Source organism: Lissotriton vulgaris, unplaced genomic scaffold, assembly GCF_964263255.1.
Source record: "Lissotriton vulgaris unplaced genomic scaffold, aLisVul1.2 SCAFFOLD_287, whole genome shotgun sequence".
NCBI classification, from domain to species: Eukaryota; Metazoa; Chordata; class Amphibia; order Caudata; family Salamandridae; genus Lissotriton; species Lissotriton vulgaris.
Genome location: NW_028251376.1, coordinates 546,662 through 618,750, shown reverse-complemented (window position 1 = coordinate 618,750; position 72,089 = coordinate 546,662).

Sequence of the window (72,089 nt, the reverse complement as noted above, 5' to 3'; positions counted from 1 at the left end):
ACTATCGACTATATTTTAGTGTCATGCCCTATGAGTAATATAACAGGGTCTTTGTCTGTCACTCAGACAGGACACAGTGATCATAACCCACTCACGTTAGATATTAATATCAGGGCCCTTAAAAGTGAGACTGTGTCTGCCCCTGTTACAAATCTAAAAATAGACCCCAAATGTCAAGGCCGAAGATTAACCCGTTGCATGCTCATGACGGAGCCGCTCCGTCATGAACCGCGGTTGCGCTGTGCTCATGACGGAGCGGTTCCGTCATGGCCCTGCCGCCGCGCCTGCGTGGCGCTGATTTCGTGCCTGCGCAGCGCGTTCTATTGAGCGGGCGGGGCCATGACGGAACCGCTCCGTCATGAGCACAGAGCAACCGTGGCTCGTGACGGAGCGGCTCCGTCACGAGCATGCGAGCGCCGCTCGCCCCCCCCCCCTCCCCCCAGCGCTGCGGCGGAATTGCCGCCGCAGCGAAGGGGTTAAGGTGGGAGATGCTTACTCCTACTGATTTCCTGGAATGTCTGAATAGGAATAACTACGAGGATCTGACTTTATGTTTAAGTGCAAGTACAGATCCAAGGGATATCCTCTGTGCTTTTAACCGTATCATAGAACAGGTAGCAATCAATTTGACTGTGAAAAGCAAGGTTCAAGAAACTGGAAAATTGGTTTAACCAAGCCTGTACTGATACCCATGGGGTCCTCCTAGAGCATTAAAATAGCCAGGTAAGGATCCCCAGAGGATTGCTGAGGCTAGAAGGGCCTATAAGAAGGCCATTAAGTGGAGGAAAACTGAGCTAAAAGACATGGCCTGGGAGGAACTCTCCAAGGTGAGTGTCCTGAAAAGTAGCACTCAATTTTGGAGAGTGATTAATAGCCCGTTGTTTAGTGAGTCAGACAATAAAAATAAGGATTGTATAATCCCATCAGAAAAGTGGGTGGAGCACTTTGGCGGACTCTATTCAGACATAAACAACCCAGCATCCATGTTCCAAGGTGATTTTGATAAGGTAGCGAAAATTAATTTTACTGAGGTAGAAGTTTTGGAAGCCATCGAGTCCACGGCCCATGGGAAAGCCCCAGGTTCGGACGGGGTTCCAGCAGACCTTTATAGGGCAGATCCCCATAATTGGGCAAAGATTTTAACTTCTGTTTTTAATGCAGCCACTAAAGTGGGTCCTCCCGTGTCCTGGGCCAAGGCGGTCATTGTCCCAATATTCAAGAAGGGTTCAAGAGAGGACCCGGCCTGTTATCGGCCGATTTCCCACTTGGATTCGGCAGCTAAAATAATGGGAAAAGTTATACTTGAGAGGCTGAAAAACTGGTTGGAAGAGAATGCCGTCATTTCCGACCTACAGTACAAATTTAGAAAAGGGAGAGGCACTGTTGGTCAGTGCCTCAACTTACATCTTGTGATTGGGAAATACACGGTCGCAAGGCAGGGGGACATACATCTAGCTTTTATGGATTTGTCCTCTGCCTTCGACCTTGTAAATCGCCAAAAACTTTGGACTTCCCTGTCTGATATCGGGTTGGACCCCGCACTGATATCCTTCCTAGCTGACATTCACGAGAACACTGGCGCAGCCGTTCGCTATAATGAAAATGGGAGCCTGACGGACGCCTGGCCATTGAAGCGAGGGGTAAAACAGGGCTGTATCCTGGCTCCCCTGCTATTCACACTTTATATAAATAAGCTGGGTGATGCTTTAATTTCTGCATGCAAGGACATCCCGAGAGTGGGTCAAAAAAAGATTCCCGCTCTACTTTACGCAGATGATACTGTGTTAGTGGCTAGGACAGCAAGAGGGCTACAATTACTTTTAGATTGTTTTATTAATTTTATGGACTCACTGGACTTGAAAACTAATTTTAAAAAGTCACATGCTATGTCACTAGACAGCGGACAGGCAAAAAAGGCATCATTCTTATGTAAAGGGCAGGCACTCACTAAAGTTCCTACCTTCCCATACTTGGGCATTGTATTTGATGATAGAAGGTCATGGGCGATGCAACGAGCTCTGAAGAAAAACACACTAGCGAGGGCCACTGGGGCCCTGTTGGGCTTTGCGAAATGGCTAGGCTGCAAACCACTACCAGCCCTCATGAAAATCTATAATGCCAAACGTGTGCCCATGGTGTCGTATGGGAGTGAGGTATGGCGCTACACCGAAGTGAATGAGATCCAAACAGTTGAAAACATCTTTTTTAGAAAAGTGTTGTCACTTCCTCAATCCGCAGCCACTTTTAACATACATGAAGAGTGGGGGCTGGCTACATTTCTGACCAGATTGCAGTGGCACCGATACTAGGGGGGTTAAGAATTTGGGCACAACAAACTCCGAATTTAAACCAACTAATTATCCAAGACTGTTTGTCCCTAGACAAGGCCTTGGCGATACCCTGGATCCGCTAAATAAAAATTCAAATGGATTCAATCGGTAGCCCTGAATTATTTACAAACCTTAGAGCCTTATGTAAAATCGCTATCAGGGCGGTTAAAACCCAATTCTTAAACAGGGCGATGTTACAAAGGGAAGAAGATGAATTGGTTAAACCCTCGGTTAGAAACTTTGTTATGCTAAGCATAGGGAGAGGGATGCAGCCGTACTTAACCTATATAAGCAAGCCATTTCACCTGTTTGTCTTATTAAGGTTTAAGCATAATACGTTACCGTGGCTGCTATCCTTCCCTAGAGGGTTTGCGAAAAGTGGGACTTTGGGCCGTGCCCATGTGACAATAACTCTGAGCAAAACGTGCTCCACATGATCTTTTTTTGTCCATTTTATGTACTACCACGTAAGAAATTCATCTTGCCACTGTTAAGAGGTTATAATTTAAAGCAAGTCAGACCAGCCCTGGCCTATTTCCAAATGCTTGGGACCACTGTGGTATATTTTGGGGTCTCGAGTTATATCATCGGGGCGATGAGATGTATAAAGAAACTATCGTTAACCTAAACCGCCCGTCTCGCCCCCATTTGGAATGCTGGCCCCAGTATCTTTAAAGAAAGTTTATGCTGTGACGAGGTTTAGATGAATTTTGGATTTTTTAGTCAATCAATAACTTTTAGTGGGTGACAAACTTTTTAATCTCGTTTATGTGTTCGCCAAATGTAAAGCGCTTTTCATTTTCATAATGTATTTAGATGTGTTGGCTGTGATATGTTAATATGATTGTGAAATGTAATACTATTGTACTTTGATGGTTTTAAACTTTTTAACAAAATTAAGTAAATCTTTGACTTGACTTGACTTGACTTGGTTGAGTGGATAGTAGTTCACCAGTAGTAATAATGCCACTTATTCTTGTTAGGTCAGTAAAGAATACAGTAATTTAAACCTGAGCTCAACTCCTAGTAGCAATGGCACAGAGCAGACAGGCTTAATTTAAGAAAATGCGAAAAGCATTTAGAAGTATCCAAACAGTAAAGTCGAAAGCACAACACAATAAAAAACCCTCTCCAATTTATAGAAATAGAGAAACTTTTAATGAACAGAATGACACCAAAGCAACAAACATTCAATAAGGGAAAACAGAGAAATTATTTTTTAAAGTTTAAATTACATTTTATGGGCAAAAAGCAACTGATCTTCCGAGACCAGAACAAGGTTACGTTTAAGGCTGACCACATGGAGCATGTGTCGGTTACAAGGCCCAGGTAGGTCTGGTCAATGAGTCTCCTACAAAGCAAGCTGCAAGCTGGATCCGAGTCGGGGTTCGACAAAAGCGGGTTGCTGGATTCAGTGGTCCAGGTTTGATCATTGATGAAATGTGAAAAGCTTAATGGGAGCAAAGTCTGATGTCCATGCCCAGGAAGGATTGCGGCGCTCTGTCAAGCTCCCTATGTTCAGAATTTTCTGGAAGTGAGATCACTTACAGCGAGGCAGACCTGCAAGTGGAATAAGACTGGCAATTCCACGTTCACAGCTTCGGCTCAACAATGGTCTCGGTATCCTGCCTGGTCTTCAGAGAAAAAGTTGGCAAACCGTTTCAAAGTCCCAGATTTTGCAGTTTGGGCTGGAGGAGTACACTCTGACACTTATCTAAGTACGACGCCAGGCCCTTAAAGACGCCACTTGGGAGATTGCGTCTCACTCCTCTAGAAGCTACCAGAAGGGTCCAGGAGAGGTCCAGTTAGAAATGGCCAGCTGGGTTCTACAGGAAAGCGGGATTCTTGCAGCTTTTATGTCCGTGTAGCTTAACAGGAGGTCAATTGAGTAAACCTCTTTGTCCAGGGCACTAGTGAGAGCAGCTTCATTCCTTAGGGTTCTCGTTACAGATCACAACAGCAGGTGCATTCCTTCTTCTGTCTTCCTCAGATCCAGCAGTGCTTTGAAGAGGTACCACATTTATGCCCAGTACCAACCTGTAGGTGGGGGCAACTCCCTGCCACTCCATAACCAAATGGGTAAAAGCTCCCAGCATTGAACCTGCCCACTTTTGCAGCACACATTAGGGCATATGTACAATGAACTTGCGGGGTGCGGGTTAGCTGCAAAATTGCTAACGCCACACACTGTGTTAAAATAATGCAGTATTTATACTGATATGGTGCACTCCTGCGTTTCCCCTAGCGATGGTGTTAAATTAAGCTGCCTAGCTCCAACGTTGGCACTCTTGCACCATAGTGCAAGGGTGCCTGTGTTGGGGAGAATGAATGATTACGTGCAGGAAGATGTCCCTTCCTGCAAATAAACAATCACAGAATGGCGATTTGTAACTCCTACATGTGCTGTATTGTGCAGCACACATAGAAGTTGCAAATCGTCATTTTTTTAATGATTGTTTATATGCAGAAAGGCACACCTTCATGCACATAAACAATCATTCATGGCGATTTGCTATTTCTATGTGTGCTGCGCAATGGAGCACACATAGAAACAGCAAAAACGAGGAGAACAATAGGAATAACAAGATTGCAGTGGTAATTCAAAACTGCCAGCACATCTGTAAGGTCTAAGGTGACTATATCTTATGCAGAAAGTATGGTGTGCTCAAATGGATCACACTATGCCATCACAATGTAGTAGAAAATATATGAAAACAGGAATTTTCCCATGGTGTAGTGTTCTGGATTGCTTAATCAAAAATGAGGAGACATTAAACATTTCTCCTCGTTTTGCCATGTTAAGACCAGGTTTTTTCTGGTCTAAATTTTGGCACAGTTTATGTGGCGGAACACCCACCGCAAAACACCTTGCCCACCTCTTTCACGCTACGTGAAAGGGGGCCTTTTTTACAGGGCGGCCATAAGCCACGATAAGTGGCTTAATGCTGCCTTTTAAATAAGGCAATGGACTTAACACCACCAGAATGTCGTAAAAAGTGACGTTCTGGTGGCGTTAAGTCCTTGTACATAAGCCCCCTTGTGTGTTTTACTACTGTAAACTATCACAGTGCCCCACTTTACCGAAAATCACCATGGCTGGACCTTCATTCCCATCTGCACAGCTGTCTGTGCCCTCCCAAAAGTGTGGCTATGATAATGGGTGAACTCTTCAATGGGGTCATTCAAAAAGGGTTATGGGGGAAGCTCCTCTCCTACTGGGAGTAGTGCCAAACCGGCTAGCAGTTCAAGGGGGGGGGGGCAGGACCACTTGTGAACTACCTCTACCAATGACAGAGTGGGCATCCTTTGAAGCTAATTAAGTTCCGAGGCACAGCCCAGTTGGCCATGCTGCCAGGGTAAGGTCAACCCCTCTCCCTTTGTCTTAGCTCTGGGAGCCACTTCACACCTAATCAAGGAGTCATTCAGCTCATAGGTGACAGTAAACACAGGCAGAAAGGCATATTTGGCTCAGGCAGAAGGATGACAACTTTCTTAAAGTGTTATTTTCAAAACAGTAATATAAAATACAAATTGATCATTTGGTTGAATTTTTAATTTCTATTCCAATGAGTCCCTGACTCATTTTTCTAGCTATTCCCAAACGGAAGTTAAGCATTATTTGGTGTTAACATGATACCCGGTGCTTTCCTAAGGCAGAGCCTGCCTTGCCACAGTGAAACACGACTTTGCAGGTTTTTCACTGTCAGGACATGTAAATATAGAATATACATGTTCTACTTTTTAAATACTATGCACCCTGCCATTTCGGCTTCAAGGGCCTTATTACGAGTTTGGGCTTCCTCCTGCAGCACCGTCACTGCTCTGCTGGCCTAGGACTGCCAGATAGTGAGTTTAATGCAAGATGGGTGGGCGATACTGTGGCGGTCTCATGGCGGATGTGTCAGGCTCACAGGAGAGCCTTAACAGCAGACCGCCACCATGGCAGAACCTGCAGCATGTCCCTACATGATGTGGCATGCCTGACACACCATGCAGAAACTGGGGGGCAATACCAGGTGGGCACAACATGTGCCACCCTCGCATGCAACCCCAGGCCCAGAACTGGCAAGGTGCCATGTTAGGGCCCCCCTAGTTGCCTTTCTGCCAACCTTTTCATGCGGATACACCGCCATGAAATAGGCAGTGGAAAGTCAGCTCGGAATAGGTACGGAGGTGCCACAGTGACACCGCCAACATATTCCTGCCCTTTGCTGGTGCCTGATTGCCGCAGGATACTGGATCCTGGCAGAGGCGGTGGTCTGACCACCACACTCAGATTATTGTGGGTGGACCCGCAGTGGTGGCGGTGGTCAGACTGTCAATACGAGTAGTACGGTTCTGGGACCGCCGTACTCGTAATAAGGCATTTAACGCCTACCTTAGGGGTCATTTCTAAGCATTAAAAAAATCAAAGGTTTATTTTGCCAAATCAAATTAACAGTTTTAAAACTGTATACCTCATTGCAGAGGCAGTCCTGGAGAAATGCTTTGCATTGTCACATTAGTGGTGGCTCAATATGTGCTGCAGCCTGCCAGAAATTTTACTTACAGGCCCGGAGTACACTTTTGTAATAAATCCTAGGGACTTATAGGTAAGTTAACTATGACAATCAGAAGTGTAGCCAATTTCAACATGCTTTAGGGGTCAAAGCACATGCACTGGGCCTGGTTAGCAGTGTCCCAATACGCAGAGCCAAAAAACATCAGCATCAATCCAGAATAAATAGGTTGATAATAAAAAAGAGGCATTTTACATTTACACTAAGGAACTGCTACAATGCGATGGTTATGTTGAGAAGCTTAATCATAACTCTTTCAATTTACTGCTCATAACTTCACACATAGCATCATAGATGACATTAGTGGTGGTATCAGATATGATGTGACGAATAATATTGTATGTCCTGTCGCTAATGAAGCACTTTATGTCAATAACATGGGGGTGTAGGCTTGAAGTACAAATGATTCTCAAGCAGTTTTGACAGATGAGGCTGCAGTACACTGATATGCCATTCATTACAAGTTGTCTTATTTATATGCAAGAAAGGGCTGCATTGGTACCGCGCTATAAAATTATAACGATACTTCTCAGTAGTAGGACTGCTTAGTTATAAGATTATAGTGTTTAACATAGAACAGCACATCCTAGATACAAAAATACATTTTTGGTCAGAGGTGCTGGGTATTTGCATCTCTATCTAAAGTAAATGTGGGGTATTTAGTAATGATCAGTGATCTGCCTTCCTTTTATATGTAAAACAACAGCCTGGTGCTGCAACATTTTGGCCCAGATTTACTAATACTTTGCACCAGGTTTTCATCACAAACGTCATGCAACCCAGCACAAAGTATTGTGCTGGGATTGACTTTCCTGTGCACTACAAGGTAGCTTTAAACTAGTGCAAAGTAATGTTATGGGCTACTTTGCTTCAAGGGGGCATACCATAGGTAGTACATAAGTACTCCCATGCAGCCACCCATGGGTATTGATTCAAAGCCCTATCTACTTAACAAGGTAGGCCGGGCTTTATGGCAAATATTTACATCTCCTCCATCAGGAGTAACAATGGAGAAATGTTTTTCTATTCACCAAACATTTCCAACTTTGCATGTACGCTTTAATATACATGGAACAAATGATTGACAGTATTTATTTATTTATTTATGGTTTATAGAGCGCGTAGCTGCCACAGCAACGAGGCGTCCCAGTGCTATCAGAAAACCCAAGGCCCAGGTCAGTTAGTGAATGGCGACAGAGATGCTACTTACAGGGAAAAAGCCAGGTTTTTGAGGTCTTACGAAATTCCAAATGATTCGAAATTACTCTCATGGAGAAAGGGAGTGAGTTCCAGAGTTTTTCGTCCCGGTAACCAAAGGAACGACCACCAGCCCTCGCTCTCCCGATGCGTGGAACACGGACCAAAGCAAGATCAGCAGAACGCAGCGGACGGCCCTGCTCATAGTACTCCAACAGATGGAGTAGCCCCGGCGGGGCCTGTCGTGCCAAAATCTTATGAGAGTAAGAGAGTGCCTTAAACTCGATACGACGATCGACTGGCAGCCAATGAAGTCTCGGGAGCACATGGGCAACTGAGTGCGATCTAGGCAGAGCAACAAAGAGCCGAGCCGCCGCATTCTGGACCCTCTGTAGGCGTTTGATGCTCGCTTTATTGGCGCCCAGGTATAGACAATTAGGATAGTCCAGTCTGGACACAATGGATGCCTGTATGATAGCCTGTCGCACCTTGGGGGAAAAGAAGTATGCTGAGCAATGCAAACATTCACCCCCAGTCACAAAGATCAGGGTTTAATCCATCGTTCTTTTGCTCACCAGCCACCCCAGTTTGGACCCAGCCATAAGCAAATCAGTCTGACCCTATTACTCATGGGAACAGTCCAGCCCGAACTGCCAACCCAAGTCCTCCTTGGACCAGAAACAAGCATCCTAGGACCAGTTTCGGGTTACCTGGCCGCAAAACTCTGGAACTCACTCCCTTTCTCTATGAGAGTTTCGGGTCATCACCCATCATCAGCCAGGCTAGCTTGAACCCAGTAGCGCAGTGAGCACTGGACCCACTCCTGGGCATACCCTTCCCACTTAAGGTGACAAAAGCCAAAGGAACAAATGATGGACAGAATGCTGAACAATGAAAACATTCACCCCCAGTCACTAAGATCTGGGTTTAATCCATTGCTCTTTTGCTCTCCACACCACCCCAGTTTGGTGTACAGCACACCTAAAAATTTAGAAAAGTTTGAAACTATGTTTTAAGTATTGTATGTTGCACAGGAAAAATACCCTTCCAGTACAAAAGATATGCTATACACGAAGCAAACACTCTATGGTGCAAGGGTGTGTGCATGGCAAAAAGCAGCCTAAAGTGCGCCAGCACGTGAGGGAATAGCACAATATCATAGTACATATGCTGCTGTTCTCCTCTCTCCCTTTCATGTAACGCAGCACAGAAACTTGGTTGCTGCACTGCTTTGCGTGAGTTCTGAGCAAATGTGACCCCAAATCTCTAAATAATGTTTTATGGCATCTTTTCTTCGTCTTTTAATATCACTTTACGTGTGGGAGGGCACCTGTTAGTTGTCAGTATCCCTGCAGCTTTTTTTAGCTACATTAACTTTGTGAAGAACATCTGTTTTGGACTAAAAATGTTTACGTGCAAAAATAAAATGTGGTAATTATGTTTGTGTACCAATCATATGTGATGTTATCAGTGATAGCATTGATGATGTCACTTGTGATGCTTTGCGAGTCATAAGGATTTTTAGAACCCCCGAGGAAGATTTCTCTTGGCTCTTGTACTCATGGAGGATGAGTCAATCTTAAGGCTACACCCGCAACAGTGTGTTGACGCTATCTTATCAGATAAACTAAGATAAAGCACCTATGCAGGATCGGAGACAGTGTTGGCCTTAGAAAATATGAGGCAATGTGTCCCTGCAGATCCACATTGACAGCAAATAAATCTGCACAACAATTAAGTATGTCTCATGTCAAGAAGGTTCAAGTCCTGTAAAGTTTAGAAATCATGAAGGTTTATTAAAGAGGAATACAGAAGACAAAAACAATAACAGTCAAAAACGAATGGTGAATCAATATAGGGAATTAGCAAAAGACCCCAAAAATTCAATAAAGAGAATAACATGAAGTCTAATCTCAGAGTTAGAAATTCTAAGTACTGAGCAAGAGACAAATTAGTGTGAGCCTGTTCTCTAAAGTAGAGGCATGCCAGCTTGCACACACCCACACATGAGCCCTTATATAACAAAATGCAAATTGAAAAGTGCAGCGTCAGAATAAAGTGATGGTTTCATTCCACAAATTGACAAATCAAAATACAAAATGTGGTGCGCATCATCTACCACCATCCTCACACTATCTCCAAAATTAATATTAATATAACCCCTTTTGAATTAATGTCATTGTGTATGTCAGTACAAACCTAGCTACGCTCAAAACAATGACAGCCTCGCATTATGAATGGGCCTACAGTAGAACAGACAGGAAAAACCTTGAAATGTAATAAAAAAGGATTCCTCCAGCTTTATTCGAGATCTGCACAGTGGTGGTTCCTCCGTTAAGGCGGAGGAGCATCGCCCCACTGCTATTGGAGCAGTGTAAAAGGAGAAATGAAATGATAATAACAGAAGTTATAATTATTTTATTTTTAGTGGCTCTTGGAGTGGAGTTAGGGTGGGCGGGCTGTGCCAGGTCCCCTCAGAGTCACAGGGAGGAGGCGTGACTGCTCTTCCACCTTAAGTGTGCATGGCGGTTTGGCCGGCCGTCTTGGCTTAGGAGTGCCTGGGAGCCTGGGTGCTTCTGGGAGCCAGGAGAGCTGTTGGATGGAGAAAAGGCTGCTGCTGGTGACCGTGCGGTGATGAGCAGCTGAGTCTTTTTTTTTAAAACCTGTGCCCCCTCCCTGCCCCCCACCACGGTTCCCTACCAGCAGCCACTGGAACAGCATGTCAACACAGAGCATTATACTGATACATATTTGGTTATATGCAATCAAAGGAGACATGAAAACACATCTCATGGCTGTGTTAAGATTCAAGATGGCATTTAGGCCTAGTTTTATCCAGCATAGGAAAAATACAGTTTTGCAAAATTCAGTGCTTTTGTTTTAGTGCAAAAATGTATATAACCTTGGGGAAGCAATTTTAATAAATCAAAATCATCTCTCTCGACACTCTTGCAGGCTCATTTGTTTCCAATATACAGCACACCTACAAAGTTACAAACGTTTGAAACTATGATTATGCATTGTATTTTTCACAGGACAGATACCCTTCCAGTACAAAAGCTATGCTAGACATGAAGCACACACCCTTTACACTATGGTACAAAGATGTGGTTGTGGCGAAAGGCAGCCTAAAGTGTGCCAACACAGGGAGGGTGGAGAAAAATAGCAGAATATCATAGTAGACATGATGCTGTTCTCCCCACTCCCTTTCACTCAGCGCCGCACAGCAACTTTAGTTGCTGCAATTCTTTAGGTACGTTCTGTAAAAATGTGCCCCCAAGTCTCAAATCATTTTTTAAGGCATCTTTTCTTTGTCTTTTATTCCATTTTAAAGTAGGAAGGCACTTGTTAATTTTCAGAATTCCTGCAGACTTTTTAGCTACATTAAGTTTGTGAAGAACATCTGTTTTGGACTATAACCTTTTATGTGCAAGAAAAAACGTTTGTTAATTATGTTTTTTGCTCACATCATATGTGGTGTTCAGTGACAGCATTGATGATGTCACTTGTGAAGCTTTTGGGAATCGTTAGAATTTTTTGGCAACCCAGGGTATTTTTCTCGTTACACTTGTACTCATGGAAATACCATGTGAGTCCACAGGAAGGGGAGGAAATGCTAAGACCACATGGGCTAAGTCATAGGGGTTGAGACAATCTCGAGACTGCTTTAGACATGCAACATACTGTTGACACTGTCTTATCAGAAAATCTAAGATAAAGCGCCTATGCAGGGTCAGAGATGGTGTTCACCTCAAGGACATATGAGGCAATGTGTCCCTGTAGTTACAAGATTGACAGCAAATACAGCTTTTGGTTCTGAGAATACAAGAAATACCATAATGATATGGCATACGTTTTTAGTACCTATAAAACATAGGCAGGGCCACTTGAATTATGCGATTTTTTGCGATTTTCATATAGTTATACATTTGCCGCATTTGACACATAACCAATCATCTGCCACTTAATCTGCACATTTTAACAAAAAACATTGTTTCTAGCTGAAATGGTTCAAAAGTTACTAAAAATGCAGCAACACATCTTGCAATGTGTTCGAAGGCCTTTGCAAAGCTGTAATGGTAAACTTTCTGTTGCGTATTGCTAAATTTGGGTGTTAAAAATTGGTAGTAATGGAGTGCAACCAATGCCCAGACAGTGTTACCAAGTTTAGAAATGACAAAAAAATTAAGTAATACTATTACAAAATGTGACGTATTATGCCGCATAATTTGGCTTTTCTTGCCGCATAATCTACTCAACTCTGCTGCATAATTTGGCCCTCTCCCACCACATAATTCCAGTGGCCCTGAACACAGGACATCAGTCAGGGAATTTTGAAGCAGGCTACTCACCTGTGAGGGTCTCAAGGCGCCGGGGGAAGGGGAACAACTCCCGTCAGTCGAAGAATCAGGTCTTGAGGGTCTTCCTGAAGATGTGCAGAGTGGGGTCACGTCTGATATTGATCGGGAGCTCTTTCCAGGTTTTAGATGCGATGTAGGCGAAAGTTCCTCCACCCACTCTTGCTCTGCGGATGCGTGGGGTTTTGGCGAGGTTGTTGGATCTAAGGTTTCTCTTGGGTATGTGGAAGGAGATTCTTTCTTTGAGATATTGGGGTCCGATGTTGTGGAGGCATTTGTAAGCATGGTTGAGCATCGTGAACGTTACTCTCTTCTCAACGGGGAGCCAGTGGAGGTTTCTCAGATATTGGGTGATGTGTTTGTGTCGATGGATTCCGATGACGAGTCTGGCTGCGGTGTTCTGTATGGTCTGAAGTTTGCAAGTAGAGACTTGTTGATCTCGGCGTAGAGAGCGTTTCCGTAGTCCAGTCTGCTGTTAATAGGAGCGTGGGTGACGTTCTTTTTAGATTCGGGGGGGGTCCATTTGAAGGTCTTCCGAAGGATGCGTAGGGTGTTGAAACAGGTAGTGACAACAGCTTTGATCTGTTGGGTCATGGAGAGGGTGGAGTCAAGTATGTTGCTGAGGTTCCGGGCGTGGTCCGTGGGGGAAGGGGGGCTGCCAAGGGCAGTGGGCCACCAGGTGTTGTCCCATGCAGAGGGAGAGGGACAGAGAATGAGGACCTCTGTCTTCTCCGAGTTGCGCTTCAGGCAGCTGCTGCTCATCCAGGATGCAACATCCTTGGCACAAAACACACAGACAGACAACAGCAGACGAACAAGGCTCGCCCACTTGACCACCAGGAATGAGGCGCAGGCAGGAGCCTGCAGGTGGAGGAGGGCCTCAAACACCTACCAGGAGAGGTGTAGGGGGCAGCGGCACGCGACACAACAGCGGAGCTGCTGGGGCGGAGAGCGGGACTAAGGCCAGGAGGTCAAAGGTCCAGCTCAGACACCCGAGCAGTGGCCGCCATTACTTCAGGAAGGGGAGGGAAGCGCAGCTGGGATGCGGGAGTGGGAATGGCAGGGGCCGCGGGGGCAGCAGCGGCAGGACAAGGTCGGCAAAAATGGGAGATGGAGGATAGAGACAAGGGCACAGATACAATACAAATGAAAACTGGCAAAAAATTGAATTACAGAAAAACAGATACAAGGCACAATAAACAAGCAGATCAACAAAAAGACAATAACAGGCACCAAACACGCAGACAGACAACAGCGGACCAACAGAAGAGCAAGGCTCCCCCACTGGACCACCAGGGATGATGCGCAGGCAGGAGCCCGCGGGTGGAGGAGGGTCTCAAACACCTACCAGGAGAGGTGTTGAGGGTAGCGGCAGGTGACACAACAGCAGAGATGCTGTGGCGGAGTGCGGGACTCTGGCCAGGAGAGTCCCTCAGAATTCCTTTTTTGACCCAATTAAACCATTCCGTGTACCCCACGCATGGCCCAAAACAATAGAAATAGCGTAGACATTTAAAAAAACAGTCGAGAGAAATACAGTAGCGCATTAACTTAATATAAGTAAGGACATTTAAGTGTAACCCTAATCAAACAGGAGTACTTTAGAGGCTGTGCTGTTACGGTCAAAGATACCAACTTTGGCATGGGGAACCAAGTTCGATTCTCATTGTCGATTCAGGACATAGAACATAGAAAATAAAAGGCAATTACGGTGATAACAAGGAAATAATTTACATAGTCAATTATTAAGAAGGTAACCCTATCATTTTAATAGGGTCTATTGGATGCTTTGTTATAGTCGATAATGATCTTATAGAAATAGACCCAAATGACCCATCCCTTTCCACTGGCTTCCTGGGGGGATGGCAGCCTTTGTGTTACCAATGTTTTAAGTTCACGCGTAGGCCCCCCAGCATCCAAAGAGCTCCCCTTGTCATCAGTAGTCTCACACAAATGTATAAGCGTTCTGCATGTACTGTAGACTTTAATATTTAAAACTTAAGCAATAAAAACTCACTTCTATATGTCTGTATGCAGTCATGTTGTACATATGGTCAATCATTAAAGACTTTAGTCATTCACAAACATCATTAACTGACAGCACTTTCCTAACCTTAAATTGAGCAATACAACCATATCTCACCACCCTACTCAGGAGAAGAGGGCTAACATCATATGTCATCACTAAGAGTATTTAAGATAGTGTGATTGCTTATGTTAATTATCGGGTGATGAGCAATACATTAGAAGGCTTACACAACAATTACTGATTCATTTAATTGGGTTCTAGGTTTCAGATCAAAAGCATATCATCTTTTTAACTGATGTGTTTCTTGGAGCTTTTCTTTTTTATAATAATCAGAGGTTATGGATCTTAGAATCTAACCATAACATTCTTTAATGTACGTTTTTCTGTGCGGTATTTTGATCATATATCATTTTTGATACCTCAGGGCCAAGTGGGCGGGCCGATGTAAATTCCTGAGAGTTACCTGGGGCTAAGGACGTGGCCTGAAACAGTGTCTTGTGCCCGTTAATCTTTCCAAGTGCACTGTGGGCAAGGCCCTATGGGTGCTGGGCACAGAACATGGCTTTGGCCATGCCTTCAGTTCAGTCTCCTCATCCTCAGAATCCACTGGCCGAGAATTTGGCCTTCAAACATGCACAGTGCCCAGTACCCCACCCCTGAGAAGACCATGTTAAAGGGTATCAGAAAAAAGGCATGGATATGGCTCTGCACTGTAACCCACCCGCCCAATTCAGTACATGTTGAGCATAAACGTTGACCAGGCAACAAGCCAGGGCGCCCCCCTCCCTTACCCCCAGTACCTACTTGGCATGGTATCAGGAATATGATTTTTGTCTTCTCCCCTACCGATATAACTCCCTCTAGAAAAGTCATCAAAAATTAAACTTTTGAGACACCCCTATAATTTTCTTCCTCCTTGATCAATTTGAAGACCACTTTCCAAAATAAAACTTAAATAAAAATATGTCATTTTTTAAAATACAGATTCAAAGGAATCAGCAATTCATAAATAAATTCTGTGGCTGCACATAGTACACTATTTTGTAACACAAATATTCCGAAAACTATTGAACTGATTTATACTAAACAAAAAAGTCTACGCTATGTAAAGTTCTGTTTTGTCAAAGTTATTTTTATTGAGAAATAAAGAAAAGAAAAAGCAAAACATGCGACAGTCCCGCACAACTTCCCACACAGGGGGCTGAATTGAAAGCAAGTTAACAGGAGGACCTCTGCATCAGAGCGGAGCTACTGGTATCGTTGAACAGTCAAAATATTGAGTCCAAAATATCGAATGGACATAATATCGAGTTTAAATATAGATTGGACAAAATATCGAATGGACAGAATATAGATATCAAAAATATCGTTTTTAAGGTAAGTAATGTAATATCGAATGTTAAAAATATAGAAAGTTAAAATATCGAAGTATATATTATAGGTTATTAAAAATATCGATTTTTCAATAATATCGACATTTTTATAGTGTTTTTTATGTTATTATATGTGTGAAAAGTGTGTATTTATGTTATAATTAATTTTTATTAATGAATTTTGTATTTATAATTTTTGCGTAATTTAATTCTGTAGCGGGTTGTGGGTTTATAGGGGAATAGGATGAGAAGTAATTTAATTATAATTAATTAAATATGTAAATGTATTTATTGGTATTTTTTTAATGAATTGTTAATTAATTTATATTTGGTAAATAATTACATTTTAATTGGTAATTAATTTTAAAAAATTGATTAATTGCTAATTATGTTAATTTTACTAAATTCTTTTTCTGTAGCGGGTTGTGGGTTTAAAAGGGAATTGGGTGGGAAGTAATTTAATTATAATTAATTAGATATGTAAATTTATGTATTGATATTATTTTATAATTAATTGTTAATTAATTTATATTTGGTAATTAATTATATTTTAATTTGTAATTAATTTTAATTAATTGATTAATTGCTAATTATGGTAATTTTACTAATTTATTTTCAGTAGCGGGTTGTTGGTTTATAGGGGAATAGGGTGGGAAGTAATTTAATTATAATTAATTAAATATGTAAATGTATTTATTGGTATTATTTTTTCATTAATTGATAATTTATATTTGGCAAATAATTAAATTTTAATTGGTAATTCATTTTAAATAATTGATTAATTGCTAATTATGTTAATTTTACTAATTAGGGTGGGAAGTAATTTATTTATAATTAATAAATAATTAAAATAATTTAATTGTATTTAATTCGAATTGATTGTTAATGTTTAATTATTAAATAATTAATTGTTAATTTGTAATTAATTTGTATTAATAGGTAACTAATTGTAATAATTAATGTTAATTAGTCATTCTAATAGATTAATTATTATATTATATTAAATTGGTAATTACTTTTAAATAATTTTTTATAGATATTAATTAAAACATTTTTAAATAATATATCAAGTATTTACTTACCCTAATGTTGCATTCTCTGGAGTGGGAATAGTAATTGTTACCCCTACGCTATCCAACGCTTTCTCTACTGTTGCACTCACTGGAGTGGGAATAGTAATTTTGACCCCTATGCTATCCAATGCTATCCCTACTGTTGCACTCTTTGGAGTGGGAATAGTAATTTTGACCCCTACGCTATCCAACGCTTTCCCTACTGTTGCACTCATTTGAGTGGGAATAGTAATTTTTACCCCTACGCTATCCAACGCTTTCCCTACTGTTGCACTATATGAAGTGGGAATAGTAATTTTTACCCCTACACTAGCCAACGCTTTCCCTACTGTTGCACCCACTGGAGTAGGAATAGTAATTTTTACCCCTACGCTATCCAACGCTTTCCCTACTGTTGCACCCACTGGAGTGGGAATAGTATTTTTAACCCCTATGCTATCCAACGCTTTCCCTATGATGGCACTCTTTGGAGTGGGAATAGTAATTTTAACACTTCTGCTATTGTATGGTAATAATAGTGGATATTATTTAATTATACTATGTTACTATATATATATATGTTTTAACAAATATGATTTTAAATTTTTTTTTCTAACTTTCATTAATTATTTAATTATTAGAAGTTAATTTAAGCATTTTAAAGTATATTTTAGTAATTCATTTTTAATATTAATTTAATTTAACATTGTTTTTAATAAAGTCGATATTTTTATAAACTATATTTTAGTAAACAATATTTTTTACTCAATATTTTTGTACTTACCTGTTTGTAGATACAAACTCGATATTCTGTCTGTCGATATTTTTTCCACGATATTTTTGATAGTCTATATTCTGTCCCTCGATATTATGTCAGTGATCCACTCGTATCATCAGCAAAATTACCTCAAACTAGAAGCAGTAGTGGCACGTCCAGGCCGCCTGCTAAGAAACGGAATGAGATAAGCTATGTAACGGTTGAGTAACCATAACGAGTGCTTAAGCAAATATTTCGGTGCGGCTACCGCTTGTGGGAAAAGCTCCGTAAGGCCCTTTAAACTGGGACTGCACGGAAATATAAACAGAAAGCCCCCCTCCCCCCGCCCCCTTCCCCAGTGGTGGTAGCAGTTAGTAAAATAAAAAGAGAAAAGAGAAGAATAGTGGTAATCACATTTGGAATAAGTGAAGTGCTGGCCCGCTAGGTGGACAGACCGCGGAGGGAAGACCCTTGGAAAGGAACCGAACCAGGGGGCCCCAACGAAATATGAAGTTTTTAAAGTCATCATGGAAAATATCAGCCATTCTCTCCATACTCAGCAACTTCCATAACCTTGCGTGCCAAAGCGAGATCGCGGGGGCCTCTTTCTGCTTCCAGGCCGCTGCAAGGGTGAGTTTAGCTGCCCCCACACACAACCATAGTATCCTCTTATCAGCTTTCGTTTGATGTTCTAGCTCTGGGTCTCGGAGGCCGAGCAGTATATGAGCTATGAAGTCCTCGGTGGGGTAGCCCAATATCTCTTTAATGTGGGATAAGATCTCCGCCCAGTAAGGCCGGATGATGGGGCAGTCCCACCAAATATGGCGGAAGTCCCCTAGCAGTCCGCAGCCTCTCCAACATCTGTCCGAGGAGTTCGGGAAGATCCGTCTCAACTTGGCAGGGTAGAGGTACCAATCCATTAACGTTTTGAGATGGGCGTCCCGTAGCTCTATTGAATGGTTGTGTTTTGCTACATCCGACCATAGACGGGACCACTCCACCTCTGTGATGTCGCAGTCAATCTCTCCCTCCCACATAGACATGTATCGAGGTCTGGGGGACATGGTAGTGGACAATAGAAGGCCATAGAGGAAGGAAATCATCCCTCACATAGTGGAGGTCCTCAAGAGGAAGGACTCAAATGGAGTCGGTGGTCGGGTGGCTGCCTCCCTCACCGCTGGGGACAAGGCCCAGTGCAGTAGCTGGGTGTGGTGGTACTGCTCGGATCGTTGGACACCATAGTCCCGCATGCAATAATCAAATGTGAGAGGCGCATAGCCATGAAACAGGTGTGGCAGGGCGTGACACCCTCCCTCCCTCCATTTGTCAAAGGGCCCCTCAACGGCCACCGGGGGGAAGGCCGGGTTAAAGTGTATAGGAGTAAAAGGAGAAGGAAATGTCGTCCATCGGTCATCGCCAGAGATCGAGTCCCACACTTTAAGGGTAGTTCTAGTGGGGGTGCTAACGTAAGCATTCCTGGGCCTGTCGCCTTTGGGCCTCCATACCAAGTCCCATATCGGCCTCCCCGCTATGCTCCTGTCCATATGCAGCCAATGTTTTTCCGACTCTTGCTGGGACCATTCCACCAAAAGACGAAGTTGTGCTGCCTTAAAGTACAAGTGCATGTCAGGAAGGCCTATTCCCCCCTCCTTCCGTGGGCGGCGAAGGGTAGTGTAAGAGAATCGAGCTCGTCCCCCCAGCCAGATATAGCGGAGCATCTGTGTTTTGACACGGCGGAAGAAGTCCCCATCGGGGGTGATGGGTAAGGCTTGAAAGAGGTACAGGAATTTAGGGAGAAGGGTTATCTTAATTGCATGTATGCGCCCAAGCCAAGAGATAAACATCGGTTTCCATCGAGCCAGGGTCTTCTGAATGGAGGCAATCATCGGTGGGAAATTAGCGGAATACAGATTCTCGACCGTGGGGGTCAGTTGGATCCCCAAGTACTGTATAGAGGTGTGAGACCACGATAGGGCAGTGGAAGATTGAAGACGCGTTACCTCCGTCTGAGGCAAAGTGAGGTTAAGGACCAGGGATTTCCCATAGTTGATTTTAAAGCCCGCCACCTCCTCTAAGTGGAGCAAAGCATCTTAAACGTGGGGCAGGGAATGGGCGGGGTCCGAGAGGGAGAGCAGGACATCATCCGCAAACAGAGTGATTTTGTGTGGTTCACCCGAGAAGGGAAAGCCACGGATATCGGGGTTCTCTCTCACTGCTACCGCCAGCGGCTCTACACTCAGGGCAAAGAGCAGAGGGGAGAGGGGGCAGCCCTGGCGCGTGCCTCAGGAGTGTAGGAAGGCCGCGGAGACGTGGCCATTGATAACTACTCTGGAGCGGGGCGCTAAAATTGGCTTGAAGCATCGTTATAAATTTAGGAGAAAAGCCGAAGGATGTCAGGGTTAGAAACAGGAAGCTCCAATCCACCATGTCAAACGCTTTTTCAGCGTCCAGGCCCACCAGAACAGCAGGAATCGTGAACTTGTTAGCTTTTTCGATGAGGTTGACCACTCTTCTGGTGTTATCGTGGGCCTGGCGGCCCTTGAGGAAGCCGGACTGGTCCGGGTGGACAAGTGCTGTCATCAAGTCCTGCAGCCTCCCCGCAAGGCTATTGGTCTGTACGATGAGCATGACGACAGATCCTTCCGAGGCTTAGGAATGAAGAATAATGCTTCAGCCATGGACCCGGGGGATACCCCTTCAGCAGCCAAGCAATTGAATAGTTGGACCAGAAAGTCGCTCAGTTCCGAGGCGAAGGTTTTATAAAAGGTCGCGGTAAATCCATCAGACCCCAGGGACTTATGAGGTTTCAGGGCCTTGATGGCCGTTAGGACCTCGTCTCTGGTAAAGGGGGCGACTAGTTGATCGTTCCATTCCGCTGACACCTGAGGGAGAGGGAGCGTCCTCAAGTAAGTCTTCTGCGCCCGGACGTTGGGGAAGTCCCCAGTATAGAGAGCTTCATAGAAGTCTCCGAAGAGCCCCGCCTTGGTGCTATCGTGGTGGATGATGGATCCCCTCGCATCCCGTATGCCCCATATATAGTCCTTCTCCCGTTTGTCACAGAGTTGGCGTGCCAGGTGCCTCCCCACTTTATTACCCTGGGAGTATGAGAGCTGCCGCAGTTTCAGCAGCGTGAGCTCAGCTGTGTTGTTATAGTGAGCTCTGAGTTTCCCCCTGACCGCCGCTAGCTGCCGTTCTGCTCTCCGGGAGGGGTTCTGCTTGTGGGCGAATTCCAGCGAGGAAAAATCATCCTCCAACTGGTCCCGCTCTTTTTTTCTGAGTTTGTTAAGAGCAGCGTTGAGGGCTATGCAGCTGCCGCGGATAGAAGCTTTAAAGGCGTCCCATGTGGTGTATATCGACGTATCTCCTATAGCATTAAGTTCGAAAAAACTGTGTATAGCTTTTCTCAATTCCTGGCGGAGGTAGCATCGCGAGTCAGAGAGGCAGGGAAATACTATCTGTGGTAGGCAGCATCCACTGTTTCCCAATGAAGACAGTTAGCGAGCAGGCTATGATCCGAGACGGATAAGGGGAAGATCTTAGCGTCGCGCAACTCCCCTCTTAGAGAGTGGCTAAGGAAGAAGTGGTCTAAGCGTGAGTATGAACGGTGAACATGCGAGAAGAAGGTAAAATCCTTAGAGTGCGGGTTCAAAGATCGCCACCCGCCCACTAATCCCATGTCCGAGATCATTTGCTGGGTGTCGGGGGAGAATAGGCCGGTATCTGATCTCTGGTGATGGGTACTATCCATATCCCTCTGCCAAACTAGGTTAAAATCTCCCATTACAATTAGGGGAGCCTCCACAAAGTCCAGGGCCGTCTTCAGCAGGCCCTGAATGAACCCGTTCTGGCCCACATTAGGGGCATAGAGGAACAGGAATGTGCAAAGTCTACCCCGAAGTATCCCCTTGACCCCCAGCCAGCGCCCCTCTTTGTCAGTGATCACCCCGTGGGCTGGAAGTGCAGGCTTGCCCTGAACATAAGGGCCACTCCCCTGTGTTTCGTGGTGGCGGAGGACCTATAGATGAGGGGGAACTGTTTATGTTTGAGGCGGGAGTCGTCTGTCCTGGACAGATGGGTTTCCTGCAGTCCCACCACATCTAAGTGATGGTCCATAATGTACTTCCAAACTTTCTGGCGCTTTTGGGGGGAGTTAAGCCCCTTCACGTTCCAAGTCCCTAAGGTGAGTGGCATTGTGGAAGCGGGGAATCTGCGTGCACTGCATGGGGCCTATGGGCTCGTCCAGCCCCCCATCCCTTAGTCAAAACCCCAACAGCCAACAATTCTGCCTCCTCCACCCGCTCCGGGCAACCACTCACGCCGCATGTCCATAGTAAAGAAAAGAACAACAAGCTCCCCCAGCTACCACCACTATCCCCCATACTACCCCCTCCTCTCCACCCTACCCTCAACAACCCCCCCTCCCCTCTCCCCATTCCCAAAGACCACCCGGCCTAGCCAGTTAACCCCTTCACAGGAGGGGCATGAAGGTGACTATAGGGGTCGAGTCACTTGGACCTTGGCGGCCAAAGTCTCAAGGTCTCTGCAGGGTCGTGTCCCAAGGAAAGACATAAAGTACCTGTTGGGACAGTCGGTCCGCGTCCCTCCGACGCCGGCCTCACTTACTCCTAGGGTCTCATTCAGCTGAGGGGTCATCTTGCGGGGTGGCCTCCGTCACCAATGCCACAGAGGCAACTGCCGCCCCTTTTTCCTGGCGGCTAATCGCTGGATCTGGCTTCCCCCAGGGCACTGCCTCGCCCACCCTCTGGCAGGCCGGGGAACGCTGGCGGCGTCTTGTAGGCGTGCCATCACCCTTGGGGGTCGTGGTCGAGTCCTCAAGATCCAACAGCTCCATGGCTGCTGCAAGAGATCTGACCTGGACAAGCTTGTTTTTCCAGCGGAAGATAAGGCGAAAGGGATGGCCCCACGAGTAGGCCACCTTCTGGTCTCGCAAGGTGGTGACTGGGCGGAACTCTCTGCGCTTCTGCAACGTTGATGCCGCTAGATCCTGAAAGAGTTGGGGATGATGGTCACGGAACAGTAGGGGTCCACTTTCCCGGGCCTTCCGGAGTATGCGCCCCTTGAGTTGAAAGTCGTGGACACAGACTAGAATGTCGGGGCGGTGACTTCGTACCTCTAGGTAGGCCCACCCGGTGGACTCTGTCCATGCGTATGGTCTGGTGATCATCTTCGTCAAGGACATGTTTAAAAAGGCTTTCCACATATTCCCGAAGATCTGTACCTTCCCCCGACCAGGGCACCGCCCGGATACGAATGTGAGTCGAAGCACATCTTGCTGGAGTTGGTGTGCGTCCTCCGCCATCCCCAGGTCGTGTTCCTCCAGGGTCGCCACCCGTTCGCCCACTTCGTCCACATCTCTCCGCACCTCTCGGAGATCCAACGCCAGTTGCGTGTGTAGTTCTGAAATGTCCTCTTTGATTTCAGAGAACAGTTCCCTCATGAAGGCCTTCGTCAGCGGCACCTCGTCGTCTCCCCGGTGGGGTGTCTTGCTCGGTCCCGGTGCCATAGTGGCCGTTGTTCCCTTGGGTAGGCCGTCCTTGCTGGGTTCATCTTTACGGGTTCTGCCCGCCATAACTCCTTGGATCCGGGACCCATAGGTCAGGGGACGGTCTTCCTTTCTGGCCCCCACCGAGTGCGTTCAACTCGACTCTGGACCACCGCTCTGAGGCCGTCAGGCAGGGGGGATCTCGCCGACCGGGCTTCACGTCATCTCTCCCGGTCTCCACACCACTAGGCCCTGCAGCCCGCGCAAGAGGGGCACCTCCAGGGCCCAATGCGTGGCGTCAGGCGGCAGCCTCAGTTGATAGCAAGGGGAGTCACCACCAGGCCCCCACAGTTGATCCCAGTCGTGTCACCAGTGCCGGGGGACCCCGCAGCATGTTGGATGGGCAGGTAAAACTATGGATCCTGTCGATCCCAGCGTTATTCCTCCAGTCCCCAGGTCGCGTCCTTTTGTGGCCCCACTCCAAGGCGGCGGTGCGTCGCGCATGAAGGGCCCCGTGGGCTCCGGGGCGCAGGCACCACCCTTCCCCAACCGCGTGTGGGCCGCTATGCAAAGATTGTGCAGTTCGGCGGCGGGGGGGAGTCCGCACTCAGCAGCCAGATGACAGGCCTCCCCTGAGCTAGCGTCATCGTCCTCTCGCCTGCAGGTGGGCCCCTCAGCGCGGAAGCAAGCCACGGCCCTCTCAGGTCCCAGAGTCCCGAAGCCTCGCACTCTCCCAGACGCCGCTGTCAAACCGCCGGCAGGTGGGTCCCAGGCTCGCCGGATGCGGGGGCGGCTCCTCCGCTGGCTCTACACCCTCCGATTGAGGAGGCGCGAAATAGGGCCCCTCGGGCACCGTACCTCGGACTTCTTCTGTTCTCGCGGCCGGGCCATCTCCACCAGGACCGGGCGTCCGTCTTCCGCTTCTGACCCCCACCGGAGGTCACTATGTCACCGGCGCCACTCCTGCCGGCTCGGCCCCCAGTATGCAGTGGACAGGCAGTCTGGTGCAGGCGCCGGTCCCCTCGGTCCCGCTCAGCTCCGCTCTCCAAGCCACTCCGCCCTTAGCAGCCGGAGGTTCCCGCGCGTGGCCACCGCTTGGCAGGCCGCGGCTGTAGGCTCCGTCGCAGGGCACCGCCGCGGGCAGTACAAAGCCCCAGACTCCGCCAGTTGTTTCCGGAGCCCCTGCAGCACGATGGGCGACGAGTAGGATACAATGCTAAGAAGGCCTGTGGCGCCGGAGGGACTACAAAGTACGTCTCACTCCGTCGCCATCTTGGCCACACCCCCTGTAAAGTTCTGTTTTAACACCAAATGTGTTGCAATTGCTTTCAGTGGTATTTTTTTTAAAAGAAAGTAACAATTTCTATGGGACTAAAATGTAAAAGGCTACTTTGGCATTGCTTAAATAACTACCATTCTTGACCAATCTTCACAAAATTTCAAATTAAGGACCTTAGTTTAGGAACCAGGTATCATTCAGCTTTTGTGCAGATGCGTCAAATGACTACAAAGTTATTAGCTATACAAATTGTACATTTCCTATGATCTAGCCAACTCAACTACGTCTACAGGTCACCATGACCGAATCTGTAATATAATGTATTTCCCTGAAAAACAACAGTTAAAGTGATCCTACTGCTATGAAATAGAACCTAAAAAACTAAAAACTGTCCCGTTATGGTGAAGCTGTGCAAAAAATACCTCACCCCAAACTTATGGCGTCACACATGATATCACAAAGGACATCAATGATGACATCACATATCACCTCACTATTGTCAATGTCATCACTACGATTAATCTGTTTTTGCTTGAGTGTGCATTATCTACTGATGTGTTATTCTGTGCTGTTATTTTTGCCAAACAGTGTGGCCAAAAAATTCACAGAACGCAGCGTAACATCAAAAAAATGCTTTGCTGCGTTGTGTGACAGGAAGGGAGAAGGAGAGCGCCATAGCTACAGAGATATGGCTCTCTCCTCCACTCTCCCTAGAGCCGGTGCTCATTTCAGCTGCCATGCGGCAGGCACACATCGCAGCGCCATAGTGCTAGTGTGCGTGCCTAAGTCTACTATAGGTTTTGTACTGGAAGGGTACAAAATACTATACGTAGACACACTTTAAAGCTTGTCCTACTTTGCAGGTGTGCAGAAAGGAAAGGAGAAATAAAAACAGTTCTCCTCTTAATATCTCCCTTTTTTGATTGGCGTTAACTTTTGGAGCTAAACCCGGTCTACTATTGTTTGTAGATAGGGTTTTGCATCAAAAGGCATGGGCGGTATCATGGGAATGCCCATGTAACACCCCTTGGTGCTAAGTAACGCAAAGCAGTGCTTCACGCTTCTTTTAGTTACTTTCAGGGTACTTTCCTGTGCAGAACAAGTTTTGCACTGAAAAGTAAATTAGGAAAAAATATCTTGTACTGGTTAGCATCACTTTTGTGACACTAACCCACTGCAAAATGCTAAGTAATCTATCCCCGTATCTATATAAGCCTCTGCACATTGTCTTTGGTCATGCCTAAAGCGGGGGGGGGGGTGGCACAGTGCCTGGTCTTCTGCTATTGGCCAGGACCTGAATCCAGCCCCAGTGTGGACATAACCCACTGCACATAATTTTAAACCATGCACAAAGGGATTGAGTGGAGGGCCTTGCATCAGCTAGACCATGTCAAGCCCACATAAGGGCACAGAGTACTCCACCCGATTGTGCCCAGGGGACTGTATATAGGGGCAGTTTCTCTTCATGGGCAAAAGAACATCCTCCCACTTACTGCGAAGCAGTGGCAAACACAGAATAATAAAATGGTCATTTCCATTCTATTATTCTATGTGCCGCCGGCCGTAGCGAGTGGATGGTGGGGGTGGGGCAGATTCCTGCAGATTACAGGATGATGTTGTAGGTGCTCAAGTATTCATGTAACAATTATATTAAAAGGGGTGACCCAGTAGGCTGTCAAAGAACCTGGGTATCAATCGATAAAGAAAACAATTGGTCCTAGACAGAAACTGCTTAAAGTTCAATTGTAGATGGTTTGGTGATCAAAAAGATATATATCAAAAATGTGATTAAATTAGCATACGTACATACAAGGCATATATCATTTTACCCCAGAAAAGTGTATAAGTGAATTCTACAGTATAACATTAAACAGAAGGCACCCAAACTGAATTGAATTACAAAGAATAATTTATTTTTACTGCGTCTTATTCAACTAATAACAAACATAGACAGAATCATATTGTTCAAAGTAAATTGTCAGAGAAGTTACTCCAAGGACGGAGAAGAGGAGTGGAAGTTAGTGCTCGTGTGTGGGATAGAAAAATAAGGAGGAAGGAGATCAAGAAAAACATCCATGGGATAAATAATTTAGATTGTTGAATAAAAAGAGGATGTGGCAGTGATTCTCAGCAGGCCAGTATCCCTTTATAAAGAGCAAGCCCCTTAACAGGAATTAGTTTCAAATGTTTGGAAATTATTTTCGTAGCATGGTGCAGAGAGAACCATCATCTGTGATTTGTAGCAGGAAGGGGTTGATATTGAGAGCAGGCTCACTGGGGGAATTGTCGACGTTTCGACCCTAATGCAAAGAGGGTAATTTCAATCCTCTGCCACGGGTCTTCCTCAGGACAAGGGGAGGGGAGATAGGACCTATATTTGAGGTGTTTGTTCACTGCCCCCAAGTGGTGGGTAGTCCGCACACGAGTCACGGTAAACGGATACGTTAATCAGGTATGTAAGTCACCACTTCACTTTAGTCTTCATAAGGGGATAAATCACCCCATGGTATAAAGCTTGGAGGTTGCGGCGTGAAACCCTCTATTCAATTAGGGCTGCGTTTATATTCAATATTGCCAAATTGCTCTGAGCTTCAGAGCGGTCCGCACACATAAGTGTCTTGTTCCAAATGACAACTAATTTGGAACAAGACACCGACGTGCACGCACTAAAGTGAGGTGGTCACTTACATACCTCCTATGTATTCTGTGGAAGATGAAGGTGAGGAGAATAATGTTACTGGGTTACTTAAAAATTGAGTGGATTTTCTGCAATATGTGGAGAAAAATCTGGAGGTAAAGTACAAAAGATAAATTTATAATCAATCTTAAGGAAGGTGTTATACCTGTATGGCACAAGGTTAGGAATGGTCCGATCAAATATAGGAAGTTGAAAGGGTTGCTACAGGATCTGTGTGATTGTGATATGATCAAGGCAGTTGAATCCTCACCCTGCTTTCTCCAGAAGTCATATTTTTGATATTGCATGGTGTACTTTGACTTTGCATATATCTCCGCAGTGTGATTGACGCAATCTGAATTGACTAACACCCTTCACCTCTTTACTTTTTTCACGAGTTACAGTCTATAATGGCAGAAGCCACAGTTTTCACGACATTGGATCTGGACAGTGCTTAGCTTGGAGGACACAAAGTTTTTAACAACATTTACCACATCAGAAGGATAAGTTCAGTTCAGGCAATGACATTCGGCCTGGCCAGTGCTGCTGAAGTGTTCCACAGGACAATGAAGGAGGCCCTCAAAAGGAAAGATTGAAAAGAGCCATATCTTTCCTAGACAATATTATTGTTTTAGGAAAAATCGCAAACACCATGAGGAGAATTTGAGAGAAATTATGACCGCACTTAAATTAAATGGTTTGACTGTAAGAATGGAAGAATGTTCTTTTGCCTGTATTAAGGTGGAATATTTGGGCCAATGTATTTTAGCTGATGGAATCAGACCAAAAAATGATCACAATAAGACATGTCTAGAGGCTCCAGCACTAGAGTCTAAAGAAAAGTTGCCTTCTTTCTTATCCCTGACAGAAATCTTCTCAAAATTTGTTGAGAACTATGCCCTTAGACTGAACAGCTAGGAAAATTGGCGAGGAAGAACACAAAGTTTGAATAGACTGAGGAACAAGAGAGAGCATTTGTTCTACTGAAGAGGCACATAGTGAATGTGCTTTGTTTGGAACCATATGTGGTTGGAAAGGGCAGTACAAAAAGTGGACGGAAGTGCACTGGGAATTGGTGGTGTTCTGATGCAAAGAGATGGGAAAAAGTGGGTAGTTGCTTATTATTCCAAAGCCTTGAGGGTAGCTGAACAAAATTATTTGGGTAATTGAAAAAGAATAACTAGCCAGTGCCTAGGCTTCAGAGCATTACAGGGTGTGTATATATAGGGTACATTTTATTATTTAAAAGATTCGAACTTTCGAAGAGGTTCACTCATTCATATATACAAATCATACAATATAATTAAATGTTCATACATTAATACAATGTAAAAATCTTTTGTAACATATCATTTCATTTTTTGGAAAATTTAGAAACTTTCAAACCTTTTCCACGGTACAAATGGCATATCTAATAAAAGCAGTGTCAAGAAACAAAGACACACAAAATGTAGTGACAACAGTAAAAACAATGAAAATTTGCCATAGTATATATTTATCAAAGAAATGCCAATGAAATTCATCATCCTGGTTCTGTGTTTGTATCTGAAATAATGCATGGAAAATAAGATAGCTTAAGGTCTAATGTGGTTATTGGGAACGTTAGAACAATGTTGATGTTAATGAAAGTATATAATTAATTTATATTATTGGCATCCATAATATTGAATGGTGACGGAGATTGGTTTGCAAATTAAATGCACATATTAACATTAGTTAATAATGTTGGCCCAGATGTAGGTAATAGCAAATTACCGAATGGTAAATACCAAATTTTACCGATTCAGTATTCACTATTCGGTAATTGCTATGTAGGTAAAATATTCGGTAAAAATACCGAATCGGTAAGATTCAGTAATTACCGATTCGGTAATTACCGAATCTGTATTTGCCATTGATTCCTATGGGCCTTGAAGCCATAGGATTCCATAGCAAATACCGAATCGTAATTACCGAATCGGTAATTTTACCGATTTTACAAGGCCCCTGTTTCTGGCTTGTGTGCCATGTGACACACATACATGCCCTTAGGGCATGTCTGTTCGCCACATGGCACAGGTGTACATGCACAGATGTGCATGTACACTGGAATTCGTTATTTACCATGGAATAGTATTCCATGGTAAATAACGATTCGGTAAGGGCTTGTGGCACTGATTACAGTGCCACCTACATACGGATTTACAGAATCTGTAAATTTACCGATTCAGTATTTTACCGATTCTGTAAATTTACCGAATCTGTAAATATACCGATTCTGTAAATATGAGGCCCCCTACATGTCAAATCCCAAATACCGGTCGGTAACAGACAAAATTGGCCTTTACCAACAGGTATTTGACGACCTACATCTGCCCCGTTATCTTTAACATGGTACTTATAACTCATATACTAGTCGCAGATTACAGATCTTTGTTATGACTGGTGAAAGAAACTTGTTAGGAAATATGAACATGAATGCCCCTAAGAAATTATATTGAGATTATATGAGAAATTATACTGACACATTTGATAAACCATGTAAATATAAATATCTACGATGCTAGTTATGGATTACACATTAAAGATTACACAATAAAAAATATATAGGTGTCTCCCACAGCCAATTGAATTTTGTTTAAATGATGATGAGGGCTGCGAATATATGAATTAAGAGAAAGTTGCAATAAGTATGGAACTAAAATGGGAAAGTAATTAAATAAGAAATATTGTCTAATTATTGTGTTGGGATGCCTTTTTGGATAGTGATCTAAAATAACTTCGATGTTTGATTTCTGTAAAACAAGATCCTTTTTTTGATATTCACATGACTTTTTGATGCATTTAAGTAGTGTCATAATAAGAACTCTTATATTAGGTAAAACTAATTGATATTGCTGTGGAATATAATGTTTTTAAACTAATTATGTTAGAGTTGTTAATGTTAAAGATAAAAATGGTACGTATATATCTATTATTTACAGCCTTGAAAAAGTCAAATGCGGACAAAACATGTCGGCTGTCAATAAAGTGATTTGATACGAAATTTTAACTGAATTTGGGTGAATAAAAGAGATTAAACAATATAAAAAAAGACATCCCAACTTGAAGAACATTCTTTTGGTGAATACAATACTTCAAATGACACATTTATATCATGTTATAATGATTAATAATGGGTGCTTACCATGTTTTGTATATCACTATCACTACTTTGCTTGACCATTATGAATCCTGTGCTGCTCCATATGCTCACTGTTCATTGTCTCAAAGATAGTCCAAACCCCGTTGATTCAGAGAGCGCTCATGCAAGTCTTTGAATCTTTGACCATCCAGTTATTCCTGTTGATCCACAGAAGGTGCTAACAACTGTTAGTTGAGTATGTTTTTCTAAATGTTCTTTCTCAACGTATTGTTTGTTAATTAAATGTTCTTAAGCAATAAACCATGTATTAGTGGTCTATTAGCACGAATGCTGAATGGAACTCTAGTAATAATAATAACAGTAATCTTTATTGTTAGATTAATAAAAAATGTTACAATATGCAAGAGTCATAGAAAAAAAAGATACTTTAGTAAAAACCTGAGCAGTGTGAAAAAGATTAGAATAAAAATGGAGTGCATCATAAAGCACAAATTAAAAGATGGTAGCCAACAGTGCTGGTGCACGAGGGGCTGCATACGTTTGCATTCACACAGTTATTGCGATCGAGGGATGTTTGCTGGTATTGACCCCCGTTAGGAAAGAGTCTGTTTTCATGTGGAGGAAGGCTGAGGGTCAATTTGCTGGAGCGGTAAGTTGGTTTGTGTCCAGACGTGATGCACACCTATTGCCTTTCTCAGGGCCTTCTCCACACCTTGGATGTCCTTTACAGTTCAAGAAATTGATCTCTGATCTGAGGATTTGAGGCAGGCCAGAATGGCTTCCCAGGAGGTGTACACCGCTTAGTGATTCCACTGCAGGCACAGCTATTTTCACAATATATCTAGAGTGATCTCGCAAAAGAAGATTATGTGGACCAAGTTTTCAGTTGCGAGGCCAAATAGCCGGCAGTTTGTGTTCCTTTCTGACCTCAACCAGCGTTTGTTACGCGGTTGAGACAGTAGAATGCCCATGCAGCAAGACAGAAATGTTCTTTTCATCCTAGGGTTTAAAACTTTGCCCAGGTGCTGCTGTGGTCTCAATGTCTTAAAGCTGTTCAGTATGGCCAGGCGTGAGAACGTTTTGCTAGGACTGCCCTGTCTTCTAGTTATGCAGTTATTTCAGTGGATTTTGAGACTATTTTTTTTAATTGGTCGTGGCTTACTGCAGCCGTTCAAATAAAGTTCAGACAGGTGTAACAAGTCAATTGTTTCATTGAGGTATTCACGGGCTGGGGAGCGTGGTTTATATGTGATCTCCTCCCAGATGTAGTGGTTAATGGAATTTTCCTCAGGGTTTTTGATCTGGGCTGGTGAGGTGTCTTGTGGTAGCTGGAAGATGTGCCTATATATACGGACTGCTGTCATATCCAAGAATGTTGTGTCTCTGCCTCGAAGTACCTCGCTGCAGTAGGTCAGGGTGGGGACAAATTTTACTCTGGCAATCGGGCTGAACAAGTGCCCATTCAGATTCCTAAATATGGCCACACGGCCAGCCCCAAGAGCAATTCCATTCCCTTTAATTTCCTCCTTATGTGACTTTTAAAATAGCCGTTGTCAAATAGGAGACCGAGGTACTTGTAGCAAGTTGCTTCGTCAATCCTGCTCCCACCAAGGCACAGCTGACCTTCCCCTTTAAAGACCTCACAGCAAAGACCATAATTTTGGTTTTTTTCTACTGTTTATTTTCAGCCCATTTGCTTGGGCATAGGCTTGGGTAGCTCCTAAGATGTGCTGTATCCCAACTCAAGTTCCACTCCATAACACCAGATCATTGGTGTACTGAAGATTGGACTGCTGTATCGACCCTAATTTGGGGCCGGGGCATGCAAGTTGATGGAGGAGCATGTTGGGGTGAGGTCTGCGAGAAATAAATTGAATAGCATTGGTGCCAACACGCAACCCAGTTTAAGGCTGCTTGTTATTGGATGGCCCATGAAACGTTGCCCCCGCTCCCCAGTTTAACACCTTAGCTGCGTGTAAACATTTCTCCCCACTTCTGCGCTGTCCATTAGAACTAGATCTGAATGGACGTTCAATGGTCGTGCGCAGCACTGGGGAGGTAGCGCTGCTGACGACCATTGGCCGTCGGCAGCACTTAAGGGGTTAATTCAGACCAACCTGCAGTCAATAAGGGCTATGAGCCTGTAGTTTCCTGGCTCCAGTTTGTTGCCTCCTTTAAAGATGGGAGAAATTGTGGATCTTCTTCAGGAGTCTGAAATTGATCCCCCTGCTATAGTGTGATTGAAAAGTGGCATCATTGCTTTGGCCCATTTTGTCGGGTCTGTCTTATAGATTGTCTGGTCGATACCATTTGGGCCAGGGGCCCCAGTGTTCCGCCCCTTGGTTTCTGGTGCTGCACCTCATTAGTGTCGATAATGGAGATGCAGCATGTGTCCAGCTCCCACCTTGGGCTTGCTCTGAGATCCCGTCCCAGCTGACTGGCCCCCGGGTTGTGCACGGTTGTGTCTGGACCAGCTTGTGGGTTAAAGTAGGCATGCATGAAAGCGGCCCAGGCGTCTTCTGGAATGTCTGAACCTAGCTTCCCGTGAGCGGGTTTTTTTCAAAGCCTTCACTGTGTACCAGAACTTGCTTGATTTATTGTGCTTAAGATTCCAGATATGTTTTGCCCAAAAGGTCTCTGTGTTTTGCCTCTTAATGGCCCATATTACTTGCCTAAAGTCATGCGTCGCTGCCCTCAGGCTAGCGACATTTGATTTGTTTAGTGGGAAGCAGAGGACTGCTCGTAGGGCTTTAATAACTTTCCACTTTAGTTGTTTCAATACGCATGTCTAGTGTCGTTTTGACTATTCAGGATGATTTGTATGTACTGCTCCTTTGCTGAATTTCCTTTTCTGGAGAATTGTTTTGTGTAGGTGTCTGTAAATGCCTCCCATTTTTCTTTGGCTGTGCCGCAGAGCTGTTCGGAATTTTGCAGATGGCCTTCTGCCTTCTGTGCCAGACTCCCTATTGTTTCAGAGGACCATTTTATTATTTTTAAATTGATTGAAGGGATGAACCCTACAAGTTCTGCTGTGCACTTGTTGTCCATGGGAGTTATGGTGAATTCCCTCTTCTTTCGGGTCTTGGGCCCATTTAAATAAGAAATGAGTGTTATAGGGGAGAGATACCAGAGTGTAGTCTATTAGTGAACTTCCAGATTGTGAGTGAAACAAATGGGCTGGGGAAAAATTCTGTTGGTGCGGCCATTTAGAACCAGCAGCCCCAGGTGCTCTAGTTTCCTGAGCAGGGTTAGGCCCATTAGATCCTTCCTCTCTGTGCTAATTTGGGTTTGTTGTTGTGGATACTCCACTCCCATTCCTGAGCCTCAATGACTTCGCTGCTGGTGGGATATCCTAGCAGATTCATGTTGAGGTACCCTGTCACTATTACTCGGGTGCTTGGGTGGTATCCTTCCAGTTTGATGATGTGCTCTGTTAGCTTTTCTGATAGTGCACCACGATCTTTCCGTGCTTGTGGCAGGCAGATGTTTATCAGCATGATGCCCTGTTCCTTACCCTTGGTTGTAAGTACGAGGTGCAATATCTCAAGTTTGTTGTGTTCTCTTGTTGTGATCTTGCTCCTCACTTTAAGAGCTGTTGATATATATGTTCTTAAACCGCCTTTATATTGGCCAAATTTTGAGTCTTTAAGGGCCGGGCTCAGGGCATGAGTGAAGCCTGAGATTCATATTGGCTCCAATGCCCAAGCTTCCTGAAACACTCTGGTTAAAAATGTGTGGGATATCTCAATATTTCAGGATCACTGACCTTATCCCCCAGGCCATGGATATTCCATATGCTGAGTCTTAAGTTGGATGTTGTCTGGTTCGATCTGGTCTCTGTGGCTTCGGTTTAATCTGTTGTTGACCATCAATTCATTGATCCCGCAACCCACCACCATTCGTTCCTCGTTGGCGCCTCTCCTGGTTGAATCACTGGGCAGGTGTATGGGCTGGGCCTTTGTCTAAGGTGGCCCTCTTTGGTGAGGCACCTATTGCGTTCCTGAGGACCGAGTAGGGCGTGGATGAGGATGTTTATTTTGCTGTCTGAGTGCCCTCTACCATCAACAAGGGTTGCGAGTACCCAGGTTCATAATGGGTTTCCGTTTATGATTCCCCCATCCATGAATTCTTTGCTTTCGTTGAAACCTTTTTGGGCTGTTTCAGCTGATTTCCAAGTGACTTTGGTTGAGCCAGTGGCAGCTAGTGAAGTTTGGAAGTGGTGGGGTGTAAAATAAAGCATGATTGAGCAGACTGTGCAGGTATGATTATTCTAAAAGTGATTCGGGGATGGTACTTTCCCACAAGGATTTTTTTTACACATAAGGTAAAACGGAGAAGGCCAACTGATTTCATATACTTCAGTGCAGGATTGGTTAGTGCCTCGTATCTGATAGCAATTTATTTAACACAGCACGTGATACTGTGTGTGTAAAAATAGCATTTATTTTAATGATGGGCGTTTCGTGGCGACAGTAAGCAGCACTAAGATGTGCATTGTAAGAAAAGAGGCTTGCTGTGCTTTCTTCAATATTCATTGCATCAGTAAAAAGGAACAAAGATGATGTTTGCTCATAAATTGATAAATGGGTCTGCCCGTCTTCCTGTTCCTTTAACAACCCTTGGGATTTCCTTTGCTGCTTTTGTTGTCATATTGACCCGTAGTTTGTGGAACAGGTGGATCTACAACAACATAACCATTCAAATGGACTCTTAGGCAGCAGCTTCTCATATTCAAAACGAAACTCGCATTTAAATGATAATTCCTAGATCGTGGCCATGCTCTCCCAAGGATCTTTCCCATGGGGAATGAAGACTATCCTGATGTTTGTGTACTTTGCTTGCCAAATGATTTCAGCACTTGGGTTGTGCACAGCTATTAGAGCCTTTGCCAACCTTCACCCTTGCTTCTCAGGGGGAGATTTTCAAACCTTTTGCGTTGGTTTAGCGTTAGATGGGTGGTACATGGGTGTTCCCATGCAACCACCCATGCCTTTTGATGCAAAACCATATTGACAAAGATTTGTAAGCATGGTTTTGCGTCAAAAGTTAACGCCCCTTCTAAGGAGGTGCTAACAGGAGAAAGGCTTTAATTTCTCTGTGCTTTTGCGACTTCCCATGCGAGCTGCACTGTGCAGCACGTATGCAAAGTGGGAAAAGCTTTGTATCGTGCCTAGCTTAGTATTTTCTACAGGAAGGGTACCCTTCCTGTACAGAACCTATGCTACACTCATGCACACACCCTAGCGCTAGGGCACTAAGGGGGATGCATGGCGCACAGCAGCTGAAATCAGCGCCGAAGCAAGGGAAAGGGGAGAAGAGGGCGATATTTCTGAAGAAATTGAACTCTCCTGCTCCCTCCCTGTCGTGCAACGCAGCCAGCCTCAGGGGAGGGCGGAGGGGGGGGAGGGGGCTGCGCTGCATTGCGTGACTTTTTAAAAAATCTTCTCCTCAATGTTTATTTCAGAGACACTTGCCTGCACTTTATGCCTGGTGTCTGGGAAGAATCACAGGACGCCGGAGTGACAGCTAAACTCTGCAGCGCGATCTTTCCAGTCAGCTTGATTAGTAACACCGGAAGCGATAAACTGGATTCTGCTCAGTGGATCCATGAAACTCGAGTGGCTACAGTGCGCATAATCCAGTGCTCAGCTTTTTAGGTCTCGCCTCTCAATGCGCAAGCGCATTGAGCAGAGCGAGACTATAGCGTCTTAAACAGACTTTACCCAACTTGGCGATTTGGTGATGTGCCCGTGGCTTTTAGGTCAATGCGCTTGCGCATTGACCTAAAATGCGCGTGCACATCATCAAATCGCCATCTGTTCCCTCAGCCGCACTCCTCCCACACCTTTGAAGTGAAGCTTAGCTTCACTTCAAAGGCCCCTGCTGCTTCACACCCTCATCGCCGCTCTCCCCGCTCCGCCCCCTTCCCTGCCCGCCGTGTCGCATTTCTCCTCCCCCCTCCCCACAGCAATGCCCTCCTTCTTGTTTTATTTATTTTTTTCCTCATCGCCTACACACACACCTACAAGTCACACGCTTTAAATAGCAAAGACTGCCGCCCAGTTAAAATGAAGTCTCAGAAATTACACGAAGGAAAAAATGAAAACAAACAATCAGTGCTTTTACTAGTGAACAGCGTATGCCCAACTACTCGACTTCATTCACAGGCTGGCACCGCTAAGAACAGAGTGAGAAAACACACAAACACCTTATTTTCTCTCGAGAGCAAAGCTGTCAGATCACGTGCTTCCACAATTTAACACAGTATTTAATCACCAGCGTTTGGTTGTGTATTGGAGTAACAACCCCCACATGGCCACACGAAACTGTGAAATTTAATAAAAACCAAACAAAAAAAGCATCAACCAGCGCGTGCAAAATGTTTTGGCGGAAGTGAACTGATCAGTAGGCAGCAGCACAGCTTATTTCACGTGCAGCAGTGACGGCTCAGGACAGTTTGCATCCTGGACGAAGACGCGAGAAACTGCATAGCGCATCAGCTTTTAAAGGTGTGTGTGGGAGTATTGTTTCCCTGATTGCTGAGGTGCGTGCAAGCAAGTGCTGATGGAGCGAGCTGCAGGACTTTTGCATCCCACGCCCTTCCACCTGCACTGTTAGTTTGGGGCGTGCCCCCACCCAAAATCCAGGCACGGGTCTATCATTTTTCACCCAAAACACATGCGCACCAACCCCTAGCCAGTCGTCCCGGCACTGCCACCCATTTTCACCTGACTCTCCTTGAAACTGTGAACATCAAACATAAAACAAGCCACACACAATGCAAACACAGGCGCCCCTCCCCCCGCCACGCCACGCCCCTTGCTCTGCCCCTCTCGCCCCGCATCCTGCCCCCTCCCCGCGCTATTGTCAGGCTGTCCTGTCCATTCCTCCTCTCCCAGCAGCCCCCCAGTGGGGCCGCATTCTTGCACGCGCTCTGCCCTCTGGGTCTCCCCACTTGGCTGCTCGCTCTCACCCCCTTTTCTTCTTTCCACTCACTCAATGTTCCCTCACTCTTGGGCGACCCCTCTCGCCCTCCGTCTCCGTCTTTACCCCCTCCCTCACTCTTTCACTTTCTCCCAGTTTAACTCAAGCGCCATAAATCTGGAAAACGTGCTTTTGAGAAACTTGCAAGAAAAGGGTATGTTTCCTCATTTGCATAGTCTATTCATCCTTGTGTGCGTTTCAGACGGTAAAGTAACGCTTATATAGCGCTTACCACCCCTTTCTGGGGCTCTGAAGCACCTAGCTACATTAGTAGGAGCAAGCAATGGTTGGATGGAGGTTGTCTTGCTTTTCATCCTATGTGGGACATCCACCACAACCTCATCCACCACCACCACCACAGCCACATCCATCCACACCCACATCCATCCACATCCACCACCACATCCACCACCACATCCGCCACCACATCCATCCCCACCCACATCCATCCACACCCACCAACACCACATCCACCACCACATCCACCACCACATCCAACACATCCACCACCACCGCATCCACCACCACCACCGCATCCACCACCACCACCGCATCCACCGCATCCACCACCACCACCGCATCCACCACCACATCCACCACCACCACCTCATCCACCACCTCATCCACCACTGCATCCACCACCACACACACCACCACCACATCCACCACCACCACATCCACCACCACCACATCCACCGCATCCACCACCACCACATCCACCGCATCCACCACCACATCCACCACATCCACCACCTCCACATCCACCACCTCCACATCCACCACCTCCACATCCACCACCTCCACATCCACCACCACCTCCACATCCACCACCTCCACATCCACCACCTCCACATCAACCACCTCCACATCCACCACCTCCACATCCACCACCTCCACATCCACTACCTCCACATCCACCATGACATCCACCACCACCACATCCACCACCACCACATCCACCACCTCCACATCCACCACCTCCACATCCACCACCACCCCATCCACCACATCCACCACATCCACCACATCCACCACCACCACCACATCCACCACCACCACATCCACCACCACCACATCCACCACTACCACATCCACCACCACCACCACATCCACCACCACCACCACATCCACCACATCCACCACCACCACCACATCCACCACCACCACATCCACCACCACCACATCCACCACCACATCCACCACCTCCACATCCACCACCTCCACATCCACCAACTCCACATCCACCACCTCCACATTCACCACCTCCACATCCACCACCTCCACATCCTCCACATCCACCACCTCCACATCCACCACCTCCACATCCACCACCTCCACATCCACAACCTCCACCTCCACATCCACCTCCATATCCACCACATCCACCACCTCCACATCCACCACCACACCCACCACCTCCACATCCACCACCACCTCCACATCCACCTCCATATCCACCACATCCACCACCTCCACATCCACCACCACACCCACCACCTCCACATCCACCACCACCTCCACATCCACCACCACCACCACATCCACCACCACCACATCCACCACCACCACATCCACCACCACCACATCCACCACCACCACAACATCCACCACATCCACCACCCCCACATCCACCACCTCCACATCCACCACCTCCACATCCACCACCTCCACATCCACCACCACCTCCACATCCACCACCTCCATATCCACCACCTCCACATCCACCACATCCACCACCTCCACATCCACCATCTCCACATCCACCACCTCCACATCCACCACCACATCCACAATCACCACCACCACCACATCCACCACCACCACATCCACCACCATCACCACATCCACCACCATCACCACATCCACCACCATCACCACCACATCAACAATCACCACCACCACCACATCCCCCAGATCCACCATCACCACATCTATATATGTGTGTGGCTCTGTGTGTGTAGGTGCAAATGCAATGTTCTTTGATTTTCGTCACAATAAAATACACTGAACATAATCTTCACAAAAGTTATTTACAAACGTTTAAGCTATTGCCATTATAAATTACAATAACTTTTATTTAAGTATTAATTATTTACAAAATTAAAAGCCATTGTTATTTGTAATATCAATACATCTAAGTCACGTAAATACAACACACATTGCATTACAAATGCTATAGGTGTCACATTTGCGAAAGTTAAAACTATTGACATTGTAACTGACAAAGCTATTAATTTTGCTATTTTTAAAACCAACACAAATAAAAAAAAAGTGTCATTTACAATACCAATCGCTCAAACTTTCCTAATGCGAGACCTATTGCATTTCCAATGCTTGTTGCTTCTGCCTCTAACCCCACCCTTGCCCAACTCCTCACAGAGTGGGGTGGGGTCAGTGAGGATCCTCGACTCCACCCCAATCAGCGACAAATTAGGGAAAGGTGGAGTGGCGACGCTTCAGTCCTTGATTGAGGTGAAGCTCTGGAAGGCTTTAACCTGAAGCGCCCAGGGTAAACTTTTACAAAATGCCATCAAGGAGTTAAATCCAGAACAAATGGACAGTGCTTTGCTGGGCTGGTGACCTCAAAGGCTTCAGGGTTGTGAGATAGTCTATTTGATTTATAGTAGACTCTGCAAAGTGCACATGCGTACCATCCGTTGGTTTTAGGAACTGGACAGATGGTGAGTGCTGTGCATGCATGCATGTGTGAGAGAGAGTTGCTACAAGAGACTTGTTACGAGTGACTGAGACTGTATGTTTAAATGTGTATGTGCATTTTTGTTTTTAATCCCCATTATTTTTTGGGGGCAATTTGGGACAGCAGTGTGATACAGGAAACCACAACAAAATAAAGTGGGGGGCCACTCCAGCACCCTCTAAGGGCAGCTGCCCCTGGTCACTGTACTGCCCAGGGGTGGCGTTCAGGCCACAAGTCCTAAAAAAAGAAGTGGGGGGACGCTGTCACCGGAAGTGACGTCACGACAGGAAGTGATGTCACGAAAGGAACCAAGCTCCTCGTCCCAGAGAGGCCAAATAGTGAAGTCCAGCTGTTTGGCAGGGGGGACTGCATCCCCCCAATAAAATAAGTGGGGGGATGCCGTCCACCTGCGTGGCACCCCAACTCGAGCCCTGGTGGCGTTAATAAACTAGACTGATCCTATTTCAGCTGGTGGGGCCCCAGCTAGAGTGGGGATCTGCCTAAGGACTCTAAGTCTGTTCCCTTGGTTTAAGATGTCATTGTATTCCTGGGAACGATGTTTTGTGTGGAACAGGGTAATGCTGTTTGCCCTTTTGGGTGGTTTTCTGGGGTTTTCCACCCCACTGGTGTTGTGTGAGTTAAGGTCCCGCTGGCTTGATAGAAGTTGAAGGGTGGTAAGCCTTGAGTGTTGCTTCCCAAACCAGGTGACCCCTCCGAGTCTTTTGAGCTCCTGGGTGGTGTATGGGGCATTGGGCGCACCATGGTCCTGGGGCATTTGGAGGAGGTCAGTCCCTGCCCTGCTATTTCTGACCGTCCTTATTAAGGGGAAAGTGTTTCCAGGCTTGGCGAGTTCCAAGGATGGGTGAGGTTTCTCCTGTGTGTGGCAGTGGTGGCTCCGAGGCATTGCATGTTTCCTAGGCCCTGGATGCGAATGGCCATCATGCTGCTCATGTCCCCGTTTTGATTAAGAGTGCTGTTCGAGTTTTTTGGGGTGCCTTCCATGGGGAGTTTTATTGCATTTGTGTTTGGTGATTGGTCCAGGGGTGTTGCGGTTGCCATAGTTTTGGCGCCCGGACTCTCTGCATTTGGTCTTGGTGACTTTGGCTCTTATTTGCTGTTGGTGTCCTTTGCTGCAAGCACCTTGGCTGATGGTGATATGTCTCTGTTAAGTTCCCTTGATCTTGAGCCAGACTGGGCTTGGGTGACATATTTCCGCAGCATTTTTGTTCTGAGATTTCCATTTTTGACTTCTTTTAGATTTTGTTCTATTTCCTGTTGTGTCAGTGAGTTGATTGTCCTCTTTGTTAGGTGGTTGATTTTGGACGGAATGAGCCAAGCTTCTTGCCGCCCCAATGTTGTATTTGTTCTTTGAGTCAGCCAATGTCCTTATTGCTTGCCTTCAATTCGGGGGGCTGCATTTTGCAGGGGTAGGCCGATTTCCTAAGTGGGCCTGTTCAGGACCGTCCACTCTGGAGTTTATTGATTTGATTAGCAGAGTGTCTTTGCTGGGGAATACACATCCTCCCCTTGTGATTAATTCTGTATTTGTTTTTTATCTTGTTTGTCGCTTTCAGATCCTCCAGTACATCCCCTAGAACTTCAGGTAGGGAGCTTTGTTTCTCCAAGATTGGGAAGCAAGTGCATCTAGGGGTGAGTTCCATTTGTCATCATGTGCTCTTTTGATTAGCTTGTTCAGGTCAGCGATTTTCTGATCAGTTTCAGCCATGTTAGTTGCAACGGTGTTCAGCACCTCAATTTGTATGTCCATTTTGAGCGAGTGGTATGTTAGGGCATTGACCATTGATTGTATGGTCTTTAGCAGTGAGGGTCATATGCCGTTGTCTGGCTGCTCTGCTGTTTTTTTGGGAGTTGTGAGATTCGGGCTCCTTGGGATGGAGATGATCTCCTCTGTGCCCTCTGTTGGGCCATCTGTTTGGTCACTCTCCGACGTATAGGACGCCAGGGGTATGTTACACTCGTCCTTTGTTATGTCCAAAAATTCCATTTGAGCAATAGCAGACCCCCCCCCTTCCCCCAAGCGCCTTGAGACCCTCCGGGTGAGTAGTGCGCTATACAAATGCTATGATTGATTGATTGATTGATTCATGCCTCAGCTTCTATGTCTGTCTTGGTCTTTACTTGAGGTCTGCGATCTGGATTTATGTCTGTTGTTTCTTTGCTACTTTTTTTATTCTTTTTCCTTCCTCTGTCATCTGCTGAGTTAAGTTGTGGATCAGATTGGGGGGCTTCTTTCTATTCTTGTCTCTACCCCTACGTCTGTTTGCTAATGTACAGCTTCATGTGGGCTCGTTTCTGGTTTTCAAGAGTACTTGATGAGCGTGTGTTTTCTTTGATCAGAATCTCGTCCACCGTCACTGCTGATTTATTATAGCCACTTGTCTTTGAAATCCATTCTTTTGTGTTGAAATTTAAGCTGGACTTTCACTGGGGGCTTCTTCTTGAAGCTATGTCTTGGTGCCCTGAGCAGTCTGGGGTGCCCAGTTGTTTATTCAGGTACGCCCTGATGGTGTTGATCGTAGTTGTGTTTGGCGGTTGGAACTGATTCTTGGTTGTTGACTGAGATCGGCTTTGAAATTTGTTCTTTTGTCTGAATGAGAATAGTCGGTAACGAGTGGGACAGGCAGCCCAATGATTTGCGGAATAGTAAAAAAATGGCGCCGCCTGCATCTTTTAGTAGTTGAAACTTGACAGTAATTTTTGGTTGGCCACTCGGGACCCTGATTTCATTGACATTCACAAGTGGTGTTGTGGTGTCCTTCTCTGTTTCCCTGACCTCATGGATGCGCTGCTGTGATGCTGTATTTAATACACAATCCTGGTAATTATTGCTGATTGGATTGGATTGGGGAAACCTTTCAGTCTTTCAAGAAGACTTTGCTGCCACTAGCTTTGCCGCTGATTTGAACTCCAGAGACCTTTGCCCTCGGCTGCTCGCCCTCCCGCCTCCCGCTGCCCGACTCCTCTGACACCTTGGAGTCAGGTTGCCGAGTGGAGCGTGGTGTGACGGGGGACAAAGAAACCACAATCCCCAGCATCCCGAGCGGCGCACGCCGCGTCATCAGGCGCCAGGAGGCGCTGAAATAGTGCGTTACCCCGGTCGAGGGGGGAAACCTTTCAGTCTTTCAAGAAGACTTTGCTGCCACTAGCTTTGCCGCTGATTTGAACTCCGGAGACCTTTGCCCTCGGCTGCTCGCCCTCCCGCCTCCCGCTGCCCGACTCCTCTGACACCTTGGAGTCAGGTTGCCGAGTGGAGCGCGGTGTGAGGGGGGACAAAGAAACCACAATCCCCAGCATCCCGAGCGGCGCACGCCGCGTCATCAGGCGCCAGGAGGCGCTGAAATAGCGCGTTACCCCGGTCGAGGGGGGAAACCTTTCAGTCTTTCAAGAAGACTTTGCTGCCACTAGCTTTGCCGCTGATTTGAACTCCAGAGACCTTTGCCCTCGGCTGCTCGCCCTCCCGCCTCCCGCTGCCCGACTCCTCTGACACCTTGGAGTCAGGTTGCCGAGTGGAGCGCGGTGTGAGGGGGGACAAAGAAACCACAATCCCCAGCATCCCGAGCGGCGCACGCCGCGTCATCAGGCGGCAGGAGGCGCTGAAATAGCGCGTTACCCCCATCTTGCGGGACGCCCGGACGAAGCCCGGACAAAGGGCGGGCCGTCTGAGGCCGTCTGAGGTCGGTCAAGGTTGGGTTGGTCCCGGTTGCTTGGTTTTGATGTGATATATACTTAGTTGCAGTTTGTTGTTCACTGCGGACTTCATTATTTTGTGCTTCCAATTGTATCTGTTGTGCTCAGAGAAATATGCCTCCGAAAAAGCAAGCTACTCCTAATAACACTATTGACAACTATCTTGTACATGTTGTAGAAAGAATCAACAGTGATAGGAGATCTTCCTTGGGAATAGATTCACCTACCCATTCTCCCCTCATTGAGATGGAGTCAGATGATCCTTTTGCGCTTCAGATAAATAGTAGCTCAAATGGTGAAATACTTGATTCTCTTCCTGATACTATTATCATCCAGCCTAGTGGTATTGTCGCTGGTATTGAAGACAATAGTGTTAATGAAGCTTTGATAGAGATATCCACTAGTAATGAGTCCCCAATCTCCCCTGCAGCACCCACTTTAGTCCCGAGGATTAATGGGGAAAACCAAAAGGTTATGACAAAACGGGAGGGTTTAAGGTCAGCCAAGAACAAAGTAGCAAACCTTCCGAGGAAACTTTCTGAGGAAGAGGAGGCTGATCTGACTAGCGAGGCTTATGTTACACTTTCAAATGCCCAATTTAACAAACTACTGTCATTGATGGAAACAAAAATCAAAGGTGTAGTTAAACCTCTGATCAGTAAAATAGATAAGTTAACCTCTGAGGTTAACCGATTAGAAGGTTTATTAGAAAAAACCCTGGGCGAAGTAGGTAAACTCCCGGAAATTGTTTCTTCTAGGATCGAGTCTACTCTGAGCAAACCAGCCACTGTAGTTAATAGTGGATCTATCCCTACCCCTGCATTAAATCCTCTAATGGCATCCAAGATTATGCTCCCTGGTGATGCTCCTAATGTTTCGATTCCAGTTCCCGTTGTTGTTGACCCAATCACTGAGAAAGGGACTTTTGAGCTTGTAGTTGAAGCTTCCCCATTGGTACTTGTCCTTGCTAACGTCCCTCCCTTGGCCCAAGGTGAACACGAAACAACATCTTCCTTAATAAATAAATCTTTATCATGGCTGACCAACAACATGGTAATTTCTCCATGGGGAAAGCAGCAACTTTCGGAAGAGCTCGTAAATGCGAGAAGGGTTCAGTGGATTGGGGACAGGGTCAAAAAGTTTAAGGGGGAGTGTGTTGTCCTTCACTTTTCTGACCCAGGGGTCTTGCCTAATATCTTGCCCAACATTTTACCACCACAGCGGAGATCAACCTCAATTGTTCCACTGACTTTGGACTTCTTCTACCCTAGGAAGGGAAGCGGTCCGAATTCAAGTATTTTGAGAACCAAATGGAACATTGTGACCAAGAGGGGGAGGAAGGATGTTGCCTCGGTGGACTGGGGCTTGGGGTTGGAAAATCGTTTCTCTGCATTATCAAACTTGAATGCTTGTGACTGACAACCACCTATTTGTAACTCTGTGCCACTGATTGTCTGTGATGAAAGCATTATTGGTGAGGCCAGCTACTTAACTAAAAATCGTACTAAGGGGTTGAAGGACTGGGTTCTGTAAGACCCAGCGGTGCCAGGGCACAACACCTGAAACCTTCGTGGGTAACCTGCTCCGGCGTACAAGTCACAGAGACACGGGACACTTCCTTCGGCGTCAAAGATTCAAGGTTTATTTGCTACAGGGAACACAGAGATCACGACAAGTACACAGCGTGCAACTTGGGGAGACTGCTTCAAATTGGTTCTGTAGATCGCTCCTTTTATACAGTTTTTACCCATAGGATAACATTGAACACAAAAGTTTACAACCCGGTTCTCACAATTATCCCCCAGAGGGGTCGCTTTGGTCACTTTGAAACACATGAGGTCCGAAACATAAGTGCGGAAACATTTGGCGGTTCCCAACTGTAAAATCCCATCTTCCCAACATTAGTACATTCCAATCGGTAGTAAAACAGATCGAAATAGGAACAAGGACAGGTGTAGAGGAAGACGGAGACAGTGGGGAGATCGGAAAGGGTGTAAAAGGGGAGGTAACGGGAAACACGAGATGCAGGAATCAAAGGGACGTGCCTAATGAGATGCACGGCTGAGACAATAAGCCCGTGCGGCAAGATGAGCCTCAAGCGGCGTCATCTGCCTTACAGTAGCATCCCCCTCGTCATAAAGACACTTACAAAGAACATGTGTCTTCCGCAAATGTCTTGGGAGTCCCAGGGTCGCGAAGCGGACAACGTCCGTTCGCTGGCTACTTGAGGGCAAGAGACAAAATGGATGCCGTATCTAAGATGGAACCCGTGGGTACAGATGAAAAACCCACATAACAAATGAACGGTTTAAGCTAGCACAGCGAAACTGCGCACACTTACTAAACTCGCCATTTGCGGTTCATAGATACCAGACTCGACTATATTCGTGCGAGTCGAAAGCACCACTTACAATTGTCACGGAACCTCAGACGCTCCTTTTGCCCTCATGTAGGCAAGCACTAGTCGGAATCATATTCGATATTCATCAGACCATCGAGATGTTGCTGTAGCATAGCTCTGTCCAACTGAGTCCCCTTGGTAACAGATGGTTGTCTCATACACGTTGTAGCACAAAGGCCACATAAGGCAGGACCACACTGCACACAAAGGCAACACGTGAACAGGAACACTACCACAACTCCGATGATCATCAGAATTTTCCAACCCCAAGTCGACATCAGGCCCCAAAACCACCCCAGCAGCGTCCAATCCCCTACATCCACGTGTATGGATTCGGAGATCTTATGCAACCTCGAGATGGCTTGATAGACAGTTGGAGCATTATCTGGAATGAAAATGCAGCAGCTCGAATGGATCACCTTACATACCCCACCGCGATCTGCTAAGATGACATCTAAAACCATACGGTTTTGTAACGTCATAAGTCTCTCCGCCTGAAGTTCTGTGGTGATATTACCAAGGGCACTGGCAGTAATATTAGCTGTCGATTCTACCACTCGAGTCAACTGTCTCAGGTTCCTACTGTTAACCATAGGTCCCCAAAACGGGAGGAAACCCTTGAAAAAGTCTCCTGCCTCTTGACCGGCAGTATCCTCTTCGCTAATTACGCCTCGCACAACTCTAGTCTTGTGATAATCGGCATCTACAGTGAACGTCGGAGGCAACAGATTTGCAATGAAGCATGAGCCCATGAAGTCAGCGGGCAACCATGCATATGCACGATCATAGCAAATAAAGTATGTACCCTTGGCAGCCAGAAACACAGGGGATGAGGACATCGGCAGAATGTAATTTTCAGTGCAAGCACTTGCTCCAAGTCGGGCTTGCGATCTTCGACCACGACCCATAAGACAAAAATTACCAGTGTGGGGTACGACCCATATTGGAGGCGAGCTTTTAAGCTGCTTTTCGCTAGTGAACACACTATATTCGCCTCTACTTAGGACTCTATAGGCTTGTACCTCTTCTTCAGGAATAAGCGAGGGATCATAGATATCGCTATCTAAATCCTCTATGGCTATCGACAAAGGCTTCTGATACGAGGTAGGACCAGAGTAGGGGGAACGTGGTTCTCGAATGGGGTGGAAACCCAGTGCGCTTCGAAACATTGTTTGGAATGCTCGAGCTGACCCTTGGGAACTATACGGTAACACCAGATATGGAATTCCCTTGTCCGTAGTATGTGGCATCAACCCACATACCCAACAATTAGTAGTGTTAACCACTAACTGATGCTGATGGAGGAGCTGAATAAAGGAATTGTTGCGGAATTCTACACGTCTAGCCTGCTCGTGTTCCGGTAACATGTGAAAGGAATGGGGAGAAGCAGTAGAGGTAAGATTAGGGTAAGGGGTAGGAGTAGGTGTAGCAGGTAAGAAGTAAGACATCGTATAGTACACCCCACCCGCCAATAATGCAGAAGCAGTCAAAAATAACACAAACAGTTGGAATATAAAACATTTGGTACGACTGAGTTGCTGCAGCTTAAGTCTGTGCGCCTTAGCTCCCTCCAAATCATTCAGCTTCGAGAATGCCATTCCCTACGACCGTCCGCAACGTTTCTTGACGCACTTCGTTCTGTGTAGCAATAGTCAATCCCTAGGAGTTCCTAGGAACCGACGGCCTTTAACCTAGCGTCAAGACCTACTATCCAGAAGGAAGTACGCGCGCGGCCCTACGGCCTTCAATACACAATATGTATATACAAACACAAAGTCTCTTGGCTGTGGAAGTGAAAAGATACAAGGGAGGAAGCTCAATATATATATATGTATAAAAAATCACAGCGATACGAATGTTCAAAACTGATCACGGGAAACGGGGATAATGCAGTCGTTAATTCAGCAAAACAAAAAAAATTTTATTTGTCCTTAGTGCGAGATCGCAAAGAATATCGGTGTTTCCCGGGACGTGTCTGCTCGTCGAACAAAGGATCCGTTGAAGAGACAGCGTCCTGCTGATCAGTCGATTGTTCTGGTCTTGAGTCTTTTGCTGACAATTGTTCAACAGTGTCTTTCTGCTGCGCTGAGGATTCTCCAACAGGCCGCGCGTCGCTGAAAGGTACAAACGCCGGCAATGTTTCTGTTTCTGTTGACGCAATGCCTTTCCTTACCCACGGGTCTGCCGGTAAAGGGATAGGGACTCGCTTCGTATGGGTGGCATGCACCCAATTTTTACGCCCCTCAAGACGAACGGCAGTCCTCGTGGCCAGGAGCACCTGGTAAGGTCCGGTGAACCTCGGGTCCAGATTATTCTTGCGTGAAAAGTTGCGTGTCACCACCCAGTCTCCAGGCTGGAGCTGGTGGCCTGGACCCTCCGTCTGCGTCGGCAATGCGTCGTAAACCTGTTGGTGAATTAACCTCAGTTTAGCAGTCAAGTCATGTAAATAGTCAATCAACATTGGATACTCAAGATCAGAAAACATTCCTGGCCTAGGAACCCCCCACACATTCGCAGGACGGCCGAACACTATTTCGTAGGGACTAAGCCCTATTCGGGAGTGTACAGTCGCCCTAGTTGACAGTAATGCTAAGGGCAAAGCGTCAGGCCACGAAAGACCAGTCGTAGCCTGAATCTTCGCTAGCTTTAGTTTAAGGGTGCCGTTGTACCCTTCAACCAATCCAGCTGACTGGGGATGATTGGCGCTGTGGAATTTTTGATTTATTCCAAGGCCCTTACACACACTCTTCATCACACTTCCAACAAACTCACTTCCGTTATCTGACCACACGACTCTAGGCATTCCATACCGAGGAAAATATTCCTTCAATAGGATTTTCGCAGTAGACAAAGCAGTATTGTCTTTGAGAGGATAGGCCTCAATCCATCGGGAGAATGCGCAAACCACAACTAAAACGTATTTCAGGTTATTGCATCGCTCCATATGGATGAAGTCCAATTGAATCACCTCAAAGGGATACGAAGGGGGAGCAAAACTGCCAGGAGGAGTTGGGGTTCCTTTGCCAGGATTGTACATCATACACACCATACAATTCTTCACCAATCGTTCAGCACATTTCGTAATTCCATCATTCTTCCACACAGGCGACAATAATTTACAAATGCCTTTCACGCTAATATGTGCTAACCCATGTGCCATTGTCACAACGGCCAGTACATACGCATCAGGCAACAACCATCTTTTCTGATCCGACAAATCAATCCAACAACCACTCGCATCCAACTTTCCCGTACTTTCTTTCCACTTCGCCTTTTCAGTCTCGGTGGCCTCATTCTGAATTTCTTTCACACTTTCAATGGTGTCTTCACACATACTCGATTCCGTAGGCCACCTAACCGAACTCGTCACATACATTCGAGTACTAAGGTTCCGGGCAGTCTCCTTAGCAATCTCATCTGCAAACGCGTTACCACGACCAACATCATCCGTCACCTTACGATGCGCACTACATTTAACAATCGCAACTTGCGTAGGCAAAGTCAATGCATCCAGAAGATCATTCACAAGCTGGCCATGCTGAATCTTCGTACCGTGCGACGTCAAGAAACCTCTCTCTCGCCACAATCGTCCAAAACTATGCGCTACACCAAAAGCGTATTGGCTGTCGGTGTACACATTCACACGTTTACCTTTTGCTAACACACATGCTCTAGTGAGAGCAATCAATTCCGCAGCTTGGGCAGAATTCTGATTCAATCTTGCAGTCTCAACAACAGTATTCAATGTTACAACTGCATAGGCAGTAGTCACATCACCATTCGACAATTTAAAACATGACCCATCCACATACAGAGTGCCATCCGGATCATCCAATGGGGTGTTTTTAAGGTCCACTCGACCTTTTGTTTCCTCTTCAGTCCTCAAGTAGCAGTCATGTTCTGCTACTTCATCTGACTCTGTGTTAATTGGTAACAAAGTTGCCGGATTTAAGACATTACAACGTTTTATCTGAATATGGCTTGCCAATAACGTCAACTCGTACCCAGACAACCTCGCACTCGTCAAGTGCTGAGTTTTCGTACGATTTAAAAGAGTATCGACTGCATGCGGAACCATCACCGTAAGCATATTATCCATGACCAATCCTGCTGATTGTCGGATGGAGACCGCAGCTGCCGCTGTTGCTCGTAAACAACTCGGCAATGCTCTAGCTACTGGGTCCAAGGTCGAGGAAAAATATGCACATGGACGCTGCTTACCACCAAAAGGTTGCGTCAAGACACTCAAAGCACAACCTTCTCTCTCGTGAACATATAATGTAAACGGCTTGCTATAGTCAGGAGTACCCAACACAGGAGCCGAACACAATGAATCACGTAATTCAGAAAAACTTTTCTGACATTCTTCCGTCCATGGTAAAGGAGTCGAAACATCCTTGCACGTAAGAGCCACCAATGGTTTCGCTAGCAATGAAAAATTAGGAATCCATTGCCTGCAGTATGACGTGATACCTAGAAAGGCACGCACATCTCTTTGGGTTTTTGGCACAGCCATTCGCGCAATCGCTGCAATTCTCTCTGGGGTCAATCTCCTTCCCTCCTTTGACAATAAGTGACCTAGATAGGTTACTTCTTGACAACAATATTGGAGTTTAGAAGGGGACACCTTATGATTTAGCTCACAGAGATGTTGCAGCAATGACACCGTAGCAAGTTTGCAAATGTCCTGAGTATCGGCAGCCACCAATAAGTCATCGACGTATTGGATCAAAGCCGCACCAACCGGCAACCGACACGCATCCAGTTGACCCTTCAAGGCTTGACTGTAAATCGATGGACTTTCACAGTAGCCCTGAGGAGCGTGTTTGAACCGGAAGCTTCGTCCACCGAGAGAGAAACCGAAAAGGTCCCTGCTCTCTTCGGCAATCGGGATGCTGAAAAACGCATTTTTCAAATCAATCACCGAAAACCATGATGCAGTAGCTGGAATCAGAGTCAGGAGCGCCGTGATGCCAGGCACAACAGGGAATTGAGGAACCACAATTTTATTCACCTCCCGTAAATCGATAACAAAACGATAAACAGGCGGTTTTGTAGGATCTGTGCGTTTAAGAATAGGCAGTACAGGGCTATTGCACACGTTTCCCCGAGTCTCTTCAATAACATCTTTCTCGATCAAATCATAGATGATCGCCAACAGCGCTCGTTCACCATCAAGGGAGATACGATACTGGGGAATACGTGGCAATCGCACATTAGCTTTCAACTGAACAACATAAGGGGAGATATCAAGTAGGCCCACGTCATTTGGACCCGTCGCCCACAAAGACGCAGGAAGAGAACTCAATTCCGGTGGAAGCTTGTCGAGAGATAAGTACATGGGAGAGACAACCCTCTCTCCTAACGTAAGCTTTACACCCGCAGGAGAACAATACAAAGTTGCGTACAAACGTTTAAGCAAATCCAGGCCCAAAAGATTCTCGCCACAACCCGTGGTTAAAATCAACGGAGCTTCTAGCTCACGTGGCCCAATTTGAAGGGGCAAAGGGCGTGAGACTGGATTGCTAACGGGGGCGCCAGAGAATCCAACGGAAACATTTGTTAAGCCAGACAAAGGTGCGCCAGGGAGTTTCGAATGCATGATAGAACTTTTCGCTGCACCAGTGTCCAACAGAAAAGGCTCAACGACGCCCGAGGTAGCAACTGCGACGTAAGGCCCTCTCTGATCAACCGGAACTGATACCACTCCCTCTCCTTGTCTTTGGCTGTCCTAGTAATTACTGTCGTCAGTTCCCTGATCGACGTAATAATCGTCTACATTGTACTGCGCAGATCGTCCTTGCGATGATCCACGTTGATCGAAACAATTATTAGAATTAGATGAGTTATCTGAGCGATCATTCTGAGCACCACGACCTCTACCACGTGACGCCTGTTGCGAACCACCACGACCTCCTTTAGACGAATTACCACTATTACGTTCGTTTAAAACAGGGCAGTTAAATTTAATGTGTCCCTCCTGTCTACAATAAGCACATTGATTGTACCCTAACGATGATCTTTGGGAGGAGGAATCATTACGCGGCTGTGACCGATTCGATTGCGACTGCGATCGATTCTGTTGTGAATTGTTCTGATTTGACCGCGGAGGATACGCTTGCTGCAACAACACTTTAGTTTTCAGCTCTTTCGTCTTTTTGTCAGCACGGTCATTCTCTTCTTTCTCTCTATTTTCATAATATTGTGCCGTAGCCAATATCTGAGCTGAGGTGGAAACGGCCCATGCACTCTCCGAATTTCTCAATTTATTGCTCAAGTCGGGCAATAAATTTGAAACAAATTTATCCACAAACAACCTTTGACCACCCTCAGTACCCATATCCTGACCACTATGGTCGATGAATGCTTCCTCAAACCTCGTAAAGAAGTCGGAAACACTCTCATCTTTCTTTTGCTTACAAGCTGACAATTTGTCCCAGTTTACCCTCATAGCTGGCAGAAGAGTCTTCATTAACGTTAATATTCTTTGGGGAAGGGCAGCAATCAACTGTTCAGGTTTAGCTCCACCAGTTTGTAAAGCATCTGCCGCCAAGATGGCCGCCCAATCACCACCTAATTCATTTGCGTGATCTTGCTGGCGAATCTTAGCCCATACCGGTTGTGGTACGACATTGCCAAACAACATGTCGATATCGGCAAGGTTCATTATCGTAGCATCTACGAGCTGCGATAATTCTTTGTAATACCCTGCAGGATTTTTGCGAGGGTCAGGCAAAGATTGCTTCACCTGTAGCACTTCCGATCGTTTCCAAGGGAGATGTATCCATACTCTCTGAAAATGCGGTGGAATAATAGGAACAGCAGTAGCATCGCCTGGCATCCACACTGGTGGAACTTCCCGCATGGGGTATTGGCCAGACTCATCTGGTTGTTTCTCAATATCCTCAACAAATAATGCATAAGGTATCGGAGCGGGACGAAAAGATAGTAACCGCTCGATAGCACGTCGGACATTGGTATCTACTATCAGTCCAGTTGCGAACTGAAGCCGAAGCTCAGACAGGGCGGTCAGCACCTCGTCAGGCGCATCGGCCACTATCTGATCATGTAGGAACTTACACATTTCATCAAACACGTATCTCTGGGTTGGTATATTGAATTGACAAAACGTTTCGAGGACAACACGTGGTGGATTTCTCTGCGGATTTACCATCCAACCCATCGCCATATTATATAGCGCAACGCGTTCTCTGTTTCCAGGAAGCTGACTTCGTCTCTGAGGACCATCGGAACCAGCGGACCCATGAACAGGTCCGAGCGAATGAAAGAAGCTAGCCGCAAGAGGAGAATTGCGGCTACGGGTAGAGGGAGAAGAATAAGACACAGGGCTAACAAGAGAAGGAGTAGAAACAGTAGCGACAGCAGGGGTTAACAAAACAGGAGCAGTAGCGGGAGCAGGAGTATGAGGAAGCGGAGGAGCAGTAGGGATAGAAGCAGGCAAAGGAGCAGGAACAGTCGGAAGAACGGGTGCAGGTTGAGGAACAGGTGGAGGAGGAATAGGTGGAAGAACAGGTACGGCAGGGACCACAGGAGCTGCGGTACCCTGTACGTACGGAGGTGGCGACTTCATAAGATAGGACATTAAAGGATCCTCAACTACCTCTTCCTTCTTGTCCGACTCCGTAGGCAAAGCAGGATAACATTTATCTATGGTCATACGCTGTAGTCTCTCAAACACTTCCTTATCCTTATCCTCCTTATCACGCTGGAACTGCTCAGCTTTCTTCACTATGGTAGCAACATTATCTCGCTGACTACGTTTATTCTGTCTGATTTCTTTCTGTCGGGCTTCTTTGCGCCACAACCGAAAGGCATCAAACATGGCCGGCCTTGATTTTCGTTCGAACAACTTCATTTCTAGATTATCTAAGATTGACGCCTCGAAGCTACCGTGAGGTGGCCAACGAAGGTCGCCGTCCTTCTTTGTATATTTAATCCAATAATCGTTAAAGGTAATTGGGCCTAGCCCATGTTTGCTATATAAATCATAAGTAGGAGTTCCAACCGGAGGTATCGGACACGAGTCCTCCAGTCGGGAATCCGCACCACAAGGCCTGAAACAACTAAACAAAGTACTGCGACCAGGCATCTTGCACACTAGCCGAGTTTCACAAACTTCAAGGGTTACGGGATTTACCAAGTCCCAGCAAAGAACAAAACCCTCGGTTTTTGGCGGCTGCAGTCGTCAAACAACACAACAAAGTACGCTAGCAAAGTGTCACCGACAAAAACACTCACACAGCGTGTACAACAAAAACACTCGCTAAAGTGTCAACAACCAAGAGCTATGGGAGCGACCCACAAATACTTAACTCAAAAATTGATGGCGTCACCAGGAAGGCCCGTCAATCGTCTCGCTATACCAAGGTCTACGCCAGGCGCCAAAACAGGTCTACAGTCAGGGCAGCAGTCCGTTGCAGCCGTCCGGAGGCGGGAATCTTCGCGGGAAAAGTCTTCGGGCCACTTATTTCGACAACAGGATCGATGAAGCGGAGTGCACCTTCCCTCGGAGATTTCACACGAAGTTCCTCACGATCGTCGGGCTTGGACCGGTACCACTGATGCAGCCCCACGTTGGGCGCCAACTGAAGGACTGGGTTCTGTAAGACCCAGCGGTGCCAGGGCACAACACCTGAAACCTTCGTGGGTAACCTGCCCCGGCGTACAAGTCACAGAGACACGGGACACTTCCTTCGGCGTCAAAGATTCAAGGTTTATTTGCTGCAGGGAACACAGAGATCACGACAAGTACACAGCGTGCAACTTGGGGAGACTGCTTCAAATTGGTTCTGTAGATCGCTCCTTTTATACAGTTTTTACCCATAGGATAACATTGAACACAAAAGTTTACAACCCGGTTCTCACAATTATCCCCCAGAGGGGTCGCTTTGGTCACTTTGAAACACATGAGGTCCGAAACATAAGTGCGGAAACATTTGGCGGTTCCCAACTGTAAAATCCCATCTTCCCAACATTAGTACATTCCAATCGGTAGTAAAACAGATCGAAATAGGAACAAGGACAGGTGTAGAGGAAGACGGAGACAGTGGGGAGATCGGAAAGGGTGTAAAAGGGGAGGTAACGGGAAACACGAGATGCAGGAATCAAAGGGACGTGCCTAATGAGATGCACGGCTGAGACAATAAGCCCGTGCGGCAAGATGAGCCTCAAGCGGCGTCATCTGCCTTACAGTAGCATCCCCCTCGTCATAAAGACACTTACAAAGAACATGTGTCTTCCGCAAATGTCTTGGGAGTCCCAGGGTCGCGAAGCGGACAACGTCCGTTCGCTGGCTACTTGAGGGCAAGAGACAAAATGGATGCCGTATCTAAGATGGAACCCGTGGGTACAGATGAAAAACCCACATAACAAATGAACGGTTTAAGCTAGCACAGCGAAACTGCGCACACTTACTAAACTCGCCATTTGCGGTTCATAGATACCAGACTCGACTATATTCGTGCGAGTCGAAAGCACCACTTACAATTGTCACGGAACCTCAGGGTACCCCTTTGAGGATCTAGCAGGCCCATCCAATGTAAATATTAACTCTAATGATATTGGTGAAAAGATGATGCATGAGACTATTACAAGCCCTAGTTCTGTCATGATAACTAATACGGGGAATCTTTTGTCTTGGAATGTGGCTGGACTATGTTCCAAGATGGATTGTGCTGACTGGTTTGGATTTATTAATAAGTACGATCTTTGCATCTTCCAAGAGACTTGGGCGTGTGACCCTGTCTTTGCTTTGGGGTACATAAATTTTCATGTTCCTGCTTCTAAGGGCCCTAAAGGGCGTCCGATGGGGGGTCTTACGATATGGATCAGGCAGTCTCTAAAAGCTGTTGTAAAATGTGTGGAGCTTGACCAAAAAGATATCCAGCTCATCAGACTCACTAGTGATCTACCCATCTCCATAGATATTTATAATATCTATGCTAGAGGTGGAAACAAAGGTAAATCTGAGGTTCTCTTGAGCCTCTTTAATCTCCTTGAGATACATTCTGCAGGGAAAAACATACTAATTGCAGGCGATTTAAATCGCACTTTTGAACCTCTCATCACTGGTGACTCCCCTCTCGGGGTAGAGGAAGATAAGCTATGGGATATCCCCACATTAGACACTCCCCCGATAACTCGCTGGACAGCTGACATACTAGGCTTAAATGCAATGTGCCTGGAGTATGGGCTACGAGCCCTGAATGGTCGAACCAAGTCAGACCGTGTCCCTGCCATGACTTTTAATAACGGGCGAAACAAAAGTCGCATTGATTATGTCATTTGCAGCATATCTATATGGTCATCTGTTAGTGACATGGTGGTAACAGCAAGGCCAGAAAGCGACCATGACCCTTTATGCGTCTCTCACAATTGGTGGTCGGATAAAGTAATAGCACCAACCCCTTGTGACCAACTTTTGCTCCCGACGATTGTTCCAACTAACGACATGCGCAGGTTAAGGTGGTCAGGTGTCAGGACAGACCAGCAGGTCCTCGAAAAAATAGGAGCAGCGACAGACAAGGCCATTGCGGCACTGGAGAGCGTAGCTGGGACCTCACAGGGATATGAAGACATAACTAAAGCACACGCGACTCTCTTTAATGAAGTTAAAAGTTACTACCTAAAACCTGTACATAAGAAGAGGGCCTGCACATACAAAGCTGCAAAGTGGTATAATCGTGATTGTAGGGCGGCAAGATCTAACCTAGGAGCTGCCATTAAGAGTAACAACCTGGGTGAGATCAGATCTGCTAGGAAGCACTATAAAAATTGTATTGCTAGGGCAAAAAGAGAATGGGACGAAGCCCACTGGCAGAAGTTGTAATGTGCAAGCGATCGTAAACATTCTAGACTATTTTGGCACATTGTCAAATGGGGTCACGAAAGGTCCCCAGAAGCTCCCAATAACAATGTTTCTCATGATGCATGGGTCGAATTTTTTAGTGAACAGTACTCTTCCAGGGACCAATTCGGTAACAGTTCCTGCCCTACTTACCTGTTCGCAGATGATGATATCTTTGCTCAGAGTGAAGTACTGCTTGTGCTGAAATCTGTTCATAGTGGCCGAGCACCGGGCATTGACGGTGTCCCTGCGGATGTTTTCTTAAATGACACAGATAGGTGGAGCAAATACATCTGCTTATTACTAAATCATATTGCTAGGGGTGCTGAAATTCCGGTATCCTGGCGGGGTGCTGTCATTATTCCGGTATATAAAAAGGGAGATTGTGCCCAACCTTGTAATTACCGCCCTATCAGCTTAATTGACACAGTTCAAAAGGTTGTAGGGCGTGTAATTATTAACAATTTGCTTGATTGGGAAGAGGAGCAGAACGTTTTATCTCCTTTTCAGGCTGGGTTTCGCAGAGCAACCAGCACTGTGGACCAGGTCTTCCGTTTTCAATTGATTCAGTGGAGGACTGTGGTACTGGGTGGAGGTAGTCTTTACGCAGCTTTCGTTGACCTACGGGCTGCATTCGACCTGGTGCCTAGGGCAAAACTGTGGGAGGTGTTGGCAGCTCTGGGGGTCCCAATGACCCTGTTGACCTTGATCATGAGACTCCATGAGGGTACTTACGCTAAAATCCAATGGGGTGGCTATGGAAATGACACTGTCGACTTTCCTGTTGAGCGTGGGGTTTGACAGGGTTGTTCAATGGCACCAACATTGTTTACCCTTTTTATTAACGGCATTGTCTCCTGCATGCAATCTCAGGCTGTGGATGCTCCCTCTCTCGCAGGTGCAAAAGTTCCTATTTTAATGTTTGCAGACGACACCTTAATTTTATCGAAATCCCCTAGCGGTCTGCAAAAGGCACTGGTAATTTTTGACAAGTTTTGTAGTGAACATGGCTTGGAGGTAAACACAGCTAAAACAAAACTCATGGTTTTTAATCCTTATAGAAATTTTAAATCTAAAATATCCATGAGTGGGCGTTACCTTGAAGTAGTAAATTCTTTTACTTACCTGGGGATTCACATTTCTAATGATAATAGATGGAACCAACATCTAAACATTGCAGTATTAAGACATAAGCAATTGGCTGGTACCATCATTAAGGAGCACAGTAAATCATTGACCAAACCGATTAAACCTCCCTTGATCATATACGAAGCTAAGGCAATAGGGTCAGCATTGTACGGGGCAGAGTTGTGGGGGCAAGAAAACCTCCAGGAATTACAGACATCGGAGAATAACTTCCTTCGGAAACTTACAGGCACCCCACAGAGCAGTCCCCTTTTGCCTCTTAGATATGACCTTGGCAGGAAAGAAATCTCGGCAATGTGTAAACTTCGTCCAATATTATATTGGCGTAGAATCTGGACCACCCCTGAGTTGTCACATTATGCAGAAGGGTTTGCTGATGTTATCAAAGCGGACCGATTTAACAAAATTAGATGGTTTAAATCACTAAAATTAGCATTATGTGAACTAGGACTAAATGAACTGTGGTCCGATCCAGCCGGGTCATCCTTTCCATCTAAGTTATTTATAAAAAATCTTTTCTGGGAACGGGTTGAAAACAGGAGTTTGCTTAGTATTAACAATGGGTCTATGACTACTGCTTTCCTTGAAGTTAAGCTGTTTCCTACGTATGAAATGTATTGGGATTTTATAACGAAACCCATGGATAGGAAACTGTTTTTCCAAATGAGGGCTGGTTCTCTACCTCTACGCAATTTAACATCAAAGTGGAGAGATGGAGGTCCAGCTACTTGCCCAGTATGTGGGGAAGGAAAGGAAACGCTAGGTCATTTTCTGTTCTCCTGTTATGTATATTCCGCTCCCAGACGTGTTTGGTTGGCTCCTATTTGTAGAAATCTGGGTACTAAAAGTAGTATGGTAGCCTTGCGTATTGTAAAATCTACCTCCCTAACCTGGATTATAATAGCGACTGCAAAGTATTTGGGGTGGGCGTGGGTAATTAGGCAGAGATTGCTAGTAGGGTAACTACTCTCTGCTTAGTTGAACAGAGACTGCTAGATTATCTATTCTCTGTTCCGTCCCCACGTGAGGTGTCTTGTCGGATGAATAATTTTAAAAATTTTACTGACTTTTAATAGTGATATTGGATTGTTTTTAACCTGATTTTTAATCAAATGAACTTTGCACCTGGGATTGTATGAAGTATGATGAAATATAATTGTATTTTTCTTTTATGTTCAATGTGCTTATGTCATATTCGATCTTGTAATTTAATTGTATTTTATTATGTATTGGATGTCTGCTTTTATGAGTAATACTCGAATAAAGCACTTTGAATTGAAATTGCTGATTGGATCTCTCTTCTGGCGGCCTTTGTGGGGACTCTCGTACTGCTGTCTCTGGCCGCACCTATGCAAATCGCACTTCTCTGTTTCGGACTGAGACGAACTAAGAGGAACTGTTGGCTTTGACTTTAAGGGGCACCCTTTTTTCCTGGGTGCTCCCCCTGGTCTTGTGTGTTGGATTCCAGGCTTGGCCTTCTGAGGTTGACTCACCAAGGTATGATCGGCTGGCCCTTACTGACAGTAAAAAGCCACCCCCTCTTCCCCCCCTCCCATTGGAGCTTCTTTATGGCACTTCTGATGGCTATTGTGCCCCTTTATTATTTGTTTTCTAGTTTTTCCAGAGGGGGGAACAGAAGTATGCTTCTGGACTTCTATCTGAGCCTCTGTCTGTAGTGCTCAAGGGGTGGAGCCCCTAAGCATGTAGGTTTTGATCAGTAGTGCCTCCAAGCATCCCGGCACTGAGCTTCGAACTTTTGGGATTTGGAACCGGGTGGCCAAGCCAATATTCCTTGTGACGATTTGCTTTTTCAAAGATTGCCTCCTTGACGTGGGTGTGTGGGGGGAGGGGTCGGCCAGCGGTTAACACTCAGTGTGGCTGTGTGACGTTCAATGGCTGCCGGCTGTTGGGGTCATGTGAGAGGGGGCGGTAAGCAGCAGCAAGCGGCGGCTAAAGGTGGGAGGGAGCGGGAGTGGTTGGCTGTGCTGTTGGCTATGCGGGTGTCCGCGGTAGGCCACCCTGCCACAAACAAGCCGCACGGCCCGCGCCAGTGTAACACCGGGCGCTGCTGTCTGCAGTGGGCGGACGCCCCTAGTGATTAAGCAGTTACTGCCTTACTGTTTTTCCACTCACTGCTGTCCCTGGGTGCTGCGGCAGAGAATCTGGCTCGTTGAATGCTGCGGCCCTCGAGTCAGGTATCAGCACCCCTCCCTCCCACTGCCACCTCCCACCCTCACCAGTGCCTCTCTCATTCCCTGTCGCATCTATCTGCAGCTGAGCACAGGCTTATCCACGCCCTCCCACCTCACTTCCTTTCCATGTCGGAGTTCGAAACGTGTGCTACACCAGTCAAATAACCAATTAGATACCTTTCAGAGTGGAGCTCTAGTACATATCTGTAGCATCCCAACAGCAATCCCTGGCCCTTGTAGATTGTTGTTGGGATGCTACAATATCTCACTTTGTTCTGTTTGTGTTCTCTTTTCTTGCAGGCTTCCGGATTACTCTTTGTGAGTGGATGGGCTGATTACCTTTGAGGTGAAGAAATGATGAGGTCTCTGTCCAGGGTGCTGAATGTATTCAGGTAAGCTCCAGATCCTGATTATGAGCAAGGTCTGGTCTACATGGATGGGGGTTACATAGTTTTGGGCTTTAAAATGGCAGCCACAATAACAAGATTTTACGCTATTTTGCGTGAAATTGAAGCTTGCTCTAGTGTGCACAAATATTACCCTGTTCACTGATCAGCTTCTTCACTCTGAATGAGTAAACAATCACAAATGCTACATAAAGGCTGATGTGAAAAGGGGAGAGAATGCCAACCGGCCCCTATCTCCATGCTGTGACTCAGTAAGGTCTTCGGCCTTCCCGGTATTATTCTGGGTAGTTTCCACTGGTGGACATGACACCCACACAGGTTGTTTATTGGGAAGAGGTAGCACCTGGAGATTGTAGAAACATACAGAAGAACCGTGGATAATGTGGCATTGTAAGGGGGGCAGTCAACACAGCAAGGGGCTCCAAGAACCACCAACACCATGAAGAGAGCTGGAAGCAAATGTGCAAGTAAGCGCTGCCTTTATAGTGCAGGTCATGCAGACGATGCCCCGCTCTCTTACTTGCACACCCAACCAGCCGACTGACATCAATGACCAATCAGGGAACGGCCTACCAAAACACAATCCACAGAAGGCAGTGTCTCATCAGCTTCCTAAGAATGAAATTCAACATGTTAAGAATGTTCCTCCTAACCAGACCTACTTCTGCTCCGCAGCCTTGACTCCTGAGGTATTTAGACTTTGCACTGACCTCATTCCAGTTCCTGCCTTACTCTCATTCCTCCATTAGGAAAGTTCTCTTTGTTGTTGTTCCTCCATACTGTGTAACTCTCTCTGGCTGTAACTCAATATACTCCAGATACACCGAATCTATCTTTTGAGGGCTCCTTCTGACTGACTCCAATCACTTAACTTTAGCTAGTTTCTTATCATTCTCCAGGGGGATTTTTCACCAATTCTCTTAAGTTGCAGCTGGGGACTCACATTATCTATAGTAGTTCATTCTACATCAGGTAATCAATTTGGGAAGTCTGGCTGTGGGATTAGTGTGAATTAATTTAGAACACAGACTCACATTGTACCATGTAGACATCTTACTGATTATTGTGCTTGCCTCATTTCAACTCCCTTAGCGTGTTTCCGTACCCTGGGAACGGTGGAGAGCAGTGGTCCTTTCAGGGGCCAGGCAGGCACCTCCTTGGATACACTCCTGAGGGGCACTGTGGAATTTGTTTAGCTGTATTAAAAACATCAGGCAGAAAAGTAAAATTCCCCCAAAAATACATTATTTGGTGTATATATATTATCGTCACACCGTATCAAAAGTATTAATCTAATACCGTCAAATGATACGGTTTTATGTCAGAATTTTGTTTATAGAGATATCTTCTAACGAATATTATATTCTAAATAATGTTTACTAAAATATTTTCCAAATGGTTGCAGATATTGTGTTACTAACTCCAATGTGGCTATATTTTTATAGGTAATAATTAGCACACAATATTTATGTCAGATATATTCTGACGGCGATTATCTGGAACAGCACCAGTTATATTTATTCAGACAATTACTCTGGGTGACGTTAACCATTTATTTACCCCTCACATATTTCTGAAGGCTATTATTTCTCCTAGCTTTGTAGTTATGATGGTCATTATTCATGCCACTGCTGAGCATTACAGATGGTGAAGATTTTAGCTGTCACCCAAGCAATTTCCTATACTGTATCCAGTGTTCCTCTTTTCAATAAAATGTTTCAGATGGAAATTTAAAAGGTTGTTTAGTTTCAGATGAATAAATAAAAGGGGCACTGTTGAGAAGTATATAAGCTGAATTCCATTAAAGTGTGAGTGTGTATCAAGTAAGGCTCTTAGGTGGTTATCCTGTAGTTGTTTCTTGTTATTAAGACATCATTTTGATAGAGAATGTGCTCATTTTAAATGGCCTTACGGTACTATGTTGCATTTATGCCTCATTATTGTGGAGTGCATTGTGGAATATGCGCTCATAATGAATCAATGACCTCAAATTTTAGAAAAGAATAGCCATTCACCTGCATCCACACACATATATAATCTTTATTAAAAGTGGTTGCTCATTGGCTATGCTTGCTTGTTCTGTATGTCTGGAGATTTTGAAAACTCCTGATTTTCATGCAAGAATTCTGTTTTCTGCTATATTATTCATTTATTTGTGTATTTTCTACAGTGCCTTTGCACCCAAGGTGTTTGAATGCTTTACAGAAAATTATAGTTATATATGTATGATATGGTAACAGAGAACCATTTAAATTCGGCAAACACACAGAGGGGGTGAAAGGGGGGTTGGGAGAAGGGAAGGATGAAAGGGATGTGGCCCAGGAAGAAGGATTAAAATCAAAATTGGGAACGGAATAAGGAACAGGCAAGGCGGAGAGAGGGTAGTGTAGGGAGAACCAGGAATTATAGAACAGAAGGGGATAGAAGAACCACAAGACGAGGCATGTGTAAATCAGTAAACGACCCAAAATATGAAAGACAGGCCTTATTGAAAGAAGGGATGTCAGAGACAGGCAGAGAGCTTTGCTCAGATGTCTTCTGATCAGTAAGGTCTTAAATCCTTTCTGGAAAGACAGGATGTCAGGAACCATGTTTAGCTAGGCTGCAAGAGAGTCCCTAAATCGAGTGCAGAACCCGAGAGGGTGTGGCTTTGGGCCAGTGTTGATCTGAATTTCGGGGATTCGGGAGTGAAGGACTCCTTGCTTTTGGAGGTTCTGGGAGCCCCAGGTATTGTTCCCAGAAACTGCACTGCCCCAGCATCGTGCTCATTCACACGCCTGAGTAAACTGCGGCAGCAATAACATTTAACAAATGACATTCGCGCTGGGTCTTGGGTGTTATTTTGTCCGATTTACATGAGTACCAATAAGTAGAGTGTGCAATTGGTCTTTTCTCCTCTTCGTGGACTGTATTAGCCCTCGTACACTGTTTTGTATTGATACTTGCCACTGGGTTATTCGCCCAGCGTTTTTTTGTTCACCGACACTTATCATTACATTGAAGTAGGTGCTAACTGCATATACAACCCCAGACCGTTGAACATGGCTTCTAATGGGCACGTGCTGTAATGGTGTCAATACGATTTTCGCTCGTTGTGTCACTAGCACCACAGTCTAAACGCAAAAGTTTTCTGTTGGCATCGTGTGCAGCCTCTGGGTGTGGCTGTTGCACAGGAAATTCTATTACAGGACCGGAGGCTTCAGATTATGCTTCTCAAACTTTACTGCATCAACACAGCAGCCAATGAAAATATATTATTTTCTCAAGTAAACAATAAAATACTACATTTCCCATGAACACCATGGTATAGGCACGCCCCCACAGTCCATAAGAACCCCTTGCGTGCACATCACTTCCTCTTTCTTTGCTGCTCAAGCCAGAGTTAAGTGCACCTCCCCTGGGGTCCCCTCACTCTGTTTGTGTTTGGGTTCTTACCTGTGGGGTTTATATATTGCTGATTGTCCCGTTCAGGGCGTTTATTTACTTGGAGCCAAACGCTCCGTTTTCATGTGTTTTATGCTGTATTATTGCTGTTGTTTCTAGTGTTTACCTGTTGGCTCTTGCGAGCGCTACAGCACTTAGCTCGTTTTCCTGACTAGAACCACTTTTCCTTGCCGCCGATCGGGCTCTGCCCGCTTGACATCGCGCCTAAGGAGCGCCGATTTGCTACGGTCCTTTGACCGGCAGGGGTCCACCGCGTTGTCCACGGAGCCCGGTACCGGCAGCCTTAGAGGCGCGCAGAGGCTTCCCTAGTCAGCCCTGACACTCAGGCCGGGTGGCTCTCGGTCGACGCGCGCGCCCAAACGCTGCCAATTTGGGCTATTTTTTAGTAGGTTTTTGGTAGCGTTTGGGCGGCGCGCCTCGCTCCGACTCCTCGGCATTCAGAGAGCGCATTTTCGCGCTCTCCTCATTCCGGTAGGATACCCTGTGTGACCGCCAGCCTCAATAGATCGACTGGTTGTAAAATATTCGGCCCAGAGTGCGCACACGCTCTAGGTATTTCGGGGCCAGGATCTTTGATCCTTTCTGATTACAGCATTGCTGAGGGGGTTTGGGAAACGTTGCCTCATTATTCTGTGTGCTTGGGCTGACCCCCCCCACCACCCCCTATACACCCAGTGTTATTTCTTGGACTGCTTTGCAGATTGTGTGCCTTCACCATGGAAGGTTGGGTGAAATATCCTGATGAGGAATACAATGATGGGGAGGAAATTATGGATGGACAGCAGGATGCTGTCCTTGAAGACAATATTGTCGAAGCATTGGATGCCTTGGTCCAGGCTTCAGTAAATAAAGCTATGGAGACGAAAGTCCCACAGACTGTGCAGCAGGCACTTGCGGAGGCACTCCGACCCATTCGAAAGCAACTGGAAGGTTTTGCTAAACGCCACGGTTATGGGGATAAGAAGAAGAAGAAGCAAGCAGCCACTTCTTCCGCGGCGGACTCAGCAGACGCAATTCAATGGCCGCACGCTCAATCATTGGCTTCTCTGCCGCCGAAAGAGTCATATAGTTCCCAGTATATGGGTGGCAAGGCCAAGGCTAAACGCCCTATCCCTGTGGACACTGACACTACCACTACTAACACAGACACGGGGACCGATACTGATACATCGGAGGAACTCCCTCCTCCCCCGAAGAAAGCCAGAGTTGATCCTAAGCCGGCTGAGGACAGGATCAAGACATTTAATTTTGACCCTTCAGAGATAGTCCACCCCCGATCTTCGGATTGGATCCCGCCACCGGCGGTCTCCGAGTATTTGCACGAAAATCTACGGAAGGGCTTTGGTAGAGAAGTTCGAAACCGCTTGCGGTCGGAATGCCCACGCCCTGAGCTCCCGGACGGAGTGGCAGACACTCCCGAGATTGACGCAAGTATGGTTACCTTCTTGAGGAAATTCTCCAAGGACCCCAAAAGGGGATTAGACAGGGCTTGGCGGGGCTGCCAAGACAAAATGTTAGACGTCGTGGGGCCCCTGGCAAAAATCTTGGAAATGGCCTTGAAGGCCAAAGAAGGTCAAGGGACAGTGAACCCGGATATCCTGGCGGGCTGGGCTCAGCGCGCCATTTGCCTGATTGGCAACGCCAACTGCGCAATCTCCTCGGAGAGGCGCAAATCTCTATTGCTCCGGATGGACAGCAATTTGACGGAGCTGGCGGATGCGGAGCCGGGACCTCTGGCCGGAGGTTTCCTTTTTGGAGATAGGTTTGTAAAGGACGTCACAAAGTACGTCGGTACTTTTACTGCCCTGGAAAAAGCCCAAAGTGGAATAAAGAGAGCCCTTACACAAGGGGTTTTCACCAGGGCCGGACGAGGCGGGGGTCGCTCGTCAGGCCGAGGATACCAGCAAGGCTCCCAGCGTGGTGATTTTGGCCGCGGACGTGGGGAGTGGGACTCCACCCGTGGTGGCACCTTCTACCCGTCCAAGAGGAAATTCAACCGAGGACGTTTCCAGTCGGGAAACAATAGAGCCAGCTTCAAATCACACCAGAATACCGGTGAGTGCCACAGATGTTTCCCTTCTTCCATTGGGGGGGCGCACGCAGCATTGCATGGCGCAGTGGCGGACTTTGACGCAGGATGCGTGGGTGCTACAGACGGTTCAGGGGTTTCGCCTAGAGTTCTACTCCAGCCCAGCGCAGGCGCTTCCCCCTCCACCTCTCCATTTTTCCCTACAAGAGCGCAGTTTTATAAGCGAGGAGGTGGAAGATTTGCTGAAGAAAGGGGCGATCTCTCGTTGCAGACAGGGTCCCCGTACTTTCCTCAGCAACGTCTTCCTTGTCCAGAAAAAAGGGGGCGGCAACAGGTTGGTGCTAAACCTCAGGGAGTTCAACCAGTACTTGACGTACAACCATTTCAAGATGGAGGGTATTCACCTCCTGGCAGACTTGCTGCAAGAAGGGGATTGGTTCGTACGCCTAGACCTCAAGGATGCATATCTATCTATACCGATTTTTCCACCTCATCGCAGGTTTCTACAATTCATGTGGGAGAACCAGTGTTACGAATACTCGGCTCTTCCCTTCGGTCTTTCCTCGGCTCCATGGTGCTTTACAAAGGTGATGAAGCCGGTGGTAGCATTCCTCAGGGAATGGGGAATAAGACTAATTATATACCTAGACGACATCTTGATCATGGCGCAGGACCAAGTCAGTCTTTCACGACATCTGACCATGACTACAGCCTTGCTGCAAAGTTTAGGGTTTGTGATCAATCTGAAGAAATCAGTGATGTCTCCGACACAAATGATAGACTTCTTGGGATTCATGATCGATTCCCAGACCTCGCAACTACGTCTGCCTCAGGCCAAATTGCGGGACTTGAAACAAGAAATAAGGAAGTTGCTAGACAGACAAGTGGTGACCCTCAGGACGTTGGCCAGAGTTGTGGGTATACTGGCATTGTCCATTCAGGCCATATTTCCGGGGCCGTTACACTACAGAGCACTCCAACGACTCAAGATCCAACACCTTCAAAGAGGCCTTTCTTATACCGATTCGGTCCCTCTGTCGGAAGAGGTACGGACAGAACTACAGTGGTGGCTCAGTCACGTAGACGCATGGAACGGCAGGGCGATCTTTGGATCCCAGCCAGAGGTGGTAATCGAGTCCGACGCCAGCCGGTGGGGCTGGGGCGCGCGCTGTGGAGAGGTTTCTACAGGCGGCAGATGGTCGGCTCAAGAGCTCGAGATGCACATCAACTGTTTGGAACTGCTGGCGGGGTCGTTCGCGATTCGCACGTTATCCCCGAAGCAGACTTCCTGTTGCATCCTCCTCCGCCTGGACAATGTGTCGGCGGTGAGGTATATCAACAAGTTGGGCGGCACGAGGTCATCCATGCTTGTTCAGATAGCCAAGGATTTTTGGCACTATTGTCTACAGAATCAAATATCGGTGATAGCGGAATATATTCCGGGCCAGGCCAATCAGGTAGCGGACTGGAATTCCAGGCACTTGAGGGATTACAGCGATTGGAAGCTGTTCCCTCGTGTCTTCCATGGGCTGCAGGAAACGTGGGGACCGTTTCTGACGGACCTGTTTGCCTCCAGGCTGACTTTTCAGATTCCCCGGTTCTTCAGCTGGAGACCGGATCCATTGGCAGTGGCGACGGATGCCTTCCTTCAGGACTGGTCTCGGGGGACCCAATATGCCTTTCCCCCGTTCTTATTGATCCCCAGGGTGATGACGCAAGTGATCAAACAGAGAGCGGAAATTGTCATGGTGACGCCGTGGTGGACGTCACAAGCGTGGTTTCCCAAGCTCCTTCAGTGGAGCTGCGACAGTCCGAGGATGCTCCCGGACTCGAGTTGGTTATTGCAGGGCCCTCAACAGGAACAACACCTGTTACTAGTAGAGGGCAGGATGTTGCTGATGGCATGGAGGCTTTCAGGCAACAGTGGCAGTTGCCAGGCATTTCGGGACAGGCTGCCGAGCTCATCAAGCAGGTATGGGCACCTTCCACCAGGAAGCGTTATTCCTCGGCCTGGAAAGGCTGGGTGGATTGGTGCTTGGGACGACACCTGGATCCCGTGGGGGCAGAGTTGTCCCACGTTCTGAACTTTCTAACCGAAAAGGCGGGGGTCGGCCTGGCGTACAGGTCGGTGAACAACTTCCGTTCAGCAATTTCGGCAGGTCATAAGCAGATTGACGGGAAACCGGTAGGTATGCACCCAATGGTATGCAAACTCCTAAAGGGCGTCAGGGTAGCCAACCCACCCAAACCCAAGTATGCTGGGTTATGGGATGTATCATTGGTTCTGGATTTATTCAACAAATGGCCGGTCAATAATCTTCTTTCTAGAAAGCAATTGTCGGCAAAGCTAGCTATGTTGCTGTGCTTATCGGACTTCTGATGTGAGAGCGCTCGACGTTACAGGTAGAGTGTTTTCCCCGGAAGGGGTTTCTTTTCATATTACAGGTCGCACAAAAACTTTATCGAGACATATTTCATACAATGCTTTTCCTGCAAATGAAAAATTATGTGTGGTTCAATGCTTAAAATGTTACGAGGAATGTACTAAGGCCTTGCGGCCGCAGGGTTGTAATCAATTGTTAATTGCTGTTAAAAAACCCTTTAAGCCGGTGGTGGCAGCCACAATAGCGAGATGGCTTCGTGATGTGATGAAAGAAGCTGGTGTAGATACGCAACTTTTTGGTGCTCATTCTGTGAGAGGCGCTATGGCGTCTAAATCATATGGTTTAGGTTCCAGTATTCAAGATATCATGCGTTGTGCAGATTGGTCGTCTGAATCGACATTTAAAACCTTTTATTATAAGCCGGTGGGTGACATTACTTCTGTTGTGTTTACTCAGCGTTAAACCAAGCATAATCTGAAGCCTCCGGTCCTGTAATGGAATCAAAAATTTGCTAGCATTCGCGACAAGAATTTTCAATTCTATTAAGGACACGAAAGCGAGGATTATCCCACCCGGCGTAATGTATTGTATATCAAACGCTTACTCACCCAATTTTTCAGTATTTACGGTGGTGTTATTTCCTTTATTTCAGGAGCTGAGAAAAAGTCGGACTGACAGACGACTGAAGTCGAGATGACAATCTGAAGTTCTTCTTCCACGTTGGAGGATTTGTTTGGTTCACGTTATGGACTGATTGTTTGGTTCGTTATGGACTTATCGCCTCAAAGAAAGAGGAAGTGATGTGCACGCAAGGGGTTCTTATGGACTGTGGGGGCGTGCCTATACCATGGTGTTCATGGGAAATGTAGTATTTTATTGTTTACTTGAGAAAATAATATATTTTCATTGGCTGCTGTGTTGATGCAGTAAAGTTTGAGAAGCATAATCCTCGCCTCTGTGTCCTTAATAGAATTGAAAATTCTTGTCGCGAATGCGAGCAAATTTTTGATTCCCACTGCAAATGGTGCTGGCAGTAGCATTTATTTAGATGTCGATTGCAGGGGGAATTACCACCGCAAGTGAATTTGACAAAGAGTATGTCAAATTCAGGCCCGAAATCCTACCTGCCGATGATAACCAGGAGCCTCATTCCGGAGTTCCTGTTATTTTGCTGGTACCTCCTATACCAGGGGATTCGGTAAATCGGTGCTAACTTGGGGGTGGGGGGACAGAAGGGCTAATTAAGGGGGAGTGGAGTTACCAGAGATTTCCAATGGTACCCCTAGTATTCCTTAGAGATTAACTATTTCCTGGGGAATTGGTAATTCTGCATCCGGTTCCCCTCATTTCATCGGGTATTTCACCCGTACACTGAACCTGCTTCCGGCAGTTGAAATCTCCGTGTGAAGCGACACAGATCTGCGGAAAACCCCAAATGTTCTAATCCCCGATCAGTTGGTAATTGCTGTTAACGGCCAAATCGGAATTACCGGGGACCTCAGAACAAATCCCCAGAAGCATTGATTTGGTAATGTTTTTAATGTCTTCAATGTAGGGGGTGGTAGCCATGCTGAGTGTACACTGATCTGCTGTTATTGTGTTGTATATGGTTTATGTAACGGAAATAAAATATCTATTTTGATTCTTACGACATTGTTTTACCTTTGGCGATTGCTTGATGTTGACCTTCAAGGTCTTCAGTGTTCTTATGATTTTTAGTGAAATTATTGGCTTGGGGTCACGCGGATGTTTTCATGTGACTTTGCCTGATGAAGGTTTTTTTGCATTTTCCCACCACGTTACTCAACACGCAGGAATGTGGCATTTTTGGGCAAAGCACATGCCAAGTCTATTTATTTTTTCTAAACAGTGGAACAAGAGCACTGATCTCCGGTGCAGCTAATTTCCAGAATGCGTTGGTTGTTACTGTTGCCTGGTAACCGGCTGATGACACGCCGGGGTAGCCGGAGGAGCCGCGGTGATTGAAAGGGACTGCTGGGATCCCGCTCTCGCGGGCACCAGGGCGCGCGCTCAGCGGGCCCGGCTTTTCCAGGCTGCTCGCTGTCAATCACGTGCCCACCCACGAAACCTGCGGTGAAAGGACCGCGCCTCTCCACCTTGCCATTTGTGGTTTCCCCAGTAAAAAATAGCATTTTTTTTTTATTTAATTTTTGTTGAAGGGGGTGGCACGCGGAGGAACTGTACAAAATTAAGAGTCTGTTTTCTGTGACGGGAAGCTTGGAAGCGAACCCCAGCCATCGAATGCCTGGTATTTTTGGAACACTTGCGACATTTCAGCCTATGACGCCACATCAACCGGTCTGAGAGAAGCCCTGGTTTTGAGAAACACTTGTGCGCCTGCTGCAGGCCACCGAGGGTGTCGGCAGTATGTTGGGTGAACCCGGCTTTTAAAACGAGATTGTGTTTGTTTAAAGAAGAATATTTATAGAACTGGTAATTAAGACAGTGGTATACGTCATGGATAATGAAAGGCTGCAAGGCGGTAAAAGGGAGAGACGTTGTCTATAGACTCACAAATGGCCATCCTGCTATTGTGTTCTGCCAGGGTTGGGTTGAATGTCATTTCGCGGTATCAAACCGTGGCAGTGCCCCTTGGCACGGCAGCGGCCATTTGCAGCAGTGAGGGTTACTAGTTTGTCTTCATCAGCTAACACCAGAGAAGAAGGCACAACACCTGTTGCTGCTCAATTCTCCGGAAATGCGCGGGGGAGACACAAGTGCCTTTAGATGTTTTAATCCCAGAAGGCAAACTCCACAACCGCGGGAAAGAGGCAACAGAAATACTGCACAGGAAGGACAGGCTCGTATAGTTAACTCATAGATAAAACACCATTGGTGGGTAGCATGATGGAATATTATAAAACAGGCGTGGCTAGCTCTGTTAAAGGATGCTGGATCCATGACAGATGTTCAGGTTAATCGCTGACCATGCAAGTGAGTTGTATTTAGATTAATTACATACAAGTTTATCGCGTGGATATCCTGCAAATCCGGCGTGGATGTGGCCCCCCTGGACTTCTGTTGGACACCCCTGCTATTCTGCCAGAGAGCACCTTGCAATAACCTATTACCATTGCAATACAAGCAATACATTCTTGAGGCTTCCCACAGTGACTTCTCTGGTTCTTTGCCCACTCATTGCTGGATTAAGATCGCCATAGGAGACTATCGTCCAGATGGATTATGTATTTTAATGGTCGCAAATGCTCGGATTCTGCCTTTGTGAACATTAAAATTAAGAATTCCTGACTTCTAAAATGGGATTCTGAATGGATACCGATTTGGTATCTGGTATGGGTGTATTGAAGGCATCCAATCCACATACTGACTCGGTATCTAATGTAATGACCGAAATCCAGTGGCAGAACATTGATTTTTTTACCCACACCTCAAAGGAGGTGGTAACCCATGCGCATAAGGAAAGGGGTCCCCTGGGGATCCCTTCATCTTTGCAAATGTAAAAACCTAATTGCTTAAGAGGAGACAGTGGTCCAAGTACCACTGTCTCTTCTTAAACAAACAAACAAATACATACAATTTTCTTTTTAAACGCAATCCCATTTCCTTTAA